This window comes from Diadema antillarum, unplaced genomic scaffold (genome assembly GCF_040938485.1).
Source record: "Diadema antillarum isolate AM-2024a unplaced genomic scaffold, OU_Dant_1.0 seq00001474_RagTag, whole genome shotgun sequence".
In the NCBI taxonomy this organism is placed as follows: Eukaryota; Metazoa; Echinodermata; class Echinoidea; order Diadematoida; family Diadematidae; genus Diadema; species Diadema antillarum.
In genome coordinates, this window is record NW_027272213.1 from 227,580 (window position 1) to 286,351 (window position 58,772).

General features: G+C 37.3%; 5 protein-coding genes across 5 annotated transcripts in view; 3 read left to right on the top strand and 2 right to left on the bottom strand.

The window, feature by feature from the left end:
- LOC139709843 (protein SpAN-like) overlaps nucleotides 1-1,823 on the bottom strand; it is a 3,511-nt gene extending 1,688 nt beyond the window's left edge. The window contains exons 1-5 of the mRNA XM_071621804.1: nucleotides 1,698-1,823; nucleotides 1,253-1,511; nucleotides 770-975; nucleotides 316-519; nucleotides 1-91 (exon numbers count right to left, since the gene is read on the bottom strand). The exon at nucleotides 1-91 is cut by the window's left edge and continues 260 nt beyond it. Of these exons, the coding sequence (XP_071477905.1) occupies nucleotides 1-91; nucleotides 316-519; nucleotides 770-975; nucleotides 1,253-1,511; nucleotides 1,698-1,823 (886 nt within the window). The remainder of the gene's footprint in view (nucleotides 92-315; nucleotides 520-769; nucleotides 976-1,252; nucleotides 1,512-1,697) is intronic.
- A 15,917-nt stretch (nucleotides 1,824-17,740) lies between these two features.
- LOC139709844 (protein SpAN-like) lies at nucleotides 17,741-25,384 on the bottom strand. The gene is made up of 6 exons (XM_071621805.1): nucleotides 25,192-25,384; nucleotides 22,912-23,117; nucleotides 22,316-22,519; nucleotides 20,921-21,274; nucleotides 19,032-19,546; nucleotides 17,741-17,870 (listed from the first exon to the last, which is right to left on the bottom strand). Exons 1-6 carry the CDS (start codon nucleotides 25,334-25,336, stop codon nucleotides 17,741-17,743), a joined length of 1,554 nt encoding a protein of 517 aa, XP_071477906.1. The 5' UTR covers nucleotides 25,337-25,384.
- A 14,787-nt stretch (nucleotides 25,385-40,171) lies between these two features.
- LOC139709846 (blastula protease 10-like) lies at nucleotides 40,172-44,326 on the top strand. Its single transcript, XM_071621806.1, has 7 exons — nucleotides 40,172-40,388; nucleotides 40,841-41,061; nucleotides 41,462-41,665; nucleotides 41,899-42,249; nucleotides 42,444-42,682; nucleotides 42,857-43,141; nucleotides 44,197-44,326. The coding sequence occupies exons 1-7, from the start codon at nucleotides 40,244-40,246 to the stop codon at nucleotides 44,324-44,326; spliced, it is 1,575 nt and encodes a 524-aa protein (XP_071477907.1). The 5' UTR covers nucleotides 40,172-40,243.
- Nucleotides 44,327-47,789: 3,463 nt separating this feature from the next.
- LOC139709847 (protein SpAN-like) lies at nucleotides 47,790-50,808 on the top strand. The gene is made up of 6 exons (XM_071621807.1): nucleotides 47,790-47,997; nucleotides 48,309-48,529; nucleotides 48,831-49,034; nucleotides 49,282-49,632; nucleotides 49,856-50,370; nucleotides 50,679-50,808. Exons 1-6 carry the CDS (start codon nucleotides 47,853-47,855, stop codon nucleotides 50,806-50,808), a joined length of 1,566 nt encoding a protein of 521 aa, XP_071477908.1. The 5' UTR covers nucleotides 47,790-47,852.
- Nucleotides 50,809-56,118: 5,310 nt separating this feature from the next.
- The window catches only part of LOC139709848 (protein SpAN-like), a 3,573-nt gene continuing 919 nt past the window's right edge, over nucleotides 56,119-58,772 (top strand). Inside the window, exons 1-6 of the mRNA XM_071621808.1 lie at nucleotides 56,119-56,244; nucleotides 56,407-56,665; nucleotides 57,110-57,330; nucleotides 57,731-57,934; nucleotides 58,159-58,509; nucleotides 58,733-58,772. The exon at nucleotides 58,733-58,772 is cut by the window's right edge and continues 475 nt beyond it. Of these exons, the coding sequence (XP_071477909.1) occupies nucleotides 56,119-56,244; nucleotides 56,407-56,665; nucleotides 57,110-57,330; nucleotides 57,731-57,934; nucleotides 58,159-58,509; nucleotides 58,733-58,772 (1,201 nt within the window). The remainder of the gene's footprint in view (nucleotides 56,245-56,406; nucleotides 56,666-57,109; nucleotides 57,331-57,730; nucleotides 57,935-58,158; nucleotides 58,510-58,732) is intronic.

Consider the following 58,772-nt stretch of genomic DNA (forward strand, 5'->3'; position numbering starts at 1 on the left):
CAGCAAAGCTGAGGCCCTCTCGGTTTCCAAGGCGATGCATCTGCAGAGGATCGATGGTGGTAATGGTTGGTTGGCCGTTGGAGGAGAAACCCTGCATGGTATGAAGGGAATAAGAGAAGGCAAGTTAATAACATTAAAACTTTGAAAGAATAATAGCACAAAAAATATCTTTGAAAGAAATATGCTTCATGACAACACGGTCTATCATATTTACTGAATAGCGTCTCATTGGTTATAGTTAATGATACTGCCATTCAGTGTGAAGAAATAAAATGCCAATAATATACTAAAAGATATGAATTCTGGAAAACTTACATGAGATCCGTAGTGCATGACCGATCCGATGTCGTATTCAACGTTGCTGGTTGTTATTTGGTTCCAGGAATATTTCTGAAAGTTGCCTTCGAATCCCGACTGGATGTTTTCGAAGTGAACCGTGACGTAATCATCCCTGTCTGGTCGAGACTGTTCGTGATGGAATCCCATGGCGTGGCCGATCTCGTGGGCGACGATGCCGAGCTATTTGTTAAGATAATCAAAGGAAGAGATACCGTAAATATTCTCCATCTCCTTCGATGAGTAATAACACAAAATGAATCAAACGTGTCCGTCAAAGTCGATATACGAAAATTGCTTCGTATCCATCTTTTCCACCAAAGCACACTGTTTTCGTTTGCTTGTGAAGTCTGAAATTCTTTATGTAATATGTTAAATGAAACTTTAGTACTTTTTTCTCTTTTTCTCAAGAAAGTGAACAATGTGTACTCACGTAAGCGCATCCATTGCCGATAGACACATCTTGGGAAGACGAAAACACCCTTCCGACATAGGACCAGCACCCACCGCCCCTGATGAAGTTCAGGTAGGTTCCGTGACCGAGTTGACTGGAGTGCTGTGAGGTTCTTGGTTCGAATCTCAAACAGGTGTGCTGTTCCCAGTGGTCCATGGCAGCACGGATCACATTAGCATCATTACCTAAAAGACCATTGACAAGGTGAAAATAATGAGCCTTAAATGCATGTTTCTCATTGTAGTTGTGTTATATAATAAGTGTTTCAGTCTGATTTTGCTATACCTTAAATGTTAACCTAATGGTATATATTCATATCAAAATCTTGCTCACTCTTGCAGCACACTTTCCGCAAGCCTTAAAAAGGGACAAAAATGTGGACGATTTCTGAAAGCAAGCCCAGACACGTTACTGTCAACGTTCTTTCTGCAAAATTGATATCAATGAAGTGCTAGAACTTACTAGATGAAGATGAGATGACGTAAGGCACGATGTTCTGATTCCAGCGGGTCAAAGTGTTCGATACAGCCTTCCTCTTCTTGCGGCCAGCTTTCTCTTCATCGATGGCCTCCATGACTTCCCTCAACTGTTCATCAGTCAACATCATGTCTCCCTGAAAAGTTCCTGGAGTATTTTCTTCATCTTTGGGCTCCTGGTGGGATGCCACGGGTTTCTCTTCGGAGACGGGGAGATCCACTTCTTTCTTTGGGGGAGGGGTTTCCTGAAAAGCGCAGAGAATGGAGATGTTTTATCATTTTGTATCAAGGTCAGTGAAATCTTTGTAACAAGCATGGACAATATTAGTGTTTCAATATTGATGGTTGTATACAGGCCTGTAGACATGGTAGAATGAGAACAAAATAAACAAGAGGTAGCAACTGAATTCTATCGTGATTTTTGTGCTTACCATTGGCTCATCCTTCTGAGGCTGCGCGTCTCGAACAAGTCTGTGGAGGACACTGCTGCCAACCGGTATGGCAAGAAGGCCCGGGACTAGCAGGGCAACCACGGCTAATAAAAATGCAGCTTTCATCGTGATGTCTTCCGCGTCTAATACACTTGTGCTGTTCTGTCTCCGATATTTTATCTTCGATACGAAATCTCTGCTGTCTCCCCTTTAACGATGATAGTTGACTTCGTCGTTTCTTCCTTCTAGATTGATGTGTCACAATTTGCTCTTGAAGAGCGATCTGAAGAAAACTTTTCAATCCAGCCATATTTATACCTTCTCTTCGATCAAGACACGCTATATCGCTGACGTCTTCAATCACAAGACGTATCAAAGGCTATGTCGTCACTCAGCTTTGTCTGGTGCGGTTCAAAGGGGAAGTCAGTATTCCAAATCCTCCTCTAATAGGCTTTAGAAGGAGCGCCTGGTAATCCACCAAATAGGGTATTGATTCGGACTTACGTGAGTGTAAACAACTGTCAACAATAAACACACGGGGAAAGGACACCAAGTCTGAAACTGGGTCAGATACTCTTCACTTACTTCTTTTTACCAATGTAGGCCTACCATTGCCTACTGATAACTTGCATGAAATAATATTTTCGTTAATCTTTGCCTAGAATCAATCTGGTTGCTTAAGATAGAGAACATCTCGAAAATTCATCACGTCATCTTAAATGTTCCAAGTAGCTAAATTTGAAAATGAAACTATTGAGAATATTTCAAACATGAAATTTCAAATTGAAATAAAAAGCATGATAAACAAGGATAAAGAATGAATAAGTTTATTTTAAACTGATCGCGGATAAGCTCTGGAAAGACACGAATTTTTCATGTATCATCTTAACATATATATATATATATATATATATATATATATATATATATATATTGTGGAAGTTGTCAAGTAATGTAAAATGCTAGATTGATCATGATGATAAAAACTGTTGAGTTTATTGCCAGTGCAATATAAAAGACGAACGAAGCATGTACTTATTTTGTTGACTTTAAAGGACAAGTCCACCTTCATATACATGTGGATTGAGTGAAGGCAACAATATCAGAAGAACACATCAGTGAAAGTTTGGGGAAAATCGGACAATCCGTTAAAAAGTTATGAATTTTTAAAGTATCTGTGCAGTCTCTGCTGGATGAGAAGACTACTACAGTGTGTGATGTCACATGCGTGCAACAATAAAAGGAAAATAAAAAGAGAATTTCACAAAACTGTACTTTTTTAATAAAGTGCACATTTCTTCGACTTGTTACTGACGTATGTTTAGGGGAATATTTTCCCCCTGCCTTCTGAAAGAGAGAAGTTGAGTGTTCTTTTGTTATGCGAGAAAAATGGAAATATGTTGAATTTTCTTTATTCTTTCTTTATATCGTTGTACTCATGTGACATCACAATCTACAGTAGTCTTCTCATCCAGCTGTGACTGAGTAGAAACTTCAAAAATTCATAACTTTTGAACGGATTGTCCGAGTTTCCTCAAACTCTCGCTGATGTGTTCTACTAATATTGCTGCATTCACTCAACCCACATGTCTATGAAGGTGAACTTGTCCTTTAAAAGAATCCTTACCCAAAAGTGTTATACTTGTGGACAGAAATGCTGAGTTTTTCAGAAGGACATGATTGGAGTAAATTGTATAAATCTAAGTTTAAAAAAATATTAAGTAGTAAAGTAAAGTAGTAAAACAATTATTTTTATTCATTATATTACATCTCTATCTATCTCATCTATATCTGAGGGGGGTTAGTCTTTCAAAGAAAACTTGATTCAATTAAGGATAACATTACATGTGTTTTTAATCATTGTAAAGACGTTGAAACAGTCTCTCATGTTTTGTTGCATGTCCATGCAAACTCATTCTTGCGACAATTGACCTATTTCTTTTAGCAGTCAATTTAATGAAAATATTGGATTGGTGAGAAAAAAAAGGCATTTACTGGTAGTATAAGTCAAAATAATGAATATATTCATTTTGCAACTGTTATCAACATCTTCGCAAAATTCACGATGTCAGAGTGTATATAGCACGTTATGTCAGTTTTCTTCAAAACAGTTCAACTAATTTCTGCTATCATAATTCAAGAACAATCTTATTAGCAATGTAAAATTCCCTGAAAATATTATTAAGATGAATATTACGGGATGATAGCGTAAAGTAATACAAATTTCTTGATCTTTAAAACGATATTATTCATAGCTATATATGTTATAATTGTGAATACGATATAATTTCATTTGTTTGCCCCTTCATGGAAAAAAAATCTCTATGAAAAAAAAAATAAAGTTTTTAATTATCTTTGCATACTCATAGAATTGTGCACCTAATGTATGTTTTTGACACATATGATACAAATGAAAAGACGATTTTCTTCTTAATCATGTTATTTTTTTGGTATAATTATTGCTCTCATGTGAGTGTGTGTCGTCGATTCATAATTGTGTGAATTATCAGTCGACTGATTTTCTACTTGACTAGATTCACCAGTAAAAAAAAAATCATAGAGAAATACAACAGAGGATAATGCACAAGAATCGAGAGGGTCATTTAGTTCTTGTTTGCCCAACATTTGTCAAAGTTTGGTACCCCTGCATTCTTCCTTCATCGAACCTTTTCTCTCAAACCTGCGTCATCACCTTTGACCTATACACACTGGGTCAAGATGAGGCGGCTGCAGTGTCGTTGTACGCACGAGGGTCAATTGACGCTGCCTTTACGTCACAGAGAGATTATGATACATTGTCTTGACGAAGTTTAAGCACAATGGGATTAAGACTACTACACGACGTCGTTAATTCTGATCTTATATACTCTAACACATCCAGTGGCGAACCAAAATGGAGAGAAAGCGAGCAGTACGTATGAATGGCTCTATACGTCAGCTATGCACCACACGGCATTGTGCACTGAAGCGCAGTATCACTGACTGGTCTTACCCAAATAAGGAAAATTCATCAATAGCATTCTAAAAGATTGGGTAGAAAAACAGGGTATGACAAAACACGCAGATAGGACGAGAAAGCAATTCATGCACAGCATTTTGTGATATGCGTGACTTTTGATTTGAAAAAGTTTCTTTTTTTTGAGGGGGGGGGGTTCTTAAGGAGATATATGAAACACTATTACTGCTCTGATAAAACTCGAATGAACAAATTCTAAGCAAGAAATATCATCTTAAGATCTTAAGTTTCTGTCCTCAGAATTGTTGCAAGGATATTCATGCAGAATTTATGTTGTGGCAACATAAGTATAAACCTTTTTTTGGGGTGGTGTTAGGTAGTATTTATTGGCTTTTTGGGAAGTATGTCTGTTTGTATATTATGTAGGCCTATATATTTACATGTGCGGTGAGCGTTTTAAACGCAAAAATGATGCCTGCGATTAATATTGCATGTTTTTCAATGGGTTTGTGGTGTGTACTTTGTACGCACGAGTGTGTAGGTGTATTTATGCAGAAACGAATGTGGCCTAACTCAACAACAAGCCGCAGCATTTTCTCAGTGATTCAAACTGAAAAAAAAATGACCCATGTCATGTAGTTACGAATATATAAACCTCACTCATGAGATGGAAGATATGCAATTATGATTAATTATGATTAATTATGATTATGGTTATCATCGTCGTTAGTATTATCATTATCATTATTATCATCGCAATGCTATGTCATCGCATGCATAAAATAAAGCAGATTGACTTGCCACCATGATTAACTTTCAAAACAAACGGTTCAGCTTAAGGAATGGATGTAATTTTAGCTTAAGGAATGGATGTAATTTTCGCTGTTTCTTTTTTTTTCTGGTGCTAAACTTTGAAGTATGAGATACGAAGACACCAGAGGAAACATCATGGTTTTAAAATCATCTATCAAAGCTGTCCTGATGCGAATAGTATTTGCTGAAGAGACGAACGCATAAACTATTAGTTCCTTCCTTTAGTTAAATAAAAAAATATGTTACAAGGCATGATTATTATTATGTTCAGGGGCCGTTGTCCAAGTCAAGCGTTTTCCTTATTGATAACGGTCTCCTCCACCTGTTCACATAAAGATCTGTAATGAAGATTTATCCATTATTTCACATGACTATATATTTGTAATGCGACATTTTGTTTATATTTTCATGACTTGTGAATGATATGTTCGATATTGTTGTACTTATTTTCTGTTATGTACAAGTGGAGGAATAAAACTTACTGAAACTGAAACTATTATGCAACAAAATTCACGACAGTGGAATAAATCAGGGAGGTGAGCATGAAAATTTTTATCTCATCAGGTTAACGCATCACTTACGCTAGCAGACATCCAAAAAACGAACGAACTCACGCTGGAAATTCTGCAAGGGATCCTTTTTTTTTGCCGCTTTTTCAGTCGATAGATCTAATTCTGACAGTATAGATTTGAGTTAAACTGTCTTTGCTGATTTGGGTTTTTGGTAGGAAGAGACATGATTCCTTAAAATATCTGCATCAGAGAATGTCTGTAGGAAGTTCAAATCTGTCACAATCTCAGCAAATACTTTAAGGATTCATAAGTGTCGATCGGTCAATTAAAGATGCCACCAAAAGATATGACTATGCACCCTTACGCACTGGGCTGGTGTTAACTTTAAATCTCCATGTCTTAATGTACCTTTGTAGTAACCTTGCCAAGGTTTTCAAGTTTTCACTTGATATTTTCCATAACCCTCAGGATTTCCTTTATTTTTGGACAAATAACATCCCTCTTTGGTGTCTAAATATGAGTTTTATATCTGCTTTATGTAAACAAATCATTCTATTTTTCTTTTTACATCATAAACTTTTACATTTGTTCAAGAGTTGTAGTTTATATCCGTCTTCTTTGAAACGGCAAAAGGAGGAATACCGATTGTCGTTTCTACCACGGAACAGAGCACCGAAACCGGAAACACAGAAGCAGTTTGTGCTCGTATTTTTCAGATTCCTTTCGATGAACAGCTTTTCAGATTCCTTTCGATGAACAGCTTTTCAGATATAACAGTTTCTTCTGCGTCATTAACTGAGAACACATGAAACAAAATTAATGTCCTACCTACGTCACTGCGGCGACTTGAAGCGCTGGCGTGTTTGTTCCCGCACGTCCCCTAACCACGTAAAATGCGGGCAACCAATGGGTGCTTAACCCACTATTCAAGGGGGCTACGGTTCAACAGTCTCCATCCCACGACACGCGTTTTAACACGAGTTTAACGCCGAAGAAGAAAAGAACTTTTAGTAAAAGAGCAATTCTTGTCTCGATTGTCACGTAAGACCTCTGATGGACAATAGACGCACATAGAAAGGGGAGGATCTGAAGTCAAAGAAGCATTAGTTTAGTAAGGCGTTATTAAGTGGCACTAATCTAAGACCCGTCCTCGTAAGCCTTCAGTAATGACCCTCATGCACCTACGCACTCACGAGGTGGGAAAACCTTTGTTTCAGCCCAAGAACAGAAACAACTTACCCTTATTGACGACGTGCAAAGCGCAAAAGTGTAAGACTTTTTTGAAAGAGCGTTGTACAGCAGAGGGGATGAGATTGCACCAAGAATCACCCAGATTTTAGGAGATGGTGTTTACAAGTATCATTTCCCTTTTTATAGAAGAGAGCAAGATTAGTATTTGGCTTGACCGGTATGATACTATAACATTGAAAAATAGATGCATGCACTGTTTAGGAAACGTCAAACATATACTCTCGATAACATGCAGCAATGAGTTTATAACAAAAATTGGAAAAGAAAATGTTATAATGATGACTCTGAATGGGAAATATTTTAAAAAGAAATAAAGTCTGAATCGGGGTGTGAATATGCTGATCTTCAAGTTTATGATCAGTAGCTTTGCCCTGGGCACATCAGCAATGTACATATTCAGACCCGATGCATTGGCTTTCATGAATTTTAACATGGCATCCATGTGCCGCAGTAATAATAATCCATTGTAAGTTCTCATGTCGAAAGACAGAAAGGGCAGTTTGCTTCAATCTTGAAGAACCAGTACATTCGTCAGGATGATTGTCAAATCTAAAACAACAACAACAACAGCAACAACAACCTGCAATGGAGGTGGCATAATAATTATTGTAAATGATAATTCTTATCCGAGCGATTAGCTAATTTGTTGCGACACGATTAGAAACCCAGCTCTCCTGAGATCGCTACCCACAATATTGCTTCTGTAACGTCGGCAGGCTCCTCCTATATATGAAAAAAAAATCAAAACATTCTATGCCGAATTGCATAATAGCCCATTTTATCCCCCGCCAACACTATCATATTATCAAACGCGTTTCAGCCTGTATCCTGTATATTCACAAACTTCCAAATTGATACTCAGTACTTCTGTCCTTCCCTAACAATGTATCTCTTTCACTTGGCACAGCTTCCTATTAAACCTTGGGAGTGTTTTCATCTCAATTCTTCCTACCTAAAATGGTACATCAGGAGAATAACAGGTAATAAGCGGTACATAAAGTCAAGCTAGCGAAGTGGTTTGCAATATTATGTGTAGGACCCTACATGTAGTGTGTAAGTTTAAAATGACACAAAAAACATTTGTATTCTCAGTGAATATACAATCAATGTATACAGAAAGTCTATTATGACGCCATTAAATACATATATGTTTTTGATCGCTTGTTTATAAACAGTAACGATAATCCATATCAAAGAATAATGTCCCGCATTGCTAAACTGGCATGAGTAAACGTAAATTTAAACGTAAAAGTTCAGGAGTACATCTGAGTACATCTGAGATGTATTAATGTTTCAGGTTACCCTGGCGAGGTAGGGCTTGTGGAAGCAACTGACCTGATTTGTATAATGTGGACGCGCGCGTGTGTGTGCGTGTGCGTCTTTTTGATACTTAGTTGGGCGGTCTATGCTCATGATTCAGGTCGTTGGTTCATGACAGCCCAAATAATCGCTTGAGTTAACTATGACCTCGAACCATTCCCTCATGCTGTATCTCGTCAATAGGTATTTACTGCACGGGAGAAGTGTTAAAACTATTAGCTCACTTAAGCTACCGTTTGTAAACGTCTTATCCTTAAAGCTTATGTAATCTATCTTAAGAACGATTTTCGATTGTGAAGGATTGAAGAATTATTCAAGACTATAAAGACTCTTTCTTAAAAGGGATTCCATGAAAGTAATAGTGAGTCTCGTTTGCCGACGGATTGTGGAGAACTGGTTACAAATTAAGACCAACCGAACTGTTGAGCATTTCCGAAGTGTAATGCATTGAGAACGGTCCACGCCAGAATCTTTATATAAATCACTAACCAGAGGGAGGTTTATAGTCTGAATTGAAATGATGGCTACCCATGAATAAATCTTTATCTATGTAATACAAGCAATCGCCGGGAGGTCGTATATAGTAATGGTTTCCATTGCAAAGGAAACAACTGGTTGCCATGTGAAGAACTACATAACAGAGAAGAGCAACAAACCAGTCATCATTGGTGGTCTGTTCTTCTTCATGATTTTGACAATGTACAACAGCATTGTCACCTCCTCTTGATCCTTATTGTTCTTGACCTCGTACTTGTACTCCATTAGGAAAAAAAAAACAGGGAAAGAAAACTACGTCATTTCCTTTCTTTCCGGGAACGATGTAACGCTCGATTGTTCAAAACATTTAACAGTCTTCTTACCACTCAAGCAGTCCAAAGTATGAGGACCTAGGTACTTTCACTATTAGTTTTTCACAATGGTTTTTTTTTTCTTCAAATAACTCACGATTTTTTCCTCTATACGCCTAAACATCACAACGTATAGCAGCATTGCCATCTTCTCAGCACAACTCTATTGATTTGCGTACCTTGATCCTATTTCTATACTGGTCTGCTTGAATATCTCGAAATGCATCATTATCAATTCACGCACTACAATTCAGAAGCTATACAGCCATTACAAGAGATGTATCAATGACACAGGAGTATTACGACACAAAATCTCTATAATTTTTAATCATAGTCATTGTGCAATTCATCAACTTTACTTTCAGAAAAAAAAAACAAATGATGTACGTTTTGGAATCAATTTAGCGGCATGCTACAATTTCATTTCGTTTCTGTATTTAGGTGGTTCTCATAACAAATTTTCTTTTCCGCACACACACACACACACACACACACACACACACACACACACACACACACGTTTGTAATATTAGTGTCTGATGTAAGATTGCTATTAAAACTTAATAGTGAAATCCGTTGTAGTGATATAGGAGCCAGTAGGATTGTTACTAGAATTCCTAATCAATACAGTCATTTGCAGTGCTTTCTATAAACACTAGCAAACTTTTCGCCTGCATGTCTTTTTTTTTCATTCATTGAATTACTCAAAGGCATTTCTCTTAAGGAGATTTTTGTGAAGTGCAAACAACCATAACTTACCATTAAGATACTTCAAGAACTAGTGAAAACCTGGGGAACGGCTTACAGTCGAAAATTAACCATCCGACTAATTCCTGGGTTCACCAACCAGAAGGAATCTCAATAATCGCTTTTTAAAATTTGGGATTCTGTGAACCTCCGCATTTCTCTTCTGTAATCATTCTTAAAAAGCAACAAAAACAAAAACAAGAACAAAACAAAATGTTGTATTGTTTAGACAATCATTTCTAAGGCCATTGTCCTCGTCAAGTGTTTGCTTATGATGATGGTCTCCTGAATTTCTGTACATCAAGAATTGTCTAATTTGTCTTTGAGCAAGAGATATACTGTAACTTATGTTTGCGTAAATGTATGCACAAAATAGTTTATTTTCATTATGAATTGTGTCAGGAAAAAAAAAAGTTGACTATTTTGATTAATCATATATTTGCTGTAATTCTCAGATTCAACCTATACTGTGCTCAATTTGTTTGTTCAATTGACTTTATGTATGAAGAAGTTCAGTAATAAAATCAGAATCAGAATCAGAATCAGAAAAACAAAACAATATATCAATCTATCTATCTATCTATCTATCTTTATATATATTTATATATATATGAATATATTCGCATATATATATATGTATATAATTGTAATATGTATGGATATATATATATATATATATATATATTTGCATATAAAGGAGTAGGCTGACTGCTGATTTAATGGGGTACTATTTAGTTATCATCATTGTCTAAATATGTAATGAAACACGTATCCATCATATCTGTATGAATATGTGTGTGCACAAAAACAAGCGAGCGTGCACACACACATTTGATTATGTATACACATATATATAAACCATGTAAATACATATGCATGGTTGTATGTGATTATGTATGCATATATATATATATATATATATATATATATATATATGTATATATATATATTCATGAAAACATAAGTAAGTATAAGTATATACTCACAGTACATAAGTATAAATGTATTCAATGTTCACGGTAGGTAAATGTAGGAATCTGAATGTTAAGGCCCTGCATATAATGTGTTAACAATTTTGTAGTTGAAAAAACAACAACAGTTTTAATGCTTTTAGATAGTTCTGAAATGTGAGTTAGGGATAAGAATAACTAACATAAAAGTGTTAGTATAATATATACAAAAAGTGAACCATTGTTTTATTGAAAACCGCTTCTATAATATACCGTCAACAGATATGGTTTATGGAGAAACTTAGTGATATCTTCTTATATTTGCGGCTTTATTGCAAATTGTTTGCGCGGTAGGGTGTTTTGTGATATACATGTGGCTGAATTAAACATTCTGTGACATATGCAAGTTTAATTCGAACATTTCTTTTTTAATCACTGCTCCCAACGTTAGTTTGTGGCTTTAATGTGGTTGATAAAGTGTGTATGTGCCGTAAGCGGTAGCCGGATCATTTCGATTTTCAATCCTGCATTTCCGTAAGAAGGTGAAGCTTTGATATATAAATTGAAGAAAAGACAACGTCAAACATTGATAAATCATTTAGCACGATAAGTCCAACCGGATTTTCAACAAATACGCCTTTGTTCTACTTCATAAGAATGCAACAGTTATCCCATAAACAATACGGTGACAGTCATCTTGCGCAACTGCTAGGTCTTTAGCGGCCATTGTACATTGTTGTAAAAAGAATGTGGTGCATAGGCGTCTAAATATTTGCACAGTACACAAGGAATACACTGAAAAAAAAATATCAGAAAGCAAAGCAATGAATAAGTAGTTAGGGTGGGAAGTTCAGATACAGCATTTACTGTAATGGAGCATAATCAGACATTGAACTTTCAACCTTACTTGTTTCTTACGTGATCGTTACATCTGAACTGTAAGCGACACATATCGATGGCAAGATAGCAAAGGTCATCGTTAAGTCAAATTTCCGTTCATTATCGCACATTTTTTTTCCACTGCATGCCCCAAACAAAACCAATACCAGCATTATTTCAGGATTATGCATATATGAATAAGTAAAGTTTTGCAGTAAGAATTAGTTGATGTTGATGCGTGACGTAATTGGCTAAAACCCATATGTTCTTTCAAATGTATAGTGATGGATGATAGAAACGTTTTCTTATTCTAGCACATACTGACCAAAAAAATAAAAATAAAAAACCAATAATGATTTCAACTTACCTATGGAATTCCTTCTGTAAAGAACTTCGCTTTCTACACAATGACAGGAGTGTCGTTTGATTCCAACTGTATCTTCATTTACCATTTCAAACGTTTAAGAAAGAGGGATGGAGAAAGAGAGAGTAGGGAAATTGGGAGAGAGTGAGAGAATAGGGAAAAGGCGGAGAGAGAGAGAGAGCTAATTGCTGAAGTCCTCACTCCTCCCTCACACACACACACACACACACACACACACACACACACGGAGAAAATTTATTTGAATGACATAATCAAAAACATTAAGGTGTACGTACATCTCATCAAGTGTTATCCGTAACAAGGATTGTTTGTAAAAAAACAAAAATGGAACGTGACACAGCGATTTCGTTTGACAAAAAGAAAAAAAAAAGGTTAATCAATCAAAGATGGAAATAGACAATACATGGATGCTTGACTGGACAAAATGAACAATAGAATTTGGTTCATGGTACGAAGATCCTGTTCTCGAAGTTTGCCTGCTACTCGTGTCCAAGTGAGCAAAACAAGTTTTCCACATCGCTCCCAAAGTGCGCATTAGGGTACATGATGGGAGGTTAAACGTCATGAAAGTCTGACGAGCATTTCCTTTAAATCATAATTCTATTTGTGTACTATGCTTTGTTTACTTACATAATTACACATATATTTTGGGAGGTGCTTAATTATGTTTAAAATTTTGTAGCATTTTATGATATTGACTACAATGTTTGCGATGGCTTTAATGGTTATAATGATGCTTTATTGTCACTGTAAATGACGTAGAACTGTCCACGATTTGACAACAGTAGGTATCATTACTTATTAGCATGATTTTTAAATACTTCTTTGTAGTACTGTAATCCAAAAAGATCATTCTCATAATAAAGCATTTTGTATTCCAGAATTTATGCACATACTTATTTTCAGTCTGTGTGAAATGAAAAAAGTAGAAAAAAAATCAATGTAAGTTAAAAACCATGGATTGCTGATGTCTGCTGAAATTAGCACTCGAGGAAAAGAAAAGAAAAGAAATTATTATATTTAGCAGCAATTAGAGTCGATTTATTTCAAGCAAGAACATAAAAGTGACCAGAATCATTCCTATTATTAAAGACCGGCGCTGCAGATATAAGAATTGATTAAGCAAACTGAACACCCGAATTATCCCTCAATCCGTTAACTCTCTGCCTTAAATACTCTTCTAATTGAACAAAGCTTATTTGCTCGCAGGTGGAAAAAAAGCTTGAGCCTTCTAACACCAATTTTGATAGTTGTGGGTCGATTGTGGGGGAAAAAAAGGGCATTTAAAAATCCACCTGCAAATCCGGACTCAAATCCCCCTTCGTTTGAACGCTTCCCTGAAAAAAAGATTTGGTCGAGTTCTCGTACAAGCTGCAGGATCTGTTCCGGATGAACAATAACAAAGACCCGTACGACTGTCTAATAGGGAGAAATTACTGTCGTAAATTCCTTGACTACCAACGGATACGGTTGACGTCATAAGGGGCCAAGTCGACTCGATTCAATAATGAAGGTTCGAGGACTGCAACACACCTAACGGTGCAATCGTCGTCCTCGTTGTTGAGATTGGGATTTCAACTTTTTGAGAAAAAATTAAAACAAAGTGTTCCGAACAAAAGGCGGGACCCACCTTTAGAGGGTAAATCCAGTCCAAATATGAATTAAAAGAGTAAATAAAAAAAGGAATAAAAAAAATCTTGCGAGTTCGACGGTAAAAATTCGACTGAAATCGGATGAAAAATAAGGAAGTTGTGTCATTTTGAAGTTTTGCTAATTTCTGCAGAACAGTTCTTGTACAGTGGATATTAATACGCAAATGAGTGAGCTAACCATGTCATAACCTCACAATTTTCCATTGATTGTGTATAAAGAAATGACGAAAATTCAATGTTTATGTCATTGAAATCTGAAACATGATGTTATTCCTGGTTGAATAACTTCAGAATAATGATCAGTTAGATATACCAGAATTTGAGCCTTGGGCATAATTGCGTTTGAATATAAAACTGGAAATTTCAAAATCTTATGTACAAACTATATGGCAAGTTGTAAGGGGATGACATGCTCACTTTCCATTTGCATATTCATATTGACCGATCAAGAACTGTTTCATAAAAAAATAGCGAAACTTCAAAATGTCATAACTTCCTTATTTTTCACCTGATTTCCATCAAAAGTTTACCTTTGAACTCATAATATTTTACTCTTTCTTATCAGCCTAACTTATATTTGGACAGGATTTCCCATTTAATCAGGACCAAATTGTTTTGCGTATTGTTTGGATATCTCAGCCATTTTAAAATCGATTTTTATCATATGGAATTTTATTTCCTCTTGAGATGTATGCTCTTTAACATTCCATACAAGTTGTTTTTTTTTTGTAATCATCTCGAAAAAATGTTAAATCAGAATCCCCATCTCAACTAAAACTATATACCATCTTTTTAAGTTCTTTCATTCTAATGGGTTTGATAATGATAAGAGAGAAGACATAAAAAAATCAATCATTGGGGTAGTACATTCCAATGAAGTTTTTGTTCGCACAATACTTTTGTGCATTACATTATATTCGTACGAAACAAAATACAGTACGTAACAAAAACTACGCGCACCCTTCCAAAAAGACACAATTACATTACACGTAACACAATGACACATTGTCAGGAAAAAAAAGAAAGAAACAGGAACGAAAGAAAAATAAAAAAAAATGAGACAAAGGAAATAAATGATGAGTTGACATTGTCTTGACGAAATGAAAAGCGATAAAGTGCAGCTGTATTGCTCTTTTCCCATTTTAGTTCACGTGGAAGAAATGTAATGTAATGGTAATACAGTAGTAGTGATATGCATCAATTTTTTCGGGGGGTGGGAGAGGGGTGGAAACTTTACAAGTGGAGAAAGTCAACTATATATATATATATGTATATATATGTAAGAAATTAAGTGTAAGCTTGATTAGAGGCAAAGCAAAGAGCAACGTCTGTCTCAAACTTAATTTCTTTCATTACCGTAATTACTTATGTTTCACAATGAGACACCGAGTACGTTTTGGTAAGGATCGATCTCTCGCATGTATATATATATATATATATATATATATATGATATATATGATATATATATATATATCATATATATCATATATATATATCATATATATTATATATAAATATATATATATATATATATATATATATATCATATATATATATATATATATATATATATATACACATATGATCCGCCTATTGGCAGTAATATAGTATTGTCATGATAGAGGAATGCCTTAAATGCCAGTTGGTGTTTATTAGAAATCAAAATTTTCGAGGGCCTACCCCTTTGCATTTTGAAAGTTTGCAATTTCATCCTAAAGGGGAAGGCCCCCGAAAATTTGGATTTTTCATACCAATTGGCATTTAATGCATTCCTCTATCGTGACACTACTATATATATATATATATATATATATATATACATATATATATAAGTATATATATATACTATATATGTAAAAGTATATACACATATATATATATTACATATATATATATATATATATATATATATATATATATTTGTTGGTGTGTGTGTGTGCAGTCCTTTTTCTATTTGCAATTCAGATTATGCATGTCTTCATGTTATAGATCAATTTACCAACATATTCAAATTTATGGATGTTTCTGTGGTTTTGACGTAGGAACGAGTTTTTCTAAATACACTTTTCGGTACACCTGAAATCCAGTTTATATACATTAATTGTTGCTGCGTTTAGCAGTCTCGAGCAAACCTTCAAGTAGGACAACTGTCATTTAGGCATGTACATGTATAGAATTTGAATATGTCAGTAAACCTGTTAATAATTGACTCCTTTGTCAGTATTGCAATCATAGAAACCGCTAATTATTGCGTGAAACATTTGGTTATTAGTTCTTCATTGATTATATTTTGAGAAGAATATTTTGTACCCCAAGCATTTTTTTTACTATTGTCTTTAGTTGAACTTGTGTTCCTCATCCTGTTTTGCCTACATACAATCAACAAGCTTGCTTTTTGCTGGACATTATGTATCATCATATTTTGTTATACTTTAGGTATTTTCCATCGAAAAATACAAAAATGAAATTGAAATTAGAATTGAAAAAATATGTTGTTTTTTTTTTATCCATGGCTGGTTATTGTTGGATGAATTAGGTGATATTTCTATTGCAGCAGTACAAGTTCTTCCGTCCAGAAAACATAAGCCATCAGATGCACGCAAGTTTTGAGATCATATTTTTTTTTCAAGTGCGTGGTGTCTAATCAGTATGTTTGGGGTGTTTTCCAGACACTGTGCCTTTGGTTTCTGTAGATGAGAGACAGACATGTACGCTGATGTTCTGATATGCGATGTTCCTATACGTTGCTAAAAATACAATATGGACAACATAATTTTGAAAAGAAAAAAATATCAAAAATATAAAATGTCAAGTCAGAAAGAAAGATGAATGTCATGTTTTTGTTGAAAGATAGAAATATACTTGAATTTGCATTCTAGTGAAAAGCACAAAAAATATCTGTTAGAATTTGGCCACGTGTGAACCTAAGGTTTGAGCCATCCGGAACATACATGTTGTGCCTTTTATAACGTTCTGACATTGACTAGCTTCATAATAACTGATCATCAAATGGTCTGTAGATTGTACCTAGCATTGTAGGTTTGTGAGTTTTATTCAGAATAATCACAGCGAAAGAATATGATCTCTAGATCTCTAGAAGATCAAAATATAAACAAATGTTATAAGAATATTAACTATACAAACATTAATACACTAGTACATTCATGTAACCACAACATATAGATTATAACCGCAATTCTGCCGTAATCTCGGTGTACTCATGAACAGAGCTGTTCCTGTATCTTACTTTGAAATGTGTTTATACCAGGAAACACAGTGTAGGCCTAATGAGCGAAAATACCGACACATAGAATTCTAGAATATCTGAACATACAGTGCTTATCATTTATGGCACTGGTTACTCTTGAATGTTTTTGAGTCAAAGAATCTCTTTTATTTTGCTTTGCTTTTCCCTCTTCTCACAGCAGTGAGCTAGTCTATAGTCCACGAACGTTATCTATTTTAACGTATGACGAAATGGAAGACATGGAAGTAGTAAGTAGTCTTACAGGTACTAACTCTTATCGCTGCTAATGTTGTAATCCTGAACGCAATTTCAACATTCTGTGCAGAAGAAACCAAACATCTACAAGACTTCATTTTCAGTACAAGTAAAAATTGAGGAAATAGAAGATCTTTTTTTTCCATTCGTGAGGAACTACAAGAAGATTTTTTTCATTCGTACAGGTTTTGTGACGAAGACAAGTCATCTAAGCACTGATGAATTCTTAGACGTCGACAGCCCTGAAGATTGCTGCAAAGCCGCTCTCGGTCACGCTGCCGTCCGTCCTGAGAGTCACTATCATTTTGTTGTCAATAGAGACCAGAGGACCTGTAGGATATTCAATTCCACACATTCTGCAATGCAAAGAGAAGAAACACATCATTTATGAGACGGAAAATTACAGAAGCTTGACAAATTAATACGGCTGTAACAGAGACGATATTCAAGGCCTCCTGACTTCTGGAAAATCGATGGACGAGACTGCAGCCGCAATAACTAGTAAAATAATTGATTGCGACAGTTGCAATTAAGTTTCTGGTCAGGAGAGGATATTAGACACAAACAGGTCACGTGACCGAACCTTCGTTTTCTTGGCGAGCCCACAAAATAACGAAGTGATCAATGATCTGATTCGAGGACTTGTCATAAAAACCCTAGATTAAGTAGTTTTATATCAGGAAGCTGTACCAGAAGAGGTCGTGAGGACGAAATAACATTGATTGACCTGATATCACGCAGGTTGGCTGTGATCCCATAAACCATAATCATGTTACAGAATTAAACGTACGTGTCCACGATGAAAGAAATTATGTGTCATTAATACTGCAGTTTAAAGCCATCATGGAGCTTCCGGACAAGAATGCAGATGATTAAATATGGGACTTGTTTACGAGAGAAGCAAAATGAATAGTTGTCCAGGTTTGTTCCAAATTCGATCCTCCCCTTTTATATCGGAATTTTCGCATCCCCCAGTGATATCGGTTACTTCTCAACTTATTTTTTTAAGTATTGGGAAGTTTATATGTCATCTTTGAAGGTTTTAATGACGATAGAATATTGGGTGATGACGGGTTTCGCTGCTCACCATGTATTATTTCTTGGATGTGAGTGTGGTCCTGAGAAGGGGAGCGTGGAGGGCGGTAACAACATACATACCATCACGGTCAGACTTTAAAAAAAAAAATTCGCTATCACACTCACATCAAGAAAGAATACATTGTAAACCATGACACCCTCCATTCAAGTGTCTTTGAATGTCGTGCTATTACGTAATACGTCACACTAAGTGAAAGGAAATAGAACCACGCTGGATTTATTCTCTGAAAAAAACAGAGATATCAATCTCTGTCAATATTCATTGCCAAACGCATGCCATCCTGACGTCACTGTTAAATCAGATTTGGCGAATTCAGTTGTCAAAATAAATCAATGAGCACATTTAATTACTATGTTGATTATTGCAATCACCGGCGGCAAAATGAAAAGTGGAGTATAATCATAAAGAAATGTCTTACTTCATAGGCACCCGCACTCCTTCTCCCAGATTAATTTCTAGCCAGTCCCAGCTGCATCTGGCGTTTCCCTCCAAATCAAACTCGTGGAAGGTGAGTGCGACATGGCGACCAGCGTCGACCTCGATGGTGTAGACGCACTGCAAGCCGTTGTCGTAGTTGTTTGGGTAATTTGGAGAGGCAATCGTCCCACTATTCCCTAAGAAATCTCCTCCACAAGTGCCGACGAATTCTCCAGGACCCGTGGTCATGCTTGGGAGTGTGGTTGGAGGTTCAGGATTATTGATGACATAGGTAGCCTTGAAGCCACGCCTTGTCACGCTGTAGTCTGATGTGAATGCCACCAGTAGCTGGTTCCCGGTCGACATCTGCTCCCCAGGTACGGTGGTGCCGCAAAACTTCAGGCCCGGCAAACTGACATCTCCCGTACGGACCTCTACGGAGTCATAGTTGCAAGTAGAGTGGGACTCGATGTCCATGTCGACGAAGGTGAGTGTGATCGTAGAACCTGGAGCTCCCTAGAAAGGTCAATGTGGCGATGACAGTACGTGAAACTTTCATGTTCATTCATCCACTCATTGACAAGGGATTGATATAATTATGTAACCTATACCATTCAATGAAATGTTGTTGAACGAACCTACTTCAAGGCATTGTCTTCGTTTCAATGAGCACAAGTTATTTCACTCGATCTTCACGTGTAAAGGAAGAATCAGGAGACAGCCATTTGTTTGTTTTTATATGAACGTAAATAGTATGGCTACTCCATTCAGGATAAGAACATTAAAGAAAGAACGTTTGTTTTGCAATCGTATATGCTTATTTCATTCAATGCATGTGGGAACAAGTTGGAAAAATAGACGAATGCAATATAAGTCAGTTTTTGTATAATGCCAAGAAGAATGTCAAGCAAGAATGTCACGTGACATGGTGGTTATATTTACGAGGTCAATATGGCGCCAAATTAAGTGTAGGCCTACTAACATTTAAACAATCATAGTTTTCAAGTGCCTTCGAACTTTCATCAGTTTCCATTCCCCGGAAGATGTTTACATGTAGATTTACCAAAATAAACGATGTGTCTTATTCCAGAATCTTGCATACAGTTTCAGTAATCTTTATTCCTCCATTAGTCTTGTTTGAAAGAACTCAGTTTAACAAATCAATAGAAATCACCTGAAAATGTGAACAGGAATACTCATAAGAAATAATACAAGTAGGTCAAGGAAACCGTTATCGATAGGCAATGCGCTTGCCTTGAGTAACGGCCTCTGGACAATATGAATTGTTACTATTTTTATCTTATTTTCAACTTGAGAAAGCCCACAGAATAAATAAAAATATTTGTTTTGAGTATTTTCGATGTAATTTGACCTAGGAGGACAAAACAAGATGAATATAACGGGCCAGAAAAAGAATTTTGGGACAAGAATTAGGGGATACCTGAATAGGAAAACTTGAGAGAAGAGGAAAAAAGCGATAGCATATAGGCCTACCGTTTTCAGGAGTTGGGAGCTTTATACACTAAAACAAGCCCTGCTAATGTTTACTTAAACACTTACTTTTTAAGAATGAGACTTTACAGCGAATCAATGATATTAGTTGGGGCGGGGGTAAACTGATCAATTAGCATAATTTCTCGTTCGAGTGATACGTTGTAAGTTGTTGTTTTTTTAATAAGAATGATTGAAAACATGGTAGAGAAGAACTGCGGCTAAGATCGTCAGTCAATGAGTTCCATACATTCTCCATCAACCCAAGAAGATAATCATTTTTTTTCTTATTTTCACAAAGACTAACGGGTGGGGAAAGGGGTCAGGAGATAAGAATGGCTTTATTTCAATCAATTTCAGTATGGTTGACTATCGTGCTCGCAGTGGCTGAATACTCACCTCAATAAGCCATGTGCAGTCTTCGTGGTTGCCGTAGTTACTTGGATAGCTTGGTGATGTGATTTCACCATCTTCATCCGTCAGCATATAGACGCACCCTTGGGGAGGTGGTGGTCCGGTAGGACCGTCCTCACACAGGATTCCGGTGTGTCCTGGAGGACACACGCAGTCACAGTCGGGACCCTGGTAGCCGCCATTTTGGCAGGCCAGATTATTGCTACAGCCGTCGTTGCAGTTGTAGATGAGATTGGCAAGTTTGATATCAGCAAAGCTGAGGCCCTCTCGGTTTCCAAGTTGATTCATCAGCAGAGGGTCGATGGTGGTGATGGTTGGTTGACCGTTGGAGGAGAATGCCTATACAACAAACAATCAAAATAAAGAACAAAATATTAATCATTTTACAAAACCATCAAGGAATTTGCTGCAGAGATTATTGTTTCGAGGTCATTGAATTTTGAAAACCTTACAGCACTGACATGTTGGAGACATAAAACTGCCTGTGTCCGGTTTAAATTACTTAATCTGTTGAAAATAATTTCTTTATTCCAGACATTATTTACAGAAGTTTACGATATTGAGAACACAAGGCAACTTAAATCTTGTAAAAATATGTTGGTATTCAGATTCAAGACTCACATACAAACTTATTCTCTCAAAACAAAATTATGTGCAGTTGATACAAACAATGAAAAAAGAAATATGGGCCAATAGTATAATGATTGTTGAGAAAAAGACGCATATGCGTCGCCAATCCACAGCAATGTGGTTTCTGACACTTGATAAATATTAATATCAGATGCCCTTTGTCAAATGAATAGTGATAAATAATGATAATAATTTTTTTATAGACTTTTATGTTACTAAATTCAGAGAAAGCGGAGAATAAACAGATGTAGATAGCATTGCTTTTGCATATTTGCTATAATATTTGTGTCACACACGCAAGCACACACACACACACACACACATACACACAAGTAACGATGTACACCTCTCTTCGTGTCACTTTTTTCTCAATCCCTCACTCCATCTCTCTCATCATGCGCAATGTTTGCAAACTTACTGTGTTTATTCATAATTATATATCAAATAATTTGGATGAAGACATATACGTTCTAATAATTATGTGTTTATGGGTTTCAACATATCTCTCTATATACATTTTAACAAATAAAGACAGAATAAACTGACCAGAAAGAATATAAATTATTAGTGGAAAAGTGAGCAAAGAAAATGGGATTCCATCGGGAATCCCGATGGAATCCCATTTTCTTTGCTCACTTTTCCACTAATAATTTATATACATTTTAATATGATATGCTTGTATATTTGGATGGAGTAGGACATATTACTTTTTGCGCATAAAAAAATCAAAAGAAACCAAGTCTGACTTACACCAGAACTGTAGTGCATAACTGATCCAACGTCGTACGGAACATTTTCCGTGGTTACATCGTTCCAACTATATTTCTGAAAGTTGCCTTCGAATCCCGACTGGATGTTTTCGAAATGGACCGTGACGTAATCGTCCCTATCTGGTCGAGACTGCTCGTGATGGAAACCCATGGCGTGGCCGATCTCGTGGGCGACGATGCCGAGCTATTTGTTAACATAATACAAAGAAGAGATATTAAGCCTTCTCATTTCACACTGGATCAGCTGTAAATAAACAAATTGATTAAAAGCGTCCTTCAAATTGGGTGCGCGCCAATTCTCAAAGATGCCCCCTCATTTTTCTTATAGAAAAAAAAACACGGTAAATGAAGTATGACATTCTTAATGAGACGTGTCAAACGAAAGTTTATAAATGCCAAATTCACCTTAGTGAACATGTGAATCTAATAATTGCAGCAATGTCAGTATAACACATCGGTGAAGGTTTAGATCCAACTATCCATTCAAAAGTTATGGATTTTGAAAGTTTCACTCACGTGGTCTACTAATATCAAGTATTTTTTTCTCTCTGAAGAACGCAAATCATGGGTACTTACGTATGCACACCCATTACCGATGGACACATCTTGGGAAGACGAAAATACTCTTCCAACGTAAGACCAGCATCCACCGCCCTTGATAAAGTTCAGGTAGGTTCCATGACCCAGTTGGTTGGCGTGCTGTGAGGTTCTTGGTTCGAATCTCAAACAGGTGTGCTGTTCCCAGTGGTCCATTGCAGAGCGGATCACATTGGTGTCACCGCCTGAAACAAAATCAGTTGATGTCCCAAGCTCGTAATTCTAAAATGCCTCTTTGCATATCACTGTTTTCTAAATAAAAAAATTAAAGCGATTATAAGCCAGTTTGTAATTAGCTCATGTGCACGTTGGTACAAATGACCTTTCTATTTTCTTGGTTGGTTAGGCACTTCACTCATATTCAAAGCAACATAATGCGTACCGGTAAGTTTGCCTGGCGTAACAATTTATGGAATTCGTGTTCAACAAAAAATGATCATGCATAGCGAGACCAGGGCCTTGTTGCATAAAACCCTTACCGCTGGACTTACCGCTCCTTTCTAGCGGTAAGTCTTCAAATTAGCGGTAAATTTTACAATCCTTGATGCTGATTGGCTGTGACGCTTAATTTTGATGGTAGTTACCATTGAAATTCAACGGTAAGTTTTATGCAACGGGCCACAGGTGACCAGAATGGTCCGTCAAACAACCCTGGGGGAAGCATCCATTTCTTTGTTTTGTATTGAAATCAATGCATTGAAACATGTTTATATTCGTATTGCCAAATACCAGGTTTGCAGTCAGGTGGATGCAACGGCAAGTATCATGTACAAGGATTGCATAAATAATCACTATATGACACATGCTTATCTCCGTGAATTTAAAAACCATCATGCGTTTTGGTACCTATAACCTTTTACTGCTCATGCGCAAAGTAGAACTACGAACTGGCTTATTGTGAGGGATCTCTGAATATGTATAATGTCGATTCAATCTCAATCGCCTTTATGTGAGACACCTCAAAGTGGCATCATTTGCTCTCATAGAACATAATATGCAGTTCTTATTTAAATGGTGTTCAGTGAAAAACTTCACCAAAGTTCTGGTCAGCTTTGATGGAAGCAAATTAAAGACCGGGTGAAATGAATTTCAAGTGTTTTTAATTTCGCGGAATCCAGGACATTAACAGCGGGAACAACCCTCGAAGCAGGCAGGGCAGTAGAATACATGGAAAGCGATGACGTGATTACCTCTTCTAATTCTAAAGTTATTCATTTTATCCGAGTTTGATGAAACATATTCTGCTATGATTCTTCATTAGCGTCAGCTTGATATAGGTTTGTGTTTCATTATCTGCTTTGAATCATAATTATGCGACTTCTGATGAAAAAAAAAGTGGGTAGTGATGCAGTCATAACCCATACGTCTGTACGTGCCGTCTTGATACACGAACAGTTATGTTTCTTGGTAGAAATACAATGCCGATTTCAATGTTGGAGTGCATTATTGTGGACAAAGAAAAAAATGTTCTTTCACCAATCTTATAATACTTTGTAAAATGGCGTATTTTCGCCCGAGGATTTTTTTTTCTGCGCGCGGCCGGGTAAGATGTATTTCGCGTGTTTCTAATTGTGCAGAATCCAGTAACCACGGGAACAAAATAAAGATAGCATGCAAAATTTTATCGTGCTTTTATTTTCGCGCTAGCTTCCATGGTTGCGCGAAAGGCGCGAAAGTTTCCACACCTCGAAAAAATCCACTTTTACAGAGGGTAACAATATTTCGATAGAGATAGGTTAAAGGCCTTCATGCCGAATTAAATTATACACTTATTTGATCCTGACGAAATTACATTTACCGACCTGCAGGTGACGAATCCTACAGAGATATCTTAAAGGGGATGGCTAGTAACTGATACAGTGGGAATCAGTGGTAATGCTGGGGGATGATTGTTCCAATTTTTGTGGGATTCATTTAAGAGTACATTATGTATCTATTGTTGTGCGAAAATTATTTGCTTCAGAATGGTCTCATATTCAAGTTATGTGCAGTTTAATGTTTCCAGGTTAGCATGCCTGCACAGTGACGGGGCGATTGAAGTGCACATTATTTGAATATGAGACAATTCTTAAGCAAATAATTTTCACACAACAATAAATATATAATGTACTCTAAAATGAATCCCACAAGGATTGGAACAATCATCCCCCAGCATTCCCATTGATAAGTTACTAGCCAATCTCCTTTAAAGAGGGTCCGGAGTCTAAATTGCCCACGTTTTCTCTTCATTGTTGATATCGTACAGGTGTCAGAACTTACTAGATGAAGATGAGATGACGTAAGGCACGATGTTCTGAGTCCAGCGGGTCAGCGTATTCGATACTGCCTTCCTTTTCTCTCGGCCATACTTCTCCGTGAAGATAGCCTCTTCGATTTCTTGAGCCTGTTCTGGCGTTAGTATCATGTCTCCTTCGAACGAGCCAGGAGTGTTGTCTTCGTCCTTCGGTTCCTCATGCTGTTCAACCGGCTTCTCGAAGGATACGCTAAGAGACTTCTCAGAGGAAAAGCGTGACAGAGGGAGAGGGAGATATATAGAGATAAAAAGTTGGGGGAGAGAAAGGAGACAGGGCGATAGAGGGAGAGATAGAGGGGAGAGAGAGAAAGGGGGTATATATATAGTAATATATATATATATATATATATATATATATATATATATATATATATATAGAGAGAGAGAGAGAGAGAGAGAGAGAGAGAGAAGAGAGGAGAGGAGAGAGGGAGAGAGAGAGTGGGGTGGGAAGAGAGAACAGGTAAAAGGGAAGTGAAAATGTAGCCCAGAAAAAAAAAATCTGGATGCGCGGGATAAAATTTATCAGAGCACCATGTGCACTCATGTTTGTTTTTTTTTTTAAGGTGGAACATAATTTGGAGCTATAGCAGCTTCCACACTCGCGACTTGTTTGAGCTATTAACTAGTCCTCACTATAGTACGTGTGTTTTAATTAATACACGATGAACGTTGTTGACTTGTATGCCATAGTGAATCCATTTACAACATTTAGATGTTTGTCAATTCACATCACAATGCATTCTTCATTGAAATGATCTATATGGAGTATGTATATTGCATTGATAATTTATCTGGTGATTCTTCTACAAGAGAACATATCCGAAGAGGTATATAGGTCAAGTAGCTGTAAGCACACAAGTAAAAGAGCCAACAACGAAACACACATGTTTATGTACATAAAATTTCTCATACTACAACATAACACCAACTATAAACAATAGCAACGATATGACAGGGAATGAACAATATATGGAAGTCAGATTCAAGCAAATTGAACTATTTCTACTTGTTGATAACACCAATAGAAATTGGAGAGCATGTAAACAACGCCGTTGATTCAATTTTTAAGGCGTAGGGGATTCCACGGCTTTTAAGACACTTAACAGGTTGAGAGAGAAAATTAAGAAATGATTAGGGGTGTCTGACAAGTTTAATTTCATCTTATCATTCCAGAGGGATAAAATCAATTTAAGGGCTTGTAGTTACGTGTGGTGAAAGTCCCTTCAGCATATTACAAAAAAAAAAACAAGTGGGAGAGAAAATGCAAAAATATGCACATACACACACAAACAAAATGTATGACACGTATAGTGAAAATTGCTATTTTCCTTTTTTGTTTGTTTGTTGAAATCGATCTGTAGAAATCATTAAAACATTTTACAGGCATTTGAAACGCTACTAGAGTCTTCAGTGTGAAGTGTCTCTTGGCGTTGGTCATAGTGGCGTTGCATGTGACGTAAATTTTCGTCCATGTGCAGTCACTGATAATTAGGACTTTGACAGTCTCTAATGCTGCCGATTATTGCTTTCTTTCAAATGTACGTTTTCTGGTCTTGGACATTACCTTTGCCAACTTTCTAGTGTCAACACGAAGGGTTTCATAAAACTCAACGGAAATTGTAATTTTCTACTCTGGGAATGCTTGAAGATAATTATGTGTCGTTTTGATGATATTTCTGCATGATTGCAGACTAATTTTCGGAATCATATATGATACAATATCATACTCACAGGTAAAGCAAACATTCAAAACCAAAGCATGCGGAAATAAAGACAGCCGTGCTAATCAGGTCGGAGGGAGATGGAGGGTAATATCAATAAAAGCAAAACAACGAAATAAAACTCGAGCAAATAGTGTGACAGTTTTTTTTTAATAACAGTGTATTGTTAGTATTAATGATGATGATAATAAAAACAACAAGAAAAATATTATTATTACAACTATCATAGTATTATTATTATCATTATTATTAGCATTATTACTATAATTATTATTATCATTATTATTATCATAGTTATAGTTATTACATTGGCACAGCGTACATACCACTGGTTTGTCTTCAAGGAGCTTCAAGTCGCGGGCAATCTTGTCCAGTAAGTCGTTAGCAGCAGGTGCACAAAGTAGGCCGGGAACGAACAGGGCTAGCAACAACGATGACACCACTGAAACCGTCATGCTGCTGATAGTACTTTAAACACTTGCGAGTTTTTGGAGTTTTTCCGTTGGTGAAGAATACCTCTTGATGATGTCTACTGACTTTGAAGTTAACGTAGCCGTCTTCGATGGCGAGTCTGAAGCTACGTTGTACAAACTGCCATATTTATATCTTCGAGCCAGCAAGGAGAAACCATAAAAGCAACCTTAACCCGACCAAGTTAAGATGAAGAACACAATTGACAATCTTCTTTTAATAATCTTCTCTTCTTTTTGTTGGTTAGTTTGGTTGTTTGTTGTTTTAGTCATGTTGAATCCAAGTGGATAAGCGTTTAAGACCTGCTCGTAGTTTAATCCAATGAGAACAGCTCTTGGGTATTAGACAAGAAATCTTCGGGGTTGACAATGTAAGAATAAAAGAAGTGAAAAATCACTTCATCAGACTTTATCTCTCTTACAAGAAAGGCTCCACCCTTTCAAACGGTATATGATTCGAGGAAAGTAGGTAATTGTTGGTAAGTTGTTAAGCACCTTACGAGTAACCTTTGTTTCTTCTGGTCTGAGCGGAGACATTTACGTGGCTAGTTAATTACAGTTCTATATAGAACGTACAAGGTTAGGTCATTTGTGAAGCGTTCGAGCGTCAAGAATCACTGCCCTATAATACAAAAGAAAGACACTCTTAACCATGTCTTACTACCTACGCCTTGTATTCAGAAATTCAATATGAGGTGCTTTCTCTACGTGAGATTTTGACGCTATTATCGCCTCAGACATTAAAGACTGAAAGGGTTCGTTTCTTCTCACAAGAAGAGTATTTCCCAACCTGAAACTAATTAGATTACTGATTGATATTTTTTTCGCCCACTAGTACTCAATCTCGGATGCACGAATCTGTATGAGCGTCTGGGAGTAGACTGCTCATTTAGATTTGCTTGAGCACTATACTTGTAAATAAATAATAACGATATAATAAATCAGTATTGTTCAGCGAAGAATCTATGTGTCTTAATTGCCCCTTATCTTGCGCTGTAAGAGCTCCTCAAATGCTATTTTTCCTAGTAATCTATCAATTTGTGAAATATTTTAAATAAACATTAGGTTAATAGAAAAAAATAGACATATAAGTCTATATATTGTGCTAATTTTCTTCAGCAGAATAAATTGATAAGAAAATAACTACTATAAAAGAAATCCTACAGAATTTTTGATATGGGGAAACAATTTCATTCAGGAGGTGTTGTGAATAGTCTGACAAACCTAACGGAGAGAGGTTTATTACCAGATATATTCACCAGCAGTTAAAGAATTTGTCTAGAGGGCAATTTCGACTCACAGGGGCTCCATAGTAGGCCTATATCCATAGGTCTAACCCTTACAAGACCACTTTGCATATCAAATTACAGCAAAATAAATGTATTACTACATTGACATCTGGATTTTAATCGATCAAAGATACTGTGATAAATCATGATATAATCAAATATACTATTTGCACTATCTCTTTTATTCATTTATTATTTTCAACTATGCAAGACAGGAAATATGAATAACTCCCTGTTAAAGAAAAAGCTTCGAGTTTTGATCTGATGGCTTCTATAATGACTGAGATTTTCTGATATCCAGTGGTGATCTTACCTAGAGGCTGCCAAAGAAAAAAAAAGTCACCTGATTTTACTGTGTTTTACGGGGAATCTGCAATACGAAGATAATATAACCATTGGTTCGGGGTTCATTTATTCCATTATTGTATTAAAAAGGAGTTAAACCACTTAATGTTTTGTAGACTATGAGTCATCAGTATCTTAAATTCAACTCCTTGGCGAATGGGCAACCAGGTTTTGATTCTCCAGAAGTGGTGTGACATGGCCGAATCTTGGGAGGTTAGAAATAAATCTTGCATATTATGTGTTTTGATCCCGTGGCAACTTCACAATCTGCGTGTCCGATAATCCAAACAATAAATCATTACACCACTCTAGTTTACGAAACTATGATGCATCCATGAATAACAGTTTTCATATTGTTTTAATCGACACATTTACGAATGCGTCTCGGGTTACAGATCTACGATATGCCAAATTGCACTCGTAATTTGTGATTTCATATTCAGGCGAGTATCAACGAACACTCCAAATCATTATTTGATGGCATTATCAATGTGACCTACTAATAAAACATTCGATTTAGATTAAGAAATATGATATCAATGACCAACAGGAAGGGTTGTTTTCTTGTCATTGAACATCAATTGTTCCGTAACAGACATTTTCAAATGTACTTAACGCATGTACGATGTAATTATGATGGAATTACAAATACAATACTATTTGTCAAAAATGTAAGGAGCTCTGTTAGCTTGTGTCTTTGTGAAATTTGAAATACTTTTCAAGTAGGCATATTATTGTGAGGAACAGTTTTGCAGAAAGAAGACGAAAATATCGTTTTGGATACAATGCTTAAATAACAAATGAGTGCTGTCATGTCTGACTGTATATCCAAGGATCACATTGTAGTCCCACTTATCGTTAAGTGCAAAAAAAAAGAAAAAAAATGACAGTGTGTGGTAGTGCTTACGAACGTTTTCACCACCATGCCGCGTCAAAAATATGTAGCTTGAAGGTGAAAGGGCTATAGAATCTTTTACATCTTCCACATCTTCTACATCTTCCAAAGAGTAGTTTGATTCTGCGGTGCCATATATGGATGGAGAAGCCGATGTTTGTTATTTCAAAGGTTCGTTAAGCTGAAAATGAAAAAGGATTCATTAATCCGAAAGTTTGAGGCGTTATTCGGATCAGAGTTCGTTATTCCAAAGGTTCGTTAATCCGACAATGAAATATGATAGGGTTTCGTTCGAAAATAAAAATAAGATGCGTATATACTAACGAACCCTTCGGAATAACGAACCTTTCTTTTATTTTAGATTAGCGAACCTTCGGGACAACGATTCTTCGCAAATATATAGTACACAACATCCGGCAGAAACTTTTCAAAAGGTAAAATACTAAATAAATCTAAATGAAATAGAGAAAATCAGTCAGGAAACGGAGCGATCGTATAATACAAATGTGATGAGTGAAACATAATCATGATGCAATGAAACATCTTCCGTCAGTGTATCTACGTGTGATTATCTACGTAACGCTTCAAATGACATGGACAGAGTTATCGATCTTTCAATCTTGTTCCACATTATATAGTGACTCCATTCTGCGTACCTACTACGATTGCAGTGATTTATAATTGGATTTGGGTTTAGCTTCAGCTGATAATAGCCAGATCATGTATAGTAACTTGTGTCAGGAGGAATAAAGAGTTCACTGATCCACGGAAGACCAGTAGTCTGCCTGTCAGCTCGGAAAGGAGAATGAGTTAATTGTTTGGACCTGCGAACATTTAACAATAAGGGTGTAGAGTGTCCACAGGTCGTTTGTAGAGAACATAGAATTAACCTGGAAAACATTTCTTACAGAACAATTTTGGATAAAAAGCAATATATCACAGTAATGCTTTCCTGTTTTCCCCCAGACTATGTTACAATCATCAAAATGAGACTGTATTATAGATTTATGTAATAACAACAAAGCACGGAAATCAAACATATCATGTCTCTCTCTACAAAAGATATTGACGCCTTTCATTTCATTTCATTTCATTTATTTCATTTCATTTCATTTCATTTATTTCATTTCATTTCATTTCATTTTGTTTATTTCCATTTTCATAATTGGTTTAAAATTTTTTGCATAAAAAAAATAAAAACTGTGTGTGAATAAGAAGAAACGTGAACTTATATTTCTTGATATAAACACCATCTCGTCCGAAGAAACTTGAACTAAATACCAAATACCAGGATTATGTAAGTAATCAAAGTAAGCGTTCCATTGCAGATTCTCATCTATCACTGCATGCTCCCAGATATTTACATGCTACTCTCTGAATTACATAATTGTCAATAAGTACGTTCACAATCCTGGTATTTGGTTCAACTTTCTTCAGACGAGATATGGTGTTTATACCGATACATATAAGTTCACATTTCTTCTTATTCACAAACATCCGATAACCAGTGCGATACCGAAGCAAAGTCTTCCTTTAACCGTTTAACAATGTTACAGGGTTTCTTTGCAGAACAAAATAAACATGTGTCATCTGCGTAAAATGACAAGACACTATGTTTAGCAACAGAATGCAATTCATTCACATATAGAGAAAAGATTGCAGGTCAAATCAAGGATCCCTGTCGTACACCAACATCTCATACTTTGCTTATCTGAAACAAAACCACTCACACATGTACATCGTGTCCGGGTCGAAAGGTTATTTCAAAATCGTACAGTATTTTCATTAGAATCATATATTTTTAGCTTTTGAGTCAATATACAGTGATTTACAGCGTCAAAAGCCTTTTTAAAATCAATCATTACTACCTCAACAATATTTCCAGAGGCAATACCATCAGACCAGTACTCTGTTACATTAGCAATGCATCTTTGGAGGTGGAGTGCTTCGGATGAAAGCCAAACTGTTTATCTGTCTGTCTGTAAGATTGTGGTTTTCAATCAGAGAAGTCTGTAGTTGGTCATAAGCAACTTTCTCTACGGTCTTAGCAAAAAACAGGGTAACAGAAATAGGTCTATGATTGCAGATATCATCTCTGCTGCCTCCCTTGTAAGCAGGTGTAACACGAGCCTCCTTCCATTCATCAGGTATTGTGCCCTTGTGTATTGATTGTTTTATTAAGTTGGCGGGGCTGCAGCTGTCAAGGATGCAACTAGTTCAGAAGTTTGACGGGTATGTTGACCCGTGGCTAGATCATAGGTAGTCACTTTAACAAATCGCACACGTTCTTGTATAGCTTTAAATGTTTTGAGGGGGAATGTGGTCATGGTGGTGTAGCCTTTGCTGTAAAAAAAAATGCATTTATTTCATTGATTAAACGCTCAATTTTCACTCTCAATTTTCCCCTATGTCAACCAAATAGCGATTAAACAAATCAGCTAAATATCTACCACTAACACTTTTGTCATTAACATTGATTGAAGTGATTTGTGAGTCTGTTTTCTCTCCCGGTATCACATACCTCAAAGATTGCCAAATTTCTCTTGTACAATTTCCACCTGTTTCAATCTTAAGCGAGATTAACTAACTTGGCGTATTCTGAAAGTGACATTATTTCTAACCTTGTGATGTTCCACATCCGAAGACAGGTTCGCTCTTTTCAACTATCTTGTGAGCTTGTCCCTATTTTTATATCACAAATAATATAGCTCGAATGGCACTTGCCATCCACCGAGATCGTTGTTTATTCTCTCTCTCTCTCTGTTTAAATATAACATCATATATATATATATATATATATATATATATATATATATATGTATATATTACTATATAAATAATAAAGTCACAATAGAGGAATGTATCAAATGTCAATTGCCTTGATTTTATTTTCCGAATTTTCGGGGGCCTCCCCCTTCGTCAGGGATGAGAGTGCGAATGAATGTTCACAGTGATATTAATGATATATACATATATCATTCTGATTTCTTTATCAGTAATATCGAAATTCCTTTCTCCATCTTTTGTTCCTTAACTGTACATTTACTGTTGAAAATTTGTAACAAAATGCCCCCCACACACAAACACCCACATTGCAAGCGACAAATTTTCTACTGCGCAAGACAGAGCGATAATAACTCAGTACACATATCATGAATTATGGTAACATTCATGTAAAAAGACTTTAATTCATTTCAACTCGTTCCGTCACAGACGGACAATTTATCATGCACATCTTTGTCTTTGCTTACATAATATTGATATTCATTAATACATTACTGAAACTGATGCAGCTTTTCATCGTGTGGTCTCCTGCGTCTGATATTTGTGCTCTTCAGTCTCCGAAATTCTTTCTTCTATTCGAAGTCTACGCTGTCTCCTCTTGAACAATGTCAATTGACTTCGTCGTGTCTCCCTTCTAGATTGATGTATCACAATTTGCTCTTGAAGAGTGATCTGAAGAAAACTGTTCAACCTAGCCATTTTCATACCTCATCCCAAGCAAGAGGCAATGTCTTCAGACCCTGACGTCTCCAGCCACAGCACTTGGCTCGAAGGCTATGTAGTCACTTATCTCTGTCTGGTGCGGTTCAAAAGAGAAGAAGCATTCCCAATCCTCTTTCATGAGATTTAGATGAAAGGTCTGAAAGGGTATTGATTCGGATTTACGCCGTGGTGTTGAACAACAATAAACAATAAACACACGGGGGAAAGAACACCCATTCTTTGACTGGGCTCAGATGTGTCCGTATAAGTTATTGTACCCGTGCACAAATTTACAGATAACGGAGAGCTAGTAATGTAGTGTATCTTTAGCTATTTTTGTTTCCAGAATCGAGTGCCACATGTTATTTTGAAAATGGTAAATGAAGTGACGATTTATTATCCTTACCCTTCTGTTTTTGCAATTGTGAATACACGTGTATTTGATCAAACAGTAATTGCAAATACTATTTGTTGACTGATTATGATAACTGACTGGATATAACAATGAAGGAAAAAAAATCACATCTGCCAAATTCTACCAGAATTGGGTAGGATAAGGTAGTAATCTATGTGATATTCATACACTTGTAGGGTGGTGATCTATGAAAAAAATTAAGTATGTTCTTAAAACAACAGTTCGACTTTGTATTTGGTCTCAAACGTATTCGTCTTATTGGTCAAATGATGACAAGGCTTGGTTCCCCCCTTTACCGTTTTTCATTGGACCTTTATCCGTCAAACCTGCGCTATGTCTAGACCTGGGTATACTAATTAAGTCAAGACAAGGCTGCCGATCGTGAAGTGTCGGCCCTAAGCACTATAGGTCTCGGCTTAAATGAGGGCAATTGATTCTGTCTTCACGCGCAGTTTAACATATTATAAAAATAGCGATAGTACAAGGAGTCGTGTATCCTGATTTACCAATTAATCCAGTGCTGATCGAGCCGAAACACAATGAGGGCACAGATTTCATGAATGAATATACCACAACCACGCCCTGCGTCATCGTGCATTGAAGCGTGGTATCGCCAGGCGTTCTTATTCCTGTCCATATAAGGAGAATTCACTTCTTCTTCAGACTCGGTAAAAAAAGCACAGACCTCGCTGTAGTAGAACAAATACAATACGCACAACATCAAGTGTTATTTGTGATTTGTACTTTGAAGATGATATGAATATGAGACAATATAACATTATATCAGCACTTCCTATAGAAAACTTGCACATAAAAGGTCATAAACTTATTCTAAAACATTTTCGGTTTTTAAATTATATACGATATATCATAATTTATACTCTATGCCGGTAAAACATTGCAATAATGTTTATTTGGAACATTCAGTTACAAATTCTGAATTCAATTCAATCTATTTAGTTTACTTTCCAGTTAAGGAAATGTGTATGTATAAATGTATGCATGTCATTTACTATACAGTGTTGATTCTATGCTACAAATTATCTGATTGTAGTGACACACAGTATGTATCAATAGAGGTAGGCTAGATACGAGACACTATAGATCTTGTTTTTTATTTTTTTTTGTACAGTGTTTGCACACATGGCAAATGTACACACACATTTGTGTGGGCTTATCCATGAATCAAAAATGAATATTGTTTGTGATTTTATGATATTTGTTTTTTTTCCTTTAATTGTTATTTACTTTATGTCAGTAGAAATATTCCAGTTTTGTTTATTTGGAGCGTCCACTTACAAACAATGTTTGATTTAATTCAATTCGTATAATTCACTTTCCAATTCAGGAAATAGTTTTATATATGTATACGTATATATGTAATCATACATATATATATATATATATATATATATATATATATATATATATATAATTATGCATTCATTATAAAGCATTTATTCTGCTAGAATTATCTGATTGTAAAGACATACTTAGGTAGGCTGTACACGAGATACAAACACATCGTGTGGTTTTTTCCATGTTTTGTATGTATGGGTGTTTGTGTATACACGTGTGTATGGGGGAGGGGAGGGGCTTACTCATGCATGGAACTGAAAAATTGTTTGTGTTTTGATGGTATGTGCTTTTGTGCATTAACACAATGCGCATGTGTGTGGGTGTGATGCACGATTAAAAAGAATGCCCATGGACCAAAGAGCAGCCGAAATATTTTTTAAGTGAATCGAACTAAGAAATTAAAACACGTTGCAAAAATATAAACACACTGAGTGACTGAAAAGATGTTAGCTATTATGATCATCATTCCAATACTGTTACACCCCAACACACATCATTGATAAAGCCGATTGATTATCTATACATGATAGGTACACCATATATATTGACATATATATATATATATATATATATACTTTCACTATTTTGAAAATTGTACTTTTAGTTACCTTTACTTTCTTTTTCTGCTAGATTTGGAAATGTTCGATTAGGAGACACATAAAACGAAACATCCTCATATTATTGAATATATAATTCATTATTACAATTATACATACTACACAGATGCGCCGTTCTGATGCAAACTGAATTTGCTACAGAGACGAACATTATAACTCATCAGCTGGAATTTACAATCGTAGCATGCATTTAGACCATAAATAATGTTAAGTTTTATCGCCAGACACACACCGTTTACATTAACAAACACCAAGAATAATCAACTCACATTGGTGCAAAGAATGCCGCTCATCGTGTTATTTAAGCCCATAAATTTACTGTATTAGACCTTTGCGAATTTCGGCCAATATGCCCGGAGACACACAATATATCCCTGAACGTATTTGATATAGACGTCTAGAAAGCTAAAGTCTGTCACAGTCTCATCAAAGGTTGTTAGAAAAGCATGGGTCTTGGTCGATCAAAGTTTTATACGACCACTAAAAGATATGCGCTCTACGGCTCTAGGCCGAGGTTCCCTCTCGAAGTCTATGTCATTATTGTTGTATTTTCAAGTTGTTCCGATTGTCATTTTTTTTCCCGCTATAGTTCCTGTGCATTTCCTTTACTCTCAGGTAGAATAATTCCTCTTTCATGTTATGTGAGTTCCGTGCCTTTAATACATGTTATAAGCAAATTCTTCATGTGTTTTTGTTTGGTTTTATTTTGTTTTGTTTCGTTTTGTTTGTTTTTGTTTTGTTTTGTTTTTTTTGTTTTTTTACTTTAGAACACATAGTCTGTTAAAACGGCGAATGGGAAATACTCATTTTACATTATTACCATGGAACAACTCACACTCCACGACCGGAAACAGCAATGTAGTTGCGAGTTTGTTATTTGTTCGTTTCCTTCCAATCAACAGCTTTTCAGATACCATATTTTCTTCCGCGTCATTAACTAAGAACCTAATGAACACAGCGAATGTCCTACGTCACTGCGGCGACGGAGCACACCGCCAATGTGGTACAGAGCATTGTTCCAGTGACCAGTGACTTGGTAACCATGTAATTAGAAGGCAACCCATGGGTGCTCAATAGACAATGAAGGGGCCACGGTTCAACAGTTTCGTCTCACGCATTTGGCATTTGTAAATAGTTTTACTGATTACACCAAAGATGAAAGGAACTCTTAGAAAAGCACCACGCTTGTCTCGAACGTGACGTAAGGACTGTGATTAACGGCAGACGTACCCGAAGGATTTGGAGTCAAAGAAAAACATTAGTTTATTTATAGGTGTTGATGATGGAACTTTCATTGTTCTTTATGTAAGACCTTTCAATCAATACCATTGACCTCCTGTACGCCTATACGGGAGGGGGGCCTTAATTTATGCCTTAACATTATCGTTTTGCTGCTGGGCGTATCATACATTGCATCATACCCCCTATTATCATGCGTTAACATACACACATACATACATACACACACGGATTTCCGTCACTTACAGTACACACTCAGTCCTAGATGATGGACATTTCAAATATACAGAGTATGCCTGATTGTCCATGTTCACTGTGATATCAACGTCATTTCCGTAATTTTCGTCTCAGGACCCTTATGAAAGTCTTATCATTTCGCAGGGTATTTGTTAAATGAAAAAAACACAAAAAAACCTAAACGCAACATCATTCGTAGCTAGCTCCCCGGCAAGCTCGCCGCTCGCATGATACATGAAAATAAATGATAATGTAGGCAGTGTAGGCAGTGTATAAGCAGTGTAAATATGATATGCTTACTCCACTTACTGTGCATGAACATGATAGAATTGAATCATCATTCATCATTTTCAGCGTCAGTATATGCAAAAATGAGATTGTGAGCATAAGGACAGATGTAGAGGAACTTCAACCTTCAAGCTTGTCTTTTATTCACAGTTTTCTCGCCAAACAAAGACATTCAGAAAAAAAAAATGTAAATTCTTAGAAAGATTCTTTAAAAAAAAAAAGTAATATCACACTATCCACCTAACCACAAGGAAAGACTCGATTATTGTTGGACAAAAGCAACTTCCATTCTTTCCTAGTTCTCAAGATTGTTAGAACAATTTCCCTTCAGGCCTTTTAATATTAATTATTGAATAACAATTATACAAGAGAGAAAAATTCAAAATACTACATGCTGAAATGAGTCGTGGTACCCAATACCAAACGTAAAATGTAAGTGTTGATTCTCACACTTACTAGTTTAAGGTGCATCATAGTAACAGAGATTACAGTGGGATTATCAACCATAAAAAGCCGGATCCAGCCGTAGCAAGGCGATATACCATGAGGAACGTTCAAATTACCAAAACCCAGAATACATCTGGATATTTTGCCACCATAGGTCATGCGAAACAACTCGTTATGGTAATGGGACCCAAGACTCAGACCTACCAAACCTTAATTTGTATAAAACAACATTCTATAAATGTGGTACAACTAAACCCGACGGACGAAAATCTTTGTCTTCCCGCACAAAACTTTGGAAGGTATTCCTGCCAATGATTTTAGTCATGATTATTTTTTGTTCTTTTGCGATTGTTTGGATTATCTGCATGTTTGGCTGGATTCCCCTTGCTTTTGAAATGCACCCAGGAGTTGCGGAGGTTTCCACTGAAACAAATAAACAAACTTAGTTAAGTGCATAACCTGAAATAAGAGTTTGTTTTTTAGTTCATTAAATGTGCCTATAAAAATGATACCATCATCGAATGATAGTGCTGATAAAAAGACATCCCATTTCCGCAATAGTAACAATCAATCTTTATCTTCCTACGGTGAAAGATAGAGAATACAATTAGGCCAACTTGATAGACAATATATATATTTTTTTTTTGTTAAAGATAATTGTCAAATGTCAGAAAAACGTACTTCGCAGGGGGAACTTTACTTGTTGTTGTTGTTGTTGTTTTTAAAAGGAGGAAGAGAGAGAGAGAGAGAGAGAGAGAGAAATTGGGACCGTATATACCCTAACTTAACTTGTGCTTCTCCCAAGGAATCTACTCTGAAAGTAAGCCATTTCGATTTTCATATGCTCCTCCCACAAAAAAAAAAGATGTATATATCTATCACATTATATTCCACCCCACCCCCTGAATCATTATATCATCTTGAAAGTGACGTACCACCAGGCTCTGCTCATTGAGGCGACTGTATTCGCTTATAATTAGACCCTGTGCTAGGAAATTGTTTGTCTTACTTGTTTTAACTGCACAGTCATGTGTTATTTACCAACTTGAATGTAATCAGTTTGTGTCACGTGTTATCGGGTAAAAGTGGAAATAAATGTGAATTTGATTGGTGTTTTTGAAATCGAAAGATTAAACAAAATGCGCAATGACAAAAACAACATTATATTTATGACATGACCGCGACGAGCTTGTGCGTTCGTGCGTTGCGCTGTATACGAGTCCCCATTATGTACGAGAGTGAAGTGCAAACACAGGGGGCGCCTTATCTATCACCACAGCCGGATGCTGATACGGTAAACTGGTTCAAGACAATGTGGACGGAAACATCATCTATATATATTACTTAAAGAGAACAGCAGAGTCATGTTGATTTATTCTTTGAAAGAAATGATGACTTCAAACAGTTGCCTAAAGGTCACAATAAAAATCACTTCAGCGAAACGGTAGCCCCCACCCCCTTGAAGTCGGAATAATTAAGATCATTAGTCAAGCGTGTTTGACAAAAATGGCATTGTCAGTGACATTTGAAAAAAAAAAAAACTAGAAGAGGGGTAGTGACGACATTCGCTTAGTTGTGCAACATGCAAACAGTAGTCAACAGTATTTGTTGTGGTACATGGACCGTGTGGGGGAAGATATAAATATGGCTGGGCGGACAAGTTTTCTTCAGATCGCTCATCAAGAGCAAACTGCGACACATCAATCTAGTAAGGAGAAACGACGGAGTCAACTATCAGCGTTGAAGAGAAGACAACATATATTTCGAATCGAAGAAATTATCAGTCAAGTTAGTATTAGATCTCAAGATGAAAGCTGCATTAGTATTAGTGGTGGTTGCTCTACTCGCCCCAGGTCTTCTCGCCGGACCGGTCGGCAGCGGCGTCCTCGACAGACTCGCTCGAGACGTGCCTCCTCAGAAGGATGAGCCGGTGGTAAGCACAGTTAAATATTCACGAGTTCAAGTTCAGTTTCTTCTTGTTATTTCTTTCGCTCAGATTCTATAACACCGCCGATATTGCAGCACTTTTGATACAATGGTTTGCTAAACTCCGCTCTCTAACATCCTAGTCCACCCCCATTCTTTGTGCTTTTCAGGTAACCCCTCCCCCTAAGAAAGAAGTGGATGTCTCCATCTCCGAAGAGAAGCCCGTGGCATCCCACCAGGAGCCCAAAGATGAAGAAAATACTCCAGGAACTTTTCAGGGAGACATGAAGATGACTGATGAGCAGTTGAGGGAAGTCATGGAGGCCATCGATGAAGAGAAAGCTGGTCGCAAGAAGAGGAAGGCTGTATCGAACACTTTGACCCGCTGGAATCAGAACATCGTGCCTTACGAAATCTCGTCTTCATCTAGTAAGTTCTGGCAACTGTATGATATCAATAATGAAGAGAGAACGTGGGCAATTTAGATTCTGGGCTCTCTTTAAGATATCATCTGTAGGTTTCGTCACCTGTAGGTCGGTAAATGTGCTGTATTTCAAGTCTTAGAGACAGGACTTTGAAGATAAAGATTCTACACAAATATACAGTAACTGGTATTCGTCGATTGAACTTTATATAATGATATTTTCATTCTTAAGGCTCATTATCTTCGTCTTGTTGACTATATTTCAGGCAGTGATGTCAACGCGATCCACGACCACTTGATCATACTTGATAATGATCATTTATGCCTTCTTCGGCAAACAAAAACGCAAATTCTATACCAAATGTAGTCAGAATCATTGATTGTGATTTTTTCCTGGTGTAGAGTTCTTGGTAGGCTCATTATCATGATTGTTATCATCTTGTTGATTGTATTTCAGGTAATGATGTTGATGCGATCCGGGCTGCTATGGATCACTGGGAACAGCACACCTGTTTGAGGTTCGAACCAAGAACCGCACAGCACGCCAGTCAGCTTGGACATGGAACCTATCTGAACTTTATCAAGAGCGATGGATGCTGGTCCTACGTTGGAAGATTCTCTTCATCTATCTCTTCGCCCAGAGCTCAGGATATTTCCATCGGATCTGGATGTGAATCCGTGAGTTTGCTGCTATAGCTGATTTTGTAATACGCGTAACTTTTTTTTTTATTTGATGCCAAATCATTGCATATCATATGATTTCAAACCAATCATTTTCTAATCCGTAGTTCCAGAAAGGTACATCAAAAAATATAAGTATTATGTAAATATTCAAAAGATGTTAAGGTTCGGGTTCGCACCCCCCCCCCCCCTCACGTCCATTAGTGCGGATATTAAAAAGTGTGACGAATACAATGAGATGTTATTGCGGCAATATAACACCAGTGAAACATGTCACAATAGTAGCCCGTAGATGTGATTTCAGAATTGGTATTTTGGAAGAGTTGAATTTCGATTATGAATCTTTTTTCTTCAGTTCCATTTAATAACTCCTTTCCTTTAATTCTAACAATGATAGCTCGGCGTCGTTGCCCACGAGATTGGCCACGCCATCGGTTTCCATCACGAGCAGTCTCGCCCTGACAGGGACGATTACGTCACGGTCCATTTCGAAAACATCCGATCTGGATTCGAAGGCAACTTTGAGAAATATTCCTGGAACCAAATAACAACCAGCAACGTTGAATACGACATCGGATCCCTCATGCACTACGGATCTCATGTAAGTTTTCATGATTTCAAATCTATTAGGATATAATTGACATGTTCATTTTCTTCCCTTTCGTTTATACCCTGAATTGCAAATCAGGGGAAGCTATTAAATCAGTTATGATAAAGATGTGGACCGGAAACATAGGCTATCTTTTCCTGACAGGTTCGAACAGCTAGGGTAACCTTGTTTGAAAGCGTTGGTATTATTATCATGCCCCTCTTTCTTTCTTCCTTACCATGCAGGGTTTCTCCTCCAACGGCCAAGCAACCATCACCACAAACGATCCTCTGCAGACGCTTCTTCTGGGAAACCGAGAGGGCCTCAGATTTGCCGACATCAAACTTGCCAATCTCATCTACAACTGCAACGACGGCTGTACTAGCACACTGTCCTGCCAAAATGGCGGCTACCAGGGTCCTAACTGTGACTGCGTGTGTCCTCCAGGATTCAGCGGAGACCTGTGTGAGAACGGTGACGGCCCGACGGAACCTGAAGGATGTGTCTACAGACTGACCGATCCCGAAGGAGAGATCATGTCACCAAACTACCCGAATAACTATGACATCAACCAAAAATGCCTTTACTTGATAGAGGTGAGTATTTCAAACTGCAGCCTTGTTACTGTATGGTGGAATTTAAAGAGCATTTGAATATACGGTTCGTCCTGTTTCACAGAGATCCTAGATTAGATAACAAAATCATATTCATCACCAACCTAAGTAATGATTGAATGTGACAGTACAAGGTTTTAAAATGTCTTCCCCAATTGTATATTTTTTATTTCCAGGGAGCTCCAGGCGCTACAATCACACTCACCTTCGTCGACATGGACATCGAGTCTCATTCGACCTGCGACTACGACTCCGTGGAGGTCCGCACTGGAGATATCAGTTCGCCCGGCCCTAAGTTTTGCGGCACCACCCTACCTGGGGAGCAGGTGTCGACCGGGAACCAGCTACTGGTGGCTTTCACCTCTGACTACAGTGTGACAGGGCGTGGCTTCCAGGCTTCTTATGTCATCAATGGTGGCGTCATGACAACTACTACCACAAAGTCTCCCACTACTGTCAAGACAACTACTACCACACAGTCTCCTACTACTACCACACAATCTCCCACAACTACCACACAGCCTCCCACAACTACCACACAGCCTCCCACAACTACCACACGATCTCCCACAACTGCCACACAATCTCCCACAACTACCACACAATCTCCCACTACCACCAAAACAACTACCAGCACCCCAACGGTATTCGTGGGTACTTGTGGAGGAGACTTCACCGGGAACAGTGGGACGATGGCCTCTCCCAACTACCCAGACAACTATGACAACGACTTGGAGTGCGTCTACACCATCGAGGTCGATCCTGGTCGTCGAGTTGAACTCAGCTTCGACGATATGCTGATTGAGAATCAAAGGAAGTGCAAATGGGACTCTCTTGAGGTCAACTTAGGAGAAGGTGTCAAGGTGCCGATGAAGTGAGTTCTCTTTTACAGAATCACCAACAGCCTCATAAAGGTGAAATGTATATTGTCATGAATATGCATTTATGTTAAGCAAGTACACGTACTGAATAACCTATTCAGCCCAGGTGGGGCAGAGGAAGATTCGAGACTATGGGGACTACGGCGCTGGAGGAGGCGCGGGGACAAATAAAGTTTCGTTGTTACTTATAGGGGATGGGTAGTAACTGATCAGTGGGAATCAGTGGGAATGCTGGGGGATGATTGTTCCGATCCTTGTGGGATTCATTTAAGAGTACATTATATATCTATTGTTGTGTGAAAATAATTTGCTTCGGAATGGTCTCATATTCAAGTAATGTGTAGTTTAATGTTTCCAGGTTTGCATGACTGTACAGTGACGGGGCGATCGTTAACGATTAACTGCACATTACTTGATTATGAGACCATTCTAAAGAGAATAATTTTCACACAACAATAAATATAATTATAATGTACTCTTAATTGAATCCCACAAGGATTGGAACAATTATACCCCAGCATTCCCACTGATTCCCACTGATCAGTTACTAGCCCTTCCCCTTTAAGTCAGGTATGGTGATGGTGATTTGTTTGGTGTCAATTATGATATGTGTGACATGTTAAGTTGCCACCATCATCTTTTCCTATCCTCCGTCATAATGCCATCTCAGATTTAGTTGTTAGAGTAAAAATTTACCTGCCAGACTCACAGGAGTGAGGTGAAAGTCTTCATATTACTTGCTCTCCTTCGATGTTAATTTAAAAAAAAATCATTCATTTGAAAAGCAATGACTCTATCGAATACTTATGCATTTGTGCATTTGCTTTTCACATGTCTTTAAGCTCTTACAAAATGAATAGCTACGTCTATTTTCTGTCATATTATGTTTGATTGTAATGATGCAAAACAATGTTTGAGGAAATCATTAAATATTGAATTCTGTGATAACTTTCTCTGAATAGTTTCGTTCAGGAGTAGAGTTCTTGACTCTACAACACTTTCATTTATAAAATAAACTAATGGACATTTAATTTTGTTTCTTCATCAGGTTGTGTGGACCTAACTATCCAACCGGCTCTCTGGTCTCAGTTAACAACAAAATGGAGCTGATTCTGAGGACCGACGATAGTGTCGCTGAAAGAGGCTTCGCTGCAGTCTACCGTGCCATCGATATCTAGTGAATTTATCAAGGAAGCCAAGGAATTCCAGTACAGCAGGAAAAATCAGTTCTTACCTGCAAATATCATTTAAAGGTCAAATAGGCTCTGGCTGCATGAGGAAAACTCTCGATTGGATCATGTATAAATTTGTCGTTCTCAAAGCTTTATTATCGTCATTATTATTGCTATTATCATCAGTACTACCATTACTACTACCATGGATTGCAGTTTTCATCTGTAGGTGATTCTATGTCAAAGAGAGTGATAGAACTACACAGGCAACTCTCCACACACTGATTTTGTATATTATTTTATTTATTTACTTTGTTTTTTAGCACGAAAGTCAGGAGTGGAGTTACCATAGTAAGAGTTTATAGGTAGGGCCCGTATGCATTGATTCATTATCATGATGACATGACTGCATATTGACAATCAAAATGATGATTATACACCTTTATATGAATTACATTCTCATTTTAATGCTGAGTGTTAACTTATTAGCTTCATGCGAATTATCTATGGTAACTAAACAGCAATTTCTATAAGTAGACCCTGTGTCTGGTTACGATATCTTCCATTAGTGACGTGAAGACTATGCAATACACAGCTATGATGCCAAAGAAAACATGTTCGAAATGAAATCGGGTTAGTTCTTATATATTGTCGCTACATTGCGTGAGTTATCCGTCTGGGACGGCTGGATTTGTTTCTTTATTTATCCGTTTGTCTGTGTGCTTATTAGCTTGATTCCTGTCTGGTTTGTTTTTCCAGATGATGGTTTACTGTGACACAACGATGAAAGTTAGTTTGTCGTGGAAAATATTTAAGAAGAATGTGTTATTAATATTATGCCCCATATTATTCGTTCGAAGTATCCTCTGTATCTTCAGAGCATATTATTCACACGAGATGATGTGTTAGTATAACGCACAGACATAAATATAAGTTATAGTTGTTATCAGTTTTCTTTCCGTCTGAGACGGCTGGGTTCGCTTGTTATCTGAAATAAAGTTGAATTGTGATATGGAAATCTAACGTCTCAAATACCTTCTTTGATTGCATTGCTCACGTAACGCACCAACAATAGCCGCTGTACTTGAACATTCATACTACCATAATGAATGAACACGCAAACACACACATCCGCATATTATATATACATGTGTGTGTGTATGTGCACATGAGTTTGTGTGACTCTGGGCCTGCTTGATTTATCTCGTATCATGCAACAAAATGATAATGTATGAATCATAGAATTGTAGTGTCTAATAGTTTTCATTTTGTGATATGAACTGCATTTGGAGTGATAAAATAATAGTGTGTACACATATTTCAAATGAAGGCCCAGTATATATTTAAGATATGTATATCAAATATATAGGGCTATTATGATAGATATGTGTGTGCGCATGTGGGATCATTCAAACGCTTACGGCAGAAATGAATTACTTTTCTCTCTCTCTCTCTCTCTCTCTATATATATATATATATATATATATATACATATATATATATATGTATATATATATATAAAATTATATATATATATAAAATATATTTATTTAAATTTATATTATATGTATTATACACACACACATACAAATATACAAATATACATACATACATAATATGCCTCAAATGAATGCAAGCTTTGTGTTGCGGGATACTGTTTGAAGTGAAACAAAAATATCAAACTGCTTCATGTTCTGCTTGCTTCATCCAACAAGAATTGAACATTCAATCACAAAAAAAGTATAGGAAAAAAATCTCATTCATTCATTTTCTCAGGCAAGAAACTGTTATGTTACTTTTTAAAAATACAATGTTGATAATCATGATTATTTTCCGTATGTCTAAAAAAAAATCGAACAGAGAAGGAATGAAAATAGATAAAAGGTACCTAAGACACATGAAATAATACAATTCAAGTGATAATTCTCAGTACAATTTAGCATGCAATATATCGATGGAATGGAATGGCAATTTGAATATTTTATACTCAAGAATAAAAAAAATTACGTACCAACTTCTATGGATAATGTAGACTAGGTAGTCAATTGATTACATGTGCTTGCTTCTTTCACATACAAAACTACTACGTCATTAATAACGTCTGCCAGACTGTGCGTCAAAACATAAGCAGCGGCCTGATTTTTAGGAGAAATTGCATGATTGTTATTTTTTTATTCATCCTTGTGAGTACTTGTATTACCACAACGATTCTAAGAATAATGCTTACAATATCCGCCGGAATAGAAAGAAGATGAGCCATGCCTTGACGTACATAAAACAATTAAATGTCTGAGTAATGTCAATGTTATCATAGCTACCTATCGTCATGCACAGATCGAGGCCTTCAAGAGTTTTACGTCATGTCCATGGCTTTTCTATGATACTGGACTGCGTCAGAGAGGTGACGAAGTTGTGCCCTCGTGCGTTGCAGCTCATCCTAATCCCAGTGAAAGCGTTGGACGGGGGCGCCTTACCTATTGCGACAGGTGGATGCAGTTTAGCTCATCTAGTTTGAGACAAAGTAGAACGTAACCAGAATTAACACCTTTAAAACTAACGGAGACAGCGATGTAATCAAGAAACTCTTTGTCAGTAGTTTTATCCAATATTTCTGATGAGCAATGACGACTTAAGATGTGATTACACCAAGTCTCAAGAATTTATGTAGCGAATCAGAGGACTGCCCCCTCACGTTGCCCTCACCTTCTTGGATCCAAGGCAAACGTAGGTCCAAATCAATACCTATTGAGTTGATTCACCAAGCGTGTTACCCCAACAAAAGGCAAACCGTATCCCTCATGGACACAAGCAGCGAAAGGAAAGTGACGACATACCACAAGATATGCATTGTGTCGACAGACGTCATCTTCCGAACTGCAATGTTTGCTGTGGCGATTCTTGAGAAGGGTGAAACATATAAATATGGCAGGATCAAGATGTTTTCTCCAGATCGCTCATCAGGAGCAGAAGAAGACACACCAGTCTACAGTGAAGAAACGACGAAGCCAATTGACAGTATTAGAAAGAAGACACTGGAAACCTCGACTCGAAGAAAGAATTTGGAGACCAGAAAACGAATTTGTAAAATCTACAGAACAGCGAGATGAAAGGCGCGCTTCTTTTAGCGATTGTTGCCCTGCTGGTCCCGGGCTTTCTCGCCGTACCGGTCGGCAGCGGGGTTCTCGACAGAGTCGCTCGAGACGCACATCTTCAGAAGGATGAGCCAGTGGTAAGCACAGTAATCAAAATTGATCTCTATTCTAACTATTGTTTCATTCCTCTCTTGATTGCTCGTTTTCTTTTCAGTTTCATATAGTTGATACATTTGTTACACTATAATAACAACGTTTTGTTACAGTATATGCAAACAACAAACAATATTATTTCCATCTTTGCGTTTTTTCTTGTTGTTCTTCAGGAAACCCCTCCCCCTAAGAAAGAAGTGGATCTCTCCGTCTCCGAAGAGAAACCCGTGGCATCCCACCAGGAGCCCAAAGATGAAGAAAATACTCCAGGAACTTTTCAGGGAGACATGATGTTGACCGATGAACAACTGAGGGAAGTCATGGAGGCCATCGATGAAGAGAAAGCTGGTCGCAAGAAGAGGAAGGCTGTATCGAACACTTTGACCCGCTGGAATCAGAACATCGTGCCTTATGAAATCTCCGGTTCATCGAGTAAGTTTATAACATTTACCTAAAGTCAATTCAGTTTGAATTTCAGTTTGAAGTTGAATTTTCAGTGACGTATAATAATGTATCAAACATAATTCACCAACGATACATCTTTCTTGATATTCGGCCTTTTATGATAAATATTATGGTCATATTTAATATGGTCACATTTGATTATGATTATAATATGTCTGCTTCGGCAAACAAATCGCGAATTTTATACAAAATGTAGTCCTTATCATTGATTGGGATTTTTCCCTGTTGTGAACGATCTTGGAAAGCTAATTGTTGTCATCTTGTTGATTGTATTTTAGGTAATGATGTTGATGTGATCGGGGCTGCCATGGACCACTGGGAACAGCACACCTGTTTGAGATTCGAACCTCGAACCTCACAGCACTCCAGTCAATTGGGACACGGAACCTATCTGAACTTTATCAAGGGTGGTGGATGCTGGTCCTACGTTGGAAGGTTCTCCTCATCAAGCAACACGCCCAGAGCTCAGGAAATTTCCATCGGATCTGGATGCGAATACGTGAGTTTACTGTTATTCTTGAGTCGCTGTGTTCATTTTAATAAATTTCCAAATACATAATCCCAGTGATTAAAATTTGGTTTGCCTTTCCAGTGTTTACAGGTACAATCTTTTATCTGCGTTTATGTACAGTGCAGTGGTTGCAAAAGATGCGGTAAATTATCACTAGGAAGACTGGAAAAAGTGTGCCAGTAGTTATAGATTCAAAATCTGTATTTTGTCGGTGATGTATTATGATCTTTAATTCCTATCTTTGATTCCCTGTGGTTCTCATTTTTCTTTATTCCCCTTTCAACAACAGCTTGGCATCGTCGCCCATGAGATCGGCCACGCCATCGGTTTCCATCACGAGCAGTCTCGCCCTGACAGGGACGATTACGTCACGGTCCATTTCGAAAACATCCAGTCGGGATTCGAAGGCAACTTTGAGAAATATTCCTGGAACCAAATAACAACCAGCAACGTTGAATACGACATCGGATCGGTGATGCACTACGGATCTCATGTAAGTTTCAAATTTGAAATTGAGTCTGTGGTTAGAAGATTATAATGACCCTAATGCCTAATACTAATGATGAAAGCAGAACGGTGAATTCGGTGAGGCTCTAGGATGTCCTAATATATGCCTTTTCTTGTATTTTTCTGTATCTTCATTACCCTTTATAATTCTTCTCATTGCAGAAAAGTAATGTCTCACGTTAATTTCTATGTTAAGTCTCATCTTAAGTATGTATATTTATCCTTGTACGCAGGGTTTCTCCTCCAACGGCCAACCAACCATCACCACAAACGACCCTCTGCAGATGCATCGCCTTGGAAACCGAGAGGGCCTCAGCTTTGCTGACATCAAACTTGCCAATCTCATCTACAACTGCAACGACGGCTGTACTAGCACACTGTCCTGCCAAAATGGCGGCTACCAGGGTCCCAACTGTGACTGCGTGTGTCCTCCAGGATTCAGCGGAGACCTGTGTGAGAACGGTGACGGCCCAACGGAGCCCGAAGGATGTGTCTACAGACTGACCGATCCCGAAGGAGAGATCATGTCACCAAACTACCCGAATAACTATGACAACAACCAGAATTGCCTGTACATGATTGAGGTGAGATATTTTGATTACCCCACCAAATTTGTATTTGCACCTAGCGTAATTACATACCACTTTTTGAATAGGTAATTTTACTTTTTCCCTATAGATAACATCTTTGTACATTTTAAATGTTGCTCGTTGATTGTTACCACTTCTTAATTAGTCTTAAGTGGATTGGGTAATAAATATCATGAAAATATTCACACTATTTTCATTCCTCCATTGACCTTTCTAGGGAGCTCCAGGTGCTACGATCACACTCACCTTCGTCGACATGGACATCGAGTCCCACACTACCTGCGCCTACGACTCTGTTGAGGTCCGCACTGGAGATGTTAGCTCGCCGGGACTGAAGTTTTGCGGCACCGCCCTACCTGGGGAGCAGGTGTCGACCGGAAACCAGCTACTGGTGGCCTTCACATCAGACTACAGCGTGACAAGGCGTGGCTTCAAGGCTACCTATGTCATCAATAATCCTGAACCTCCAACTACACTCCCGAGTACGACCAACGGTCTTGGAGAATTCGTCGGTACTTGTGGAGGAGATTTCTTGGGGAACAGTGGGACGATGGCCTCTCCAAACTACCCAGACAACTACGACAACGGCTTGCAGTGCGTCTACACCATCGAGGTTGATTCTGGTCGTCGAGTCGAACTCAGCTTCCACGATTTGCTGATTGAGGATCAAAGGAGGTGCAGCTGGGACTACCTTGAGGTGGACCTCGGAGAAGGAGTCAAGGTGCCAATGAAGTAAGCATTGCTATCATGTCATTAATCACATCCACACACTTTAACTGAGCGTCATCATTCATTCACTCTTCTCTGATTTAGGTACATAATGGAGTGTTTGATAGCATGGACCTATGATATTGAAAATTTGGTATGGTGGAGAATTCGAGAATTCCTTATCAGTTAAGAAAGTTAATCACTATAATCATCATGATTTTTCACTTAATAAGTAGATTGAATTAGGCAAAGTTAACGGTTGCCATTTCACAATATCGCCCGATATCAAAAATACTAACCGACTGTTTCGCTATTTTATATTACTTTCTCAGGTTGTGTGGGTCCGACTATCCGATTGGTTCTCTGGTTTCTATTGGTAACAAAATGGAGCTGATTCTAAGGACTGACGGAAGCGTGACAGATAGGGGCTTTGCTGCAATCTACCGTGCAATCGACCTGTAAGAAGCATCACCGAAGACACCTCGAATTCCATAAACTCGAAATAACCTTTCCGATTGTAGTCTACGAAAACGTAGTGCTTACAAATTACATAGAAAGAAAGAAATAGTATGAGTCAGAAAATTATCTTATTCCCTTCTGCGTTTGCTAGTTTGTTTGTATGTTTGTCTTTTATTTTGCAAAGGCCGTTGTTATGAATTTACAGTAAGATTAATTTGATCTGTTTACTCTTTGAGCATTCGAGATTAGTGAAAAAATAAATGAACCTGATTGACGGAAAGGGAATATTTCTTCTAGAAGCCTTAAATTGTTTTAAAGGAGAGATCTAACCAATGTTGCTTGAAATGACGATAAAGACAGGATTTTGTGTGCATTCTGCAGAGCTGAACCTTAGCCATAGACTATTATTGTTCGTGCTATAGAAATACTGAAATGTCAAAAGCCAAGATTATTGTCCAAAAAATCTTGCATGTATATTCGAACTGTGTCTTGACATCCGTCTGGTACGGCTGGAAACTTATTTCGCTGAAAGAATTATATTCCAGGTATCTCATCTATGCATTGATTGTATTTATGATACTTTGTGTGTTGGAATTTGTGATTGTATTTATGGAACATTGTGTAATGAAATTTACGATTGCACATTAATCTATGTATTTATAACTTAACCGTCTGGGACGGCTGGTAGCGAGTCAAAATATGATATTAAAATGTTTTGATAATTATGAATATAACGCGTCATCGTAATGATCATTGATTTGTTGAACTCATGTCATGTACGATGAATGGAAATGTGTGGAACATGAAAGTGTGTGACTGTTTGTGTGTTTCCTGTGCATGTTTGGAGGGTATACAACAGACATGTCAATGTCAGTGATCGTGAAGATGTTTCTTTCTATTTGAAAAGTCTTCAAGTCAGTTTTTTCGTAACACAATCCTGAAGACCTTCCCAATTTGTCTCTGCAAAACTCTCTGATCCTTTGTCATCCATATTCATTGATCTTTCTCTCCCTTTATATATATATATATGTATATATATATATATATATATATATATATATAATACTAGCCTGTATGTATATTCTGCATTATGTTCATAAAATTTGTGAACATAATGTTTGAGTAAGTATCCTCAATCATATGCTCATTTGTTTTATCCCTCCCCTCCCCCCTTAGTAATACTCATGCAGGCAGAAAAACAGTAATGTATATATATATATATATATATATATATATATATATATATAATGTATGTATATAGATATATATATATACATATCTTTCTTGTGGCGCGGGGATGGAGCCCCAAGATTATTAGTTTTATGAGCATCATGGCAATGAACACAATATAACACACAAACTTAACAATATAGAAACACATGCAACAGTCTACAGTATGAATTTGTAATTGATAGATGTTAGTATATAGCACATAAAATATTAGGGGAAATAGAATATGAGAAAATATGTAACACGTCGGCAAAACTTAAGGGGAAAAAAGAGGAAACAGACAAAAATTACTCGGTGTGTGTGTGTGTGTGTGTGTGTGGAGAGAGAGAGACAGACAGACAGACAGACAGACCGACAGACAGACAGACAGAGATAAAGGGAGTGAGGGAAAAGTTGAGATTACTGACCAGGTCTTGATGCAATTTGTTAATTTTTTCCTGGTACTGTTTCAAAAACCATTTTATTCCAATAACACAAAAAGTAGACTCATTGTTCAATCTCATTTTTTCTCACAAAAAAAAAATCATTTTATAGCAATTTCATTCAATATAAGATCCATTCTCTCCACCATCTCATCATATCTCAGATTTTCATATTATTCTGTGCGTAAGACAAGACAAACTGGCAGTACAATGTATCATGCACCACGCAGTGTTTGCTGCCACCAGGCTATCGTGATCTGTCAGATATAATCAGAATCTTGGATATACATTGTATGCAATGATGTATTTGACTTCACATACATCAGAGATGACCTGAGAGAGTATATTGACAATCACCACTACAACATAAAGAGCTTCATTTCTAGAAATAGAAACTGTTGAACTCTTCCAACTTTCACCCATACAATTGCGGAAAAATGAAAAAACTCATTGTACACTGCATTACCACTTCGGTAGTATTTAAGTGTGGTTTTTTCTTTTGATACCCTGTTTTCACAGACAATACAAATATTAAAACTATGTTATCTTTGAAATTTATCAAGTATTTTAAGGCATTGCCTCCGGAGATTTTCCCCTTTATTATGCACATAATTTTATGCAAAGAAAGGGCAATATAGATTTATGTCAAGTTAAGAAGCAGAAGGGCAAACAAGAAGAGGCTACATATCCTCTATTAGATCAAAATATGAAATGGGTGGTATACACCAGTGCAAAAAGAGTATAGAAACTGGGCATTATGTAAATATGAAGTATGAACAATTCCATTTCATCACTCAGCAGAGTTAAAGTGATTGCATTTCACCTTCATTTTAACCTTCTTTTATTTCTGCTTGTGAAGCTGCCTAACTTGACATTTCTAAGACAACAGAATTGCTACATAATGTCTTTATAGTAAATATGTCAAGTATATATGCATCAGACCCCCGGTGCGTTCATATGCACGCAACACACACGAATTTCCGACGCTTACCATAGATACTCAGTCCCAGATGATCGACATTTCAATTGACAGAGTACGTCTGCTTGTCCATGTTTACTGTTATATGAACAATTTTATATAAGGAAACATGTCATTTCGATAATTTTCGCCGTAGGATCCTTATGGAACTCTTTTCATTTTGTAGGGTATTTGCTCGATAGATAAAAAACAAACAAACTAAATGTAACATCATTCGTAGCTATCTCGCCGCTCGCATGACACATGAAAACAGATATGTAGTGATATGCTCACTCTACTTACTGTACCTGTACATGTATTATCATTCATCATTTAATGCAAAAATACGATTGTATTATAAGCAGAGATGGAGATAAACTTCAGCCTTCAAGTATCAAGCTTGTCGTTTATTTACAGTTTTCTCTTTCAAACAAAGACATTCAGAAGTATGTTGTGGGTTCTTAGAAAGTTTTCCCTTTAAAATAGCACACTGTCTACACAGGAAAACACTCGATTGATGGTAGACAAAAGCAACATCCACTCTTTCTTAGTTCTCAAGATTGTTAGAACCATTCCTTTTCAGGTCGTATAACGAATATGTAATCACAATAACAAGAGAGACACATTCAAAATACTATATATACACACTGAAATGAGTTTTGGTACCCAATACCAAACGCCAAATTTAAGAGTATACCCGTTTCCTACCGGAACCTAGTAGCCCGTGTATTATTCTTAGGGGATTTTAGAATTCATTATGGAACGGGGTTATTCTCACACTTACTAGTATATTAACAGAGATTATTGGGATTATCAACCATAAAAAGCCGGATCCAGCCGTATTATAGCAAGGTGATACACCATGAGTAACCTTCAAATTTCCAAAACCCAGAATAAATTTGGATATTTCGCCACCATAGGTCATGCGAAACAACTCGTTATGGTGATTGGTCCCAGATCTTATTTTCGTATAAAGCAGCATTCTATAAAAGTGGTACAACTAAACGACGGACGTAAATCTTTGTGAGATATCCTCTTCCCGCACAAAACTTCGGAAGGTATTGCTACCAATAATTTAGTCATATTTTTGTTCTTTTGCGATTGTTTGGATTGACTGTGCTGTTTGACCGGATATCCCTTGCTTTTGAAATGCATCCAGTAGTTGCGGTGGTGTTCCTCCATTCTAACAGATAAACTGATTAAGTGATAACCGTTTGTGTTTTATTTCATAAAAAGGTGCATATGATAACATCATCGAATTATAGTGCTGATACAAAGACATCCCATTTCCGCAATAGTAATAATCAATCATTATCTTCCTATGTTGAAGGATAGATAATACAGTTAGGTCCACTTAAATTAACAATACTGTATTTTTGTCATTAGTAATAATTGTCAAATGTCAAAAAAAAATACTTCGCAGTGGGAAACTTTACTTGTGCTTCTCCCTATAGGAACCTACTCTTAGTAAACCATTTCAAGTTTCATATGCTCCCGGCACAAAAAAGAAAAGAAAAGAAACACACACACACACACACACACAAAATATATATATATATATATATATATATATATATATATATGAAACCGCCGGTAGCAGACAAGGCACTTTATGCTTTACAGCATTGAGCACTTTTCAATCCTCAACAAACTACATATTCCCGACGGATGTATACCAAACGGATATATATATATATATATATATATATATATATATATATATACAGTTGTATCACAAATGTTCCACCTCCCATCATTATATCGTCTTGAAAGTGACGTACCACCAGGCTCTGCTCATTGAGGCGACTGTATTCGCTTATAATTAGACTCTGTGTTAGGAAATTGTTTGTCTTACTTGTTTTAACTGCACAGTCATGTGTTATTTATCAACTTGAATGTAATCAGTTTGTGTCACGTGTTATCCGGTAAAAGTGGAAATAAATGTGAATTTGATTGGTGTTTTTGAAATCGAAAGATTAAACAAAATGCGCAATGGCAAAAACAACAGTGACATGAAACATGATATCATAGCTATAAATTCATGACGTGACTGCGACGAGCTTGCGCGTTCGTGCGTTGCGCTGTTTACGAGTCCCCATTAAGTATCAGAGTCAAGTGCAAACACAGGGGGCCCCTTATAGCTATTACCACAGGCGGATGCTGATACGGTAAACTGGTTCAAGACAATGTGGACTGCGAACGGAAATATCATCTATATATTACTTAAAGAGAACAGCAGAGTCATGTTGATTTATTCTTTGAAAGAAATGATGACTTCAAACAGTTGCCTTAAGGTCGCAATAAAAATTACTTTAGCGAAGCGGTAGCTCCCCGCCCCCTTGACGTCGGAATCATTAAGATCACTAATCAAGCGTGCTTGAAAAAGATTGGCATTGTCAGTGACATTTGAAAAAGAAAACAGAAGAGGGGTAGTGACGACATTCACTTAGTTGAGCAACATGCAAACAGTAGCCATTTGTCAGCAGTATTTGTCGTGGTACATCGACCGTGTGGGGGAAGATATAAATATGGCTGGACTGACCAGTTTTCTTCAGATCGCTCATCAAGAACAAAGTGCGACACATCAATCTAGAAGGGAGAAACGACGAAGTCAACTGTCAGCGTTAAAGAGAAGACAGCAGAGATTTTGAATCTAAGAAATCATTAGAGACTGAAAAGCGCAAGTTAGTATTAGATCTCAAGATGAAAGCTGCACTAGTAGTAGTGGTGGTTGCTCTACTCGCCCCAGGTCTTCTCGCCGGACCGGTCGGCAGCGGCGTCCTCGACAGACTCGCTCGAGACGTGCGTCCTCAGAAGGATGAGCCGGTGGTAAGCACAGTTAGATATTCACGAGTTCAAGTTTAGTTTCGTCTTGTTTCTTTTGCTCAGATTCTAAAACACCACCAATATTGCAGCACTTTTGATAAAAAATGGTTTGCTAAACTCCGTTCATTAACATCCCAGTTCACCTCCATTCTTGTTGTTTTTCAGGAAACCCCTCCCCCTAAGAAAGAAGTGGATCTCTCCATCTCCGAAGAGAAGCCCGTGGCATCCCACCAGGAGCCCAAAGATGAAGAAAATACTCCAGGGACTTTTCAGGGAGACATGAAGATGACTGATGAACAGTTGAGGGAAGTCATGGAGGCCATCGATGAAGAGAAAGCTGGTCGCAAGAAGAGGAAGGCTGTATCGAACACTTTGACCCGCTGGAATCAGAACATCGTGCCTTACGTCATCTCATCTTCATCTAGTAAGTTCTGGAACCTGTATGATATCAACAATGAAGAGAGGACGTGGGCAATTTAGACTTTGGGCTCTCTTTAAGATATCATCTGTAGGTTTCGTCACCTGTAGGCCGGTAAATCTACTGTATTTCAAGTCTTAGAGACAGGACTTTGAAGATATAGATTCTACACAAATATAACTGGTATTCGTTGATAACACTTTATATAATGATATTTTCATTCTTGAGGCTCAGTATCTTCATCTTGTTGGCTGTGTTTCAGGCAGTGATATCAACGTGATCCACGACCATTTGATCATACTTAATAATGATCATTTATGCCTTCTTCGGCAAACAAAAACACAAATTCTGTACCAAATGTAGTCAGAATCATTGATTGTGATTTTTTTCGTGGTGTAAAGTTCTTGGTAGGCTCATTATCATGTTGTCATCTTGTTGATTGTATTTCAGGTGATGATGTTGATGCGATCCGGGCTGCCATGGATCACTGGGAGCAGCACACCTGTTTGAGATTCGAACCAAGAACCTCACAGCACGCCAGTCAGCTGGGACACGGAACCTATCTGAACTTTATCAAGGACGATGGATGCTGGTCCTACGTTGGAAGGTTCTCTTCATCCAGCGATTCGCCCACAGCTCAGGATATTTCCATCGGATCTGGATGTGAAGACGTGAGTTTGCTGCTATAGCTGATTTTGTAACACGCGTAATATTCTTTTGATTTGATACCAAATCATTACACATCATTCGATTTCAAATCAATTATTTCCTAATCCGTAGTTCCAGGAAGGTACATTTTTTTTAATGTAAGTGTTATGCAAATAATATACAAAAGTTGTTATGGTTTGGGTTCGCCCCCCCCCCCTTCATTAGTGCGGATATACAATGTGATGAATACAATGAGATCTTATTGCGGCAATATAACACCAGTGAAGCATGTCACAATCAGGCAATAGTAGCCCGTAGATGTGAATTCAGATTTGGTATTTTGGAAGAGATGAATTTCGTTTATGAATCCTTTTTCTTCATTTCCAATCAATAACTCCTTTCTTTTAATTCTACCAACAACAGCTCGGCGTCGTTGCCCACGAGATTGGCCACGCCATCGGTTTCCATCACGAGCAGTCTAGACCTGACAGGGACGATTACGTCACAGTCCATTTTGAAAACATCCAGTCTGGATTCGAAGGCAACTTTGAGAAATATTCCTGGAACCAAATAACAACCAGCAACGTTGAATACGACATCGGATCCCTCATGCACTACGGATCTCGTGTAAGTTTTCATGATTTGAAATCTATTAGGATATAACTGACATGTTCATTTTCTTCCCTTTCTACCCTGAACTGTAAATCATGGGAAGCTATAAATCAGGTATGATAAACAATGTGGACCGGAAACGTAGGCCATCTTTTACTGGCAAGTTCGAATAGGCTAACTTTGTTTGAAAGCGTTGATATTATTATAATACCTCCTCTTTTTTCTTTCATACCACGCAGGGTTTCTCCTCCAACGGCCAACCAACCATCACCACAAACGACCCTCTGCAGATGCATCGCCTTGGAAACCGAGAGGGCCTCAGCTTTGCTGACATCAAACTTGCCAATCTCATCTACAACTGCAACGACGCCTGTACTAGCCCACTGTCCTGCCAAAATGGCGGCTACCAGGGTCCCAACTGTGACTGCGTGTGTCCTCCAGGATTCAGCGGAGACCTGTGTGAGAACGGTGACGGTCCGACGGAACCCGAAGGATGTGTCTATAGACTGACCGATCCCGAAGGAGAGATCATGTCACCAAACTACCCGAATAACTATGACAACAACCAGAATTGCCTGTACATGATTGAGGTGAGATATTTTGATTACCCCACCAAATTTGTATTTGCACCTAGCGTAATTACATACCACTTTTTGAATAGGTAATTTTACTTTTTCCCTATAGATAACATCTTTGGACATTTTAAATGTTGCTCGTTGATTGTTACCACTTCTTAATTAGTCTTAAGTGGATTGGGTAATAAATATCATGAAAATATTCACACTATTTTCATTCATCCATTGACCTTTCTAGGGAGCTCCAGGTGCTACGATCACACTCACCTTCGTCGACA

What these genes read in the sequence shown, in the direction of transcription:
- LOC139709847 (XM_071621807.1), top strand. Translation starts at nt 47,853, where the DNA reads ATGATGTTGACCGATGAACAACTGAGGGAAGTCATGGAGGCCATCGAT. An exon ending in TCGGATCTGGATGCGAATAC is followed by an intron (nt 48,530 to 48,830) that starts GTGAGTTTACTG and finishes TTTCAACAACAG; the next exon opens with CTTGGCATCGTCGCCCATGA. An exon ending in TGATGCACTACGGATCTCAT is followed by an intron (nt 49,035 to 49,281) that starts GTAAGTTTCAAA and finishes CCTTGTACGCAG; the next exon opens with GGTTTCTCCTCCAACGGCCA.
- LOC139709846 (XM_071621806.1), top strand. Translation starts at nt 40,244, where the DNA reads ATGAAGATGACTGATGAGCAGTTGAGGGAAGTCATGGAGGCCATCGAT. An exon ending in CGAAATCTCGTCTTCATCTA is followed by an intron (nt 40,389 to 40,840) that starts GTAAGTTCTGGC and finishes ATTGTATTTCAG; the next exon opens with GTAATGATGTTGATGCGATC. An exon ending in AATGCCTTTACTTGATAGAG is followed by an intron (nt 42,250 to 42,443) that starts GTGAGTATTTCA and finishes TTTTATTTCCAG; the next exon opens with GGAGCTCCAGGCGCTACAAT.
- LOC139709844 (XM_071621805.1), bottom strand. Translation starts at nt 25,336, where the DNA reads ATGATACTAACGCCAGAACAGGCTCAAGAAATCGAAGAGGCTATCTTC. An exon ending in TCGGTAATGGGTGTGCATAC is followed by an intron (nt 22,520 to 22,911) that starts GTAAGTACCCAT and finishes GTTAACAAATAG; the next exon opens with CTCGGCATCGTCGCCCACGA. An exon ending in GGAGTGCGGGTGCCTATGAA is followed by an intron (nt 17,871 to 19,031) that starts GTAAGACATTTC and finishes TTTGCATTGCAG; the next exon opens with AATGTGTGGAATTGAATATC.